A 72089-nucleotide genomic window follows, 5' to 3' on the forward strand; every position below is an offset into this window, starting at 1 on the left:
ATGCCACAAACTTGCATTATAACATGCTGTTTTTGTCCATCATCAACCCACTACCATTGCCATCAACCCTTCAAAACAATATCAGGACTCTCAAATATCCTCACCAATCTCCCACCCTTCTCCTATACCTTTTCTTTTGCCTCCCAAAGAACAAAGAGACTGGTCTACGATTTTATCAGGTTTAAGTAACAGTATTTATTAAAGGCACTAACTTTATCAGATTGTTTTCAGTTTGCAGTAGTGTTGTCATGAAGGGGATTTGAAATGAACTAAGAAGACATGTTAGCCCTTGAGGAAAAACCCTCACAACCACTGGTTCTAGCGGTTGATATGCGGGTCTACACTCTAAACAAGACAGCCAGATAGAGGATAGGCCAAGAATCAATAATCCTTTTAATCCAATGTCCTTCCAAAATGAAGGGCAGTAGAATGTACCACCCCAAAATATATCTCTGTGGCATAAGAATCATTTTGAGACGAAGCCAACTGAGAAGAAACAGATACAAGAAAAGCTCTCTTCCATCCCCCTGTTTGCCTAAAACCTGATGTAAATTTGTAAAGATATCCCCACTCCCCACTCTACCAGGAAAGACAGACTTTACTGAAGACAACGTTAGACCTTTATCAGCCCAGAGAAGTCATCAGAAGAATCCACATAGCAAATTTACTAACTTGCCCTTATCTTCCATTAGTTCCCCCACAATTTGCCACCCTGGAAACTCAAAGCCCTTTTCTTCTATCTTGTCACTTCTCTAAAAATTTATTGTTCTTTTGTTAAGATGCTATATAAGCCCAAGTTCTAACCACCCTTTTGAGTTACTATCGCTGAGTTCTCCCATGTGAATGCATGATGCATATGCTAATAAACCTGTTTCTTTTTCTCTTGTTAATCTATCTTATTTTGTTAGTATAATTTACAGGGTCCCAGCCAACCACCCTAAGATGGGTGGAAGGAAAAAGAGTTACTTTACTTCCGTACAAAACACACTAGAGGACAAGAAGGGGTGTAAATCACTTTTCTCTCTAATCTGCTCTAATCAGAGACATTACCATCTTTGAGCTTGTTGGTCCAGTGTCTTTCATGGTTACAAACCTCCCAACAATTACAGATAAGGGATAAATGAAGAAGGGATAAATGAAGATAGGAAGAGCCATGATTTTCTTTTCATTTTCTAATTTTTAAAAATTCTAAAATTAAAGGAATCTTTTTCTTTAAAAGAAGCAGAGACCAACAGTCACAGTACATCTAATGATGCATGAAAGGTAGCATTTTGGAGTTCATCCCCAAAGACAAACTAGGCAACAGAAGAGAAATTTATGGGACTTCGATTAGCCATCACAGTTTTTCATTTTATTTTTTGATTAACTTTTTTCATGCATAGCTGAGAAACACTAAACAGAATGAAAGGCAAGTTTTGTAATTAGACTAGATTGCCCAAGGCAAGAGAAAAAGAGAGACAGGCAAATCCTGTAATTCAGCTCCTGAGTTTCTTCATACATTTTTAAATCAGGTGTTAAAGTTTTGCATGTATACATTAAATGAGTGTTTCTGTTGGGAAAATATATTATTTTGCAACAAGCCTTTCATTTTCTTTTAAACACATCTTTTCCTCATATTTTTAAACATATAATACATAGAAATATTTGGAGACAGGAAGGAAAGGAAAAATATTGTGAGAGAGAAATAGATGATAAAACTTACATGTGTACATAAAGCTCTTTCAAAAACACTATTCGTTAGTACATACATTAAACTAGAGTATGAACCAAATCATAGACTCTGGAATAGCAAATAAAAAACTAATTGTTGTCTGCTTACTACATGGAAAACAACTCAACTCATGTAGAGAAACATCTGATTTAAAACAAAATATACTTTAATTTGCAAAGCTTTTCATGTTATCTTTTTTTTTTTTTTTTTTTTTTTTTTTTGCGGTATGCGGGCCTCTCACTGCTGTGGCCTCTCCCGTTGTGGAGCACAGGCTCCGGACGCGCACGCTCAGCGGCCATGGCTCACGGGCCCAGCCGCTCCGCGGCATGTGGGATCCTCCCGGACCGGGGCACAAACCCGTGTCCCCTGCATCGCCACGCGGACTCTCAACCACTGCGCCACCAGGGAAGCCCTCATGTTATCTTTATTAATGGAAATATATGGACTGCATGATAGAATAGTTAAACAAATGTACCCAAAACAACATCGATGAGTGGATCGATGTCACCCTGGAGCAAGGTTTCTCATAGGTGACACAGCTCTCTATCTTTGGACTATCAGCATTTCTCATCAATAACTTACATGAAAGAAGAATATTCTTAGCATATTAGTAACAAGTACACAAACTAAAAGGAATAGCTAAGATGATAAAATAACCATATTTAGTATCCAGAAGGACTCAACAGGCTAGAAGTGTAGGCCAAAACCAACAAGATATAATTTCATAAATACAGTGGTATAGTTCTACATCAGGATCAAAAACTCAGGTACAAAATCAGAAAATGGTGGGAAACCAGGAACTAGGATCCCTACTTTTAAAAATCTCAAACATAGATTTAGAGCACACCTGTGGCTACCATCATTTTAAATCTCATCTCTCTCTCTGTTTTCTCATCTAAAAACTGGGCAAAACAGTATCTACCTCTCAGCCTTGTTGGACATTTTAAATGAGATAGCAAGTGAGACAGAGTCTTACAGCAGTCTGTGTGGACCGAGGACTTGTGAGCCCGTACACAATGTCAGCATCAGATCAAGCAGTGTGATATGCTTGTGCTGATCAAACCAAGGTTTAGGGGCCTCATTTTCAGAGGAATGGAGGAAAGTCAGAAAGCATTTGTTGCATATCCACTTATGTGTCTGCTTCGGGGATACTCAAGTGATGTCATGGTCTCAGCTCTCAAGAAGCTCTCAATCTAGAAACAAACGATAGGATAGTTTATCCAGAAGAAGGTGGTGTGTGTGTTGACAGTTCTGTAAGCAAAGTCAATGAGAAATAGTTGTCTGAATCACCCTTACATCACCCACTGCATCTAACCCAGCGTTTGCTCATGTATCTACTCAGTAAACATCTTTTGAATGAATGAGTGATGTAAGTTTTGCCTAGAAAAGAGAAGATTTAGGGAGAACAAAAAAACTCTCTTTAATATTTTTGAATTCTAACTTAACAGAGGGTGGACATATATTTGTAGCTCCAGAAAGCAGAACTGAGGCAAAAGGGCGAGGGGACAAGGAGGCAGAATTTGAGTTTTCTATGGAAAAATGTTCTTTCTTCTATGGAAAAAAGTAGAGCCACCAAAACAGAAAGACTAGAAAGAACGAGTGAGTGCCCTTTGCTGAGAACATTCAGTAAGAGGCTATATAGGGCGATCAGGAGGCTGTAGAGGGAATTCTTACCCTGAGCTATTGGAAGTTGGACTATATGACATAAAAATACTTTTCTTTGAGATGCTGATCATTAGCAGACTACAGTCCTGATAAGGTGCTGGGAAATTGATAAGGTGTTGGGAAATTAAACAGGACAATAGTATTTGGTTTAAACTATCAAAAAATTTTAAAAAATAACAAGAGGGAAGATGACAGTTTAAAAATTAGCTCAGGTTTTAACAAGGGTTCCACTACATGCACAGCATCTGGTATTGGTATGCAGAGATGTACAGCTCCGTCTTCACGCAATTTGATGGAAACCTTCCCTAAGTCCTTCCATGGCTCCACCATGGAAGACTGAATTGGAGCAACTATTCCATAGTTGGTTAAGTGCATAAAAGGAATTCTCGCCACTGGGCTCACAGAAGAGTTGTAATTGCTTCAGAGGTAACAGCATATGTAACAATTCTCAGATTCAGGTGCAGGTCCTCCAAGATGGCAGCTTCCCTATGCCTTGAATAAAATGAACCAAGTCAAGTTAACTCCAGACCAGAGTGAAAAGTGTACCCATGTCCTCTTTGTGGGCTGCCCTCTGAGCCCTAGTATGTGGAGCCCTCAAGCTAAATCAACCTAAAGAAAATTACTAATAACAGCACTCCTGGTACTCAGTCGTGGCAAACACCGGGAATGTTCAACGATAAACATTATTCTATAACAACAAAGAGATTTATTGCTATAAAATTAATTAAGGTTATTCTATTTTATTTGTGTCTGGAAACCGTAAAGCTTGGACTCTTTTGTGTATCTGTATTCAAAGATACAAGCCCTGGTGTCTTTTAGTAAGACATTTGCCTTCATAACTAGGACAAACTCTCTGAGACCTTAAAGAAAGATTTGATAGTAGATCTAAATTATCTTTGCAGGGAATTTGTGTGCTTATCCTTCTCTAAAAGTTATATTTCTCTGCTTTAAAAAAATAAAATCCATTCGGAATATTTAAAAAATAAAAGCTGGATCTTTTTCTTACTAGGCCTCTTAATTGAGATCCAGGGTTTGTGAATATCTAACAGTTTGCAGGATCCTTTGCCCAGTACCCTGCTCTTTTATGTTTGTTACTATATCAAAGGACACTGATCATATCATAAAACTAATATATTTATTTATGGTTCTTAATAGTTGTATCCATTGTTGCTTCGCCTCTGTGCCAATTAACTAGAATCAAAGTAAAAACCACAATCCTCAGTTTTCTATCCAGAGCTGCATGTAGAGACAAAACCAAAGTCTCAACACAAGAGAGAAGAAAACTGTGAAAAGTCCATTTCCAAAATTAGCAAATAGAGGAAGCCTGAAAACCACATACCCCAGGGCTCCATTTCGTCTTCAAGAAAAACCAGGATCTAACTTTTCACTCAAAAGTTTCCAGCCCAGGCCACTTCAGCAACACAACATTTCAATTCTAGTATTTAAGGAATGGTTTGAAATATTCCCCAATTCAGTTTAACACCTCCCAGAGCACATTTCCACAGTGTGTAAGTGCACTGCCAAACAGACAGCCCTGCCGCAAACACAGGTAAAGAGCCTCTAGGCCAACAGAAGAGGTTACATTTGTTTGGCAACTTCCTCTGGGCTATTAGACTTGAGACTGCCAGCAGCTAAAATGAAAAGTGCTTCTCGACAGACGTTTGCAGCAAACTAAGCAGAAGAGCAAAGAGCACAGCCCAGGGCCTAGAACAAAGGACGAAGCAGGAGCAGTGATGCTGTCTCAGGCCCATGGCTGCATCTTGAAGCTGCAGCCCTTCTGAGTGAACACCAGGACCCAGCCCAGCAGGCCACAAACAGCGACTTTACCCACCTCTCCATCCTGCACTTAATTGTTTCAGTAAACATGGTTAAAGATAAATGAGGTTGTATTTCAGTTGTCAAAGGCCTCACAATCTTACCTCTGCAGAGGACTCTTGACTAGTTGACTCCACCCTCCTGCTGCCTCCATTTGCCACAAGTTGTTATAACAGATTCAGGCTCAAAAACGCTTAGGCTGTAATCCACAATCCATCTTTTCCTTGCACTTCTAAACATTAAGATAAATAGAAACTTCATCAGTAAACATTGTGACAGTTATCTTTTTAACTGTCATTTCTATAAACTTACACGCATCCTTTTCTAAATCACGCTCAGATGTATCAGTTGTGCAAATATAAACATATTTAGCAGAATTCTGTCATTTCCTCACAGGTATCTTCATTTGTGAATGACTCACTTCATACATCTTCATAAACCTGAGAAACCACCGTCTGAGTAATTCACAGATTCAGGCGACGATGCTGGCAAAGTCCAAAGCTGACAAGGTCTGCAGGGTCAGCTGTGGGGAGAGAGTAGCCAGAACTCATGGCTATGGGATTGTTCTCATCTGTCTTTGGGTACAAGAAATGTCACAGAGGTTCTCCCGAAATGAAGCTCTCCCTTTCTCTTGGCCTGATTTGTGCTACCTAATCCTCCAACTCTTGATTAAACATTATCTTTCCCATCTGCTCTAGGGAAGGTTCAACACCTTGTGGACCACCTCCCGGTTGATTGGTTTTTATGGGCAACCTGATCTCAGTTTTTTGCACATACTTAGGATTATCTCAAGGACAAAGAGGATGAACAATCCATTAGCTATAATAAGGGACCACACATCTCATGGTAGACACAGCATATATTTGATTTCAAAAGAAAAGGCTGAATTAAAATATGTCTGTCCAAAAATGTCTCACCTCCCATATACAGAAACAGCAGTTTCTGTTCTCCCCTCTGGTGAGCGGTACTACTGGAAATCACATCTCAGTCCCACTCAATCAGCCTTCCCAGCCCTTAAATCTTATTTTAAGATCTGGCACTACAGCAAGATAAAGATCCTCTCGAAAGCCCTCTCCATGATGATCTGTGGGCAAAGTATGTGGAATGTACACACACACACACACACACACACACACACACAGGCACGTTTTTTAAAGGAAATGCATCACTATTGCTTTATGTGGAAAACATTTCTTTAGAGGTACATGTATCCCATTGCTTAAATTTATAAAACATCAATCTTGAAAATTTAGTCAAATACACAGAGTTATCTGAGAAAGCCAGTTTATATTGCTAGCCAGTGCTAATTACAGAACTTAGAAAATCATTGCTGTTATTTACATCAATATTTAATTCAATGTAGAGTAATCGACCAGGACCTCATTTGCCCACCTCCTAACTTAAATTGAACATTATTGTAAAAGTCTATACTCACTTGATTTTCAGGAGAATTCCTTATAAACACTCATCTCTCTTTGCACCCCTATTTTATTGATGAGCTCAGTTTGTTTTCTTGGCTGACCTTTCAAAGAAAGGTATGTGCTTTTTCTGTTTCTCTGCAGCTTTACGATCCTGTAACAATTACAATTATGATGACATCTGATCACACTGCATATATTAATGACAAGACATATCTGACCACATGTCTTCACAGCTGACTGATCTCATGGATGAGAGCTGTCAGGCTGCCTCCTCGCAACTTGTATCTCAAGGTAATTAAAAACTAGCTTTTTTAGCAGTTTGAACTTGGTTTTGCAGTGAATTGGAAATATCGCATGCTGCAGAAAGAGAGAATGCACCAGTCACCTGCTCCGCTTTATGCAACAAAAGATTTGAAAGACAGGTACAGGAGTTAATAACATACCTACAGTGAGGGCTTTCAAGCTCTTGAATATGCTTCTTTATTCATTACTTAGCTTAAGGAAAGAATGCCAAAGTGCAAAGCTGAGTGTCATCTCCAAATTGCAATTTAGGCCCTGACTTAACAGGTCTAAGTCAAGGTCAAGCCAAGGGGAAGAACCAAACAAGCATGCTTAAACGGGCACAGACTGTCCAGAAGAATGCAGAAGCCAGGGGTGGTGGCCTCTGGAAACAGAAGAGGAGGAGTGAGGGTGACAGGGAGAATTACTCTTCACTGCGTTCTCTTTTGTTCCATTTGAACATTCTACCTGATGTTCGTATTACTTTAAAGAGTGTTTGGCAAATGACTAAATAATATTTGCCCCCTCCAAGCACTGCGATAACCCTGACTGTCTCCAAAACTCAGCTCTAGTGAAATAGCGCAGCAGCCAGGGTCGCTCTCCAGAGGCCCAGCGCCTCACTCCTTTTCCTCCTTATCCCTCAAGAGGGTCCCTCTTCCTGCCTCCACCCGCCTTTCCTCGTAGCCTCAACCAGTGTCCTTCTTAGATTTTCACCCTGTCAAAGGTAGTTTCCAAGAAACCGTCTGATCTATTGAATACAAATGAATGATAACAGTTTTGCTTTCATACCCATATGTAAAAGAGCAAAGTCAGACAGAAAGGAACCATTCGAATCCATTGTGATAACACTGGAAACAAATTTCCCTAGATTAAACTGTTGGGGAAGATGTCTACGTGTGCTCTGTTTGGGGACAAAGAGGGATATCTCGTCGGGGAAGGGAAGTAGTGCTGAGATCATAAGCAGAAGGATTAGCAAGTGTATGGGATGCCGTGTTGGAGAACAGCCCACAGCCGGGCCTGACTGACCACACTGCTGGGCAGGATGCTTAGAAAACAGGATCCTTGCATCCAGCCCTTCCCGACTCTGCTGGAGCCCTCGGGCAATGATATGCCTAAAACACCACCACTGGGTATCTTCAAAGTGGTACAGCAATCTCACCTAGCAGGACCCTGGGCTGGTGAAAATATGTTCTGCAGGGTTCTTTTTTTTAATTTTATTTATTTATTTATTTTATTTTTGGCTGTGTTGGGTCTTCGTTTCTGTGAGAGGGCTTTCTCTAGCTGCCGCGAGCAGGGGCCACTCTTCATCACAGTGCGCGGGCCTCTCACTGTCTCGGCCTCTCTTGTTGCGGAGCACAGGCTCCGGACGCGCAGGCTCAGTAGTTGTGGTTCACAGGCCTAGTTGCTCCGCGGCAATGTGGGATCTTCCCAGACCAGGGCTCGAACCCGTGTCCCCTGCATTGGCAGGCAGAGTCTCAACCACTGCGCCACCAGAGAAGCCCTGCAGGGTTCTTTGAACACTCTCCATGAGATTGCTCTAACCTTCCTTAGCTGCCTGACTTTACTCCTTTCTGCCTTCTCAATGCCCCATTTTGATACTGCCTCAAATCCAAAGTTTCTCCTTCTCTTCACACATACAAGTTAGAACATGGTAAGACAAAAGATTGCCTACTTGAGAATTAACCATTTCACCTTTAAGTGGTTAGTAAGGCCAAACTCATTAGTCTTCTCCTAATTGCTGTTTTCTACAGTATAATTACATGGCACCAACCAGCAAAATTGCTGGTTAAAGGCTTGTGGGATGCTTCTGTGGCTGCCCTGCATGCCCATGTCATTCTGTAGAGAAGTTGGCGTGGGAATACTAGCCCCCGTAACTGAATAATCTATGTAAGATCTACTTAAAGACATTTGCGTTTTTGTCAGTATGGAAAATTATTACGTTAACGTTAAGCATCATTGACCTTTTTTTCCCCAAGATGGAAATGCTTTTATGGCTTTTTCTGGGCTTAACGTAAATAATACCTGTTTTACAAAATCCTTACTCAAGAGAACAGTACAAAATTGTAAATGAAAGTCCTCTTCATTATCTTCCCTGAATGGGATATCCACTGTTACCAGTTTGGTATATATCTTTAGAGATATCTATTATGCACAGAAAACTAATGAAAGCAATCTGTACATGCTATGTCAGAATTCTGTTGTAAGTGGCAAAATCGAATTCATACTAGCTTGAGCATAAAAGTTCTCACAGATTTAAAAACCCGATCTAGAGCTTCAGGTATAGCTTGATCCAGGGACTCAAATGTTATCACCGGGACTTGGTTTCTAACCATCCCTAACCCTTGCCATTCTCCATGTTGGTATTACTCTCGGGCTCCATATGCTGTCCACCAGTAGCTCCAGGTTCACCCGTCCTCAAGGTAAATTTTAGCAAGAAAAGGCAGATCATTTCTTCCTGCTCTCTCTTACACAAGTCCTATGATGTGTATGGGTCAACATGGCTCAAATATTCATCTCCAAACCTCTTAATATGACCAGAAAAATGAAATATTCTGATTGACCAAGGCTTGAGTCTCACATTTACCCCTGCAGCCACCTGTGAAATAAATTCCTTCCTAAACACATGGACTGTGGGCGATGCCTCCAGAAAATGAGGGACTGTTGACAGAAGAGTGAAGGAAAGCTGACAAACAAAAGTAACAGATGCCCCAATACATTTGCTTCTTTCACCATTGGTATCAGGGCCAGCAACCTAATTTGTGAGGCTCAGTTCAAAATGAAAATATTGGGCTCCTTCTTCAAAAAGCAGTAAAAAAGTGGCATTAATGGTACTAAAATATAAAATTATTTCTGTTCTTCTGCAACCTCTCCTTCAACCTGTCATGGTATTTGGTTTTTGCTCTGTAATGTTGTTCTAAGAAAAACTAAAAATTCAAATTATTGCCATGAATATTATCGCTCAATATATATTTTTCTATATCAGTTTTAAATGCACATACAAAGCTTTTAGCTCATATATGGGTCACCAAAATTACACAATTTGTATTTTGTAGCTCACACATGCATATGTATTTCGTTCTTAGCAGAACAGTGGAAACTAACTGAACCATTTTAATTTCCCCTCCTGAATGTACACCCTGTACAACATTGTCTACCTTCGGCTTACTGCTGAGTTAGGAAAGACTGAAAGGACAAGTCATTATGTGTTGCTCTTCTTTCCCTTTACTTCTATATCATCATTTGTAGCATAAGTGGCTGGCAAACACACAGAAGTAACAGAAATATGAAAGGATATGACAGAGTGTCTTGGTCATTCGTGATTCTTAGAATGCCATTACCTTGTTTCTGCATTCAGAACAAGTTCTGGTTTGAATGGAAAGCACAGCCTTTGGGGCTGTCAGGGACCCCGCTCACTCAGCTATTGATGGAACTCCCTTACCTTGTATTTACCCTGAGTCTCACTGACTCCCACATATGGTGGGTTAACTGGAATTCAGTGTTCAGGGCATCAAGAGTGCTACGTGCTGATGGGGCAGCAAAGAATACAGACACACGATTCATTTACAAAATGCAAATTCGAAAATAAAGTCCTTAAAAATTCCAAGAAAGCAACTTCCGAGTATTAAACCTTGTTGAGGGCCCTTGACGATCAGAAACATCTTTATTATCCCCATTTTCCAGAGGAGAAAACAGAGGCTTGGAAAGTTTACGTGACAGTTAAGGGATTATTGTTGGAACATGGGTCTATCAGAAACCAAAGTCCTGCTCTGAAGACTGTGCTATACAACTATATGTTCCTAAACTCAAAATGATGTTTCTAATTTTCATATTAATATGGCAAACTGTCCTGCAACTAGTTGAATTAGAGCATAAAATAATCCTTAACCACAGAATGGCATTGTTTAATACCTAGCAACCCTGAGGATGTTAACCAAAAAGAAGAATGTAACCTAAACTTTATCTGTCTGGCCAGGAGCTGAAAGGCAACTAGGAAAACTGAGTATGCATCACTCATCTTGAAGCCTCGTAAAAGAAGGGAAATTGTATTTGCAAGTCCAATTTCTGAATGTTTGAGGAAGCCTCACAGGAACACTGCAGTGAGGAGTTAAAATGAGGACCTGAAGAGGGGATGTGGATAATATAGTGCATGGGGCTCTCCACTGCAGGGTATGTAAATACTTTACACACTAATTCAATTACATTTTCAGATTACGCAGGGAGACTGATTTAAGCAACAGCCTGCACCGTTGTCCCATCACCCGTGCATACATGCAGGAGAACAGAGTTAAGAGAGCTGGGCCGATCTTAACTCTGGATTTCTTGACTTTTATGGGCTTAAGTTGGAACTTTAATGTTTTATTAATGTCAAGTTTTCGGAGTTGGTATTCAAAACGTTTCAAATAGAGATATGATGGGTCTCAAAGACCTGGAATCTGTTCACATTGGCAGGTAGGGTAAAAAATATATATATATCTCTCCACTATTTTAGACAAATCATCAACCAGTCAAGGAACTCGGTGGGATTATTCTTGCATAAATTATTAACCCTGCAAAAAGTGAAAATATTTAACTTGCAATTATTAATAAATGCATAGGCAATGTATATAATTGTGACTTTTGAAAATCCTTATTCCAATTTATAACTAAATACATTCTTAAATTGATGAGCTTCAGAAAAAGGGCAATAAGAAACCATAAAAATAAAAGATTTGCTTCAAGCACAAAAGAAATGAGCTAACTCTTGTAAGTGCCTCAAAGAGTCAAGAAATTCTAGACTGTCTTTCATATTATTTATATCTTGTATTGATTTATGCAATATGTCCCTTCCAAAACCTTAATGCCCTGGTTAAACGTGTGATTTTCTAGTAGGAAATTCTAAAGATGACCCAATTTCCAATAATAAAAACTTTTCTATTAGACTGATTCTCTTCCATTTCAAAGGTTTGGCCTTTGGAAAAAAAAGTGAGATTTATATAATATGTTTTTCAGGGAAGAGGAAAGAATTGCACTGAGGGTTAATTTCAAACTTTTTCTTGCATCTGAATAAATAAGTGTATTGATAGTCTATATTCTCCTAGAAAATATTATTTAACAACACATTTCTGTTTTGAAAGATCAAGGATCAATGTGCTATAAAAATTTTAATCAGATTGCTACCATTAATGAGTATTAACACCTTTTCTCAGTGTTACTTCTGTTTTTGCCACATTAATATGACTTGATTTACCTACTTCCCAGTTCATTTGCAATACTCACAGGTTTTATGGGGAAGATTTTTATTTTTGCAGAAACTGAAGATTTTGAGTTACATGTTTCCATATTCATAAACGTCTTGACTCTGAAGAATAAAGTGAAAAGAGATTTAAACTGGACAAAATGCTGCTTATAAAACAGTCAGTCAGGAATAATCATCTCAACTAAAGCAACTGTTTGTGCAAAAACAAAAGGGGCCAAATATTGTCCTTGAATGCGCACACACAGCTCCTATTAGCTTTTGAAAACAGCTTCGTGAGAGTAGCCAAGCACAGTGTTTAGCCCAATTTGGTCTACTCAATCCAGACCACTACAGCCATGAAAGATAAAGACAGATTATAAGACATTTTGCATGCCACTACAGTAGCATGCTTTGTGTTTTTCCAGTCCCCAGGGTTTCCTTCATCAGGCCAAATGTCAGGGATCACATCTGAGAAGTTTGAAAAGCCTATAGATCAAATTTATTTGCAATGCTACTTGCCGTTGTTAGCAGCCCTATCTCAGAGGATGCCATTCTTTCTGTGTTGGGTGCCAAACTCTAGCAAATTAAGTTTACCAAAAGGAAACAGTCTTAGTCATATGCAAATGAAATTAAATGCTAAGACAAAAATAAAAGGACATTGATTTTAAACAGTTTTTTTTAAGACCAATCAAGAGATATTGAATTAATATGTTTTAGACAGTCTCAATGTCCTAGTTTATAAGATATATTCCAAGGACAGGGTGTTTTTATAGTTTGCTAAATTAAATTTCCATCAGAAGTGCTTATACCTATATACATGGTTATCTACAATGGTTATTTACTTCAAAATAGGGCCATAAGTCTCAGGACTGGCTTTGTCTAAGACAATACTTAGTAGGAGGGTGAGAGAAGGGTTGATTTCCCTGTCAAATGGCTCCCTCTGGGCACTACACACATCTTGAATAACAGAAGACCCATCCCTATTATACAATATTATACAATTAGCCAATTATCCACCAGCCTCCCTTTTTTTTTCCTTTCTTTCCAGAAATAGGAAAATTTGGGCAAACTATATTGTAATCCTATGTCAAACGCCACACTGCTGACTGCACCCCATTTACTACAGCTGATGGGTACCCAGGGGTGTTTGCTCTCAAGGTGGACACTTATCTGACACCTTGATTCCCTGGTACCTTTAAAATGCTTCTTGTCTTCTCTATGTGTCTGGGGTCTTAATCCAGGACATTTCCCAAGAGTAAAATTCCTATTGATGTCAACAAAATGTTTGACATGAATGTAAGATGTATTGCTAAGCCCATCTCAGAACTTCTTGGGACATCCCAAGTACGCATAAAGGGAGGAAGAGAGATTTCTGAGTAATTTGTCATGTTTCACAAAACATGAGCTGATATTTTACACAAATGTTCTACCAGTTTCTGAAGGGAAAATAATGTCAAATACCATGAATCTGACTTGCTGATGGCAATGTGTGTTTGTGTGTGTGGTTGGGAGGAAATACACCCGTGTGTGTCACAGCTACACTATGTGCTCAGACATGTCAGGTTTACTTTACAGCAGGACTTGTGCAATTGGCTCAGTAAGCTTTAAAAAAAAAAAAAGTTGAATCTTTCAGCTGAAATAAGACAACTGAATGTGGTTTTCAATTATCCATACCGTACTTAGCTCTTTTCTGAAGGTAACAATGAGTTTGACTGTCAAAAGCCAGGTGAGCAGTGGGCTAATAATGATAGTAGATTGGAGAAGGGGAAGTGCAATAAGAGTATCAACCTATACCCTCCTGCTTCCATCAAGTGAAGTAACATCTGACATTCACAGAAAGATAGACAAGACGAAAAGGCAGAGAGCTATGTACCAGATGAAGGAACAAGATAAAACCCCAGAAAAACAACTAAATGAAGTGGAGATAGGCAACCTTCCAGAAAAAGAATTCAGAATAATGATAGTGAAGATGGTCCAGGACCTCGGAAAGAGAATGGAGGCAAAGATCAAGAAGATGCAAGAAATGTTTAACAAAAACCTAGGAGAAGTAAAGAACAAACAACAGAGATGAACAATACAATAACTGAAATGAAAAATACACTAGAAGGAATCAATAGCAGAATAACTGAGACAGAAGAACGGATAAGTGACCTGGAAGACAGACTGGTGGAATTCACTGCTGCTGAACAGAATAAAGAAAAAAGAATGAAAAGAAATGAAGACAGCCTAAGAGAACTCTGGGACAATATTAAATGCAACAACATTCACATTATAGGGGTCCCAGAAGGAGAAGAGAGAGAGAAAGGACAGGAAAAAATATTTGAAGAGATTATAGTTGAAAACTTCCCTAACATGGGAAAAGAAATAGCCACCCAAGTCCAGGAAAAACAGAGAGTCCCATACAGGATAAACCCAAGGAGAAACATGCTGAGACACATAATAATCAAATTGGCAAAAATTAAAGACAAAGAAAAATTATTGGAAGCAGAAAGGGAAAAAAAAACAGGTAACGTAAAAGGGGACTCACATAAGGTTAACAGCTGATTTCTCAGCAGAAACTCTACAAGCCAGAAGGGAGTGGCATGATATACTTAAAGTGATGAAAGAAACTACAACCAAGATTACTCTACCCGGCAAGGATCTCATTCAGATTCGATGGAGAAATCAAAATCTTTACAGAAAAGCAAAAGCTAACAGAATTCAGAACCACCAAACCAGCTCTACAACAAATGCGAAAGGAACTTCTCTAAGTAGGAAACAAAGGAGAAGAAAAGGACCTACAAAAACAAACCACAAACAATTAAGAAAATGGTCATAGGAACATACATATCGATAATTACCTTAAATGAATGGATTAAATTCTCCAACCAAAAGACACAGGCTTGCTGAATGGATACAAAAACAAGACCCATATATATGCTATCTACAAGAGACCCACTTCAGACCTAGGGACACATACACACTGAAAGTGAGGGGATGGAAAAAGATATTCCATGCAAATGGAAATCAAAAGAAAGCTGGAGTAGCAATACTCATATCATATAAAATAGACTTTAAAATAAAGAATGTTACAAGAGACAAGGAAGGACACTACATAATGATAAAGGGATCAATCCAAGAAGAAGATATAACAATTAAAAATATATATGCACCCAACATAGGAGCACCTCAATACATAAGGCAACTGCGAAGAACTATAAAAGAGGAAATCAACAGTAACACAATAATAGTGGGGGACTTTAACACCTCACTTACACCAATGGACAGATCATCGAAAATGAAAATAAATAAGGAAACAGAAGCTTTAAATGACATAATAGACCAGATAGATTTAATTGATATTTATAGGACATTCCATCTCAAAACAGCAGATTACACTTTCTTCTCAAGTGTGAACAGAACATTCTCCAGGATAGATCACATCTTGGGTCAAAAATCAAGCCTCAGTAAATTTAAGAAAACTGAAATCATATCAAGCATCTTTTCTGACCACAATGCCATGAGATTAGAAATGAATTACAGGGAAGAAAACATAAAAAACACAAACACATGGAGGCTAAACAATACATTACTAAATAACCAAGAGGTCACTGATGAAATCAAAGGGGAAATCAAAAAATACCTAGAGACAAATGACAATGAAAACACAACAATCCAAAACCTATGGAATGCAGCAAAAGCAGTTCTAAGAGGGAAGTTTATAGCTATACAAGCCTACCTCAAAAAACAAGAAAAATCTCAAACAATCTAACCTTGCACCTAAAGGAACTAGAGAAAGAAGAACAAACAAAACCCAAAGTTAGCAGAAGGAAAGAAATCATAGAGATCAGAGCAGTAGTAAATGAAAAAAACAAAGAAAACAATACCAAAGATCAATAAAACTAAAAGCTGGTTCTTTGAGAAGATAAACAAACTTGATTAACCATTAACCAGACTCATCAAGAAAAAGAGGGAGAGGACCAAATCAATAAAATTAAAAATGAAAATGGAGAAGTTACAACAAACACCACAGAAATACAAAGCATCCTAAGAGACTACTACAAGCAACTCTATGCCAAAAAAATAGACAACCTGTAAGAAATGGAAAACTTCTTAGAAAGGTATAAACTTCCAAGACTGAACCAGGAAGAAATAGAAAATATGAACAGACAAATCACAAGTAATGAAATTGAAACTGATTAAAAATCTTCCAACAAACAGAAGTCCAGGACCAGATGGCTTCACAGGTGATTTCTATCAAACATTTAGAGAATAGCTAACACCCATCCTTCTCAAACTCTTCCAAAAAATTGCAGAGGAAGGAACACTCCCAAACTCATTATATGAGGCCACCATCACCCTGATACGAAAACCAGACAAAGATACTACAAAAAAAGAAAATTACAGACCAGTATCACTGATGAACATAGATGCAAAAATCCTCAACAAAATATTAGCAAACAGAATCCAACAGCACATTAAAAGGATCATACACCATGATCAAGTGGGATTTATCCCAGGGACGCAAGGATTCTTCAATATACGCAAATCAATCAATGTGATACACCATATTAACAAATCGAAGGGTAAAAACTATATGACCATCTCAATAGATACAGAAAAAGCTTTTGATAAAATTCAACACCCATTTATGATAAAAACCCTCCAGAAAGTGGGCATAGGGGGAACCTACCTCAACATAATAAAGGCCATATACGACAAACCCACAGCAAACATCATTCTCAATGGTGAAATAATGAAAGCATTTCCTCTAAGATCAGGAACAGGACAAGGATGTCCACTCTCACCAGTATTATTCAACATAATTTTGGAAGTCCTAGACATGGCAATCAGAGAAGAAAAAGAAATACAAAGAATCCAAATTGGAAAAGAAGAAGTAAAACTGTCACTGTTTGCAGATGACATGATACTATTCATAGAGAACCCTAAAGATGCCACCAGAAAACTACTAGAGCTAATCAATGAATTTGGTAAAGTTGCAGGATACAAAATTAATGCACAGAAATCTTTTGTATCCCTATATACTAATGATGAAAAATCTGAAAAAGAAATTAAGGAAACACTCCCATTTACCATTGTAACAAAAAGAATAAAATACGTAGGAATAAACCTACCTAGGGAGATAAAAAACCTGTATGCAGAAAATTATAAGACAATAATGAAAGAAATTAAAGATGATACCAACAGATGGAGAGATATACCATGTTCTTGGATTGGAAGAATCAACACTGTGAAAATGAGTATACTACCCAAAGCAATCTACAGATTCAATGCAATCCCTATCAAATTACCAATGGCATTTTTTATAGGACTAGAACAAAAAATCTTAAAATTTATATGGAGACACAAAAGACCCCGAATAGCCAAAGCAGTCTTGAGGGAAAAAAGCAGAGCTGGAAGAGTTGGACTCCCTGACCTCAGACTATACTACAAAGCTACAGTAATCCAGACAATATGGTACTGGCACAAAAACAGAAATATAGATCAATGGAACAAGATAGGAAGTCCAGAGATAAACCCACGCACCTATGGTCAGCTAATCTATGACAATGGAGGCAAGGATATGCAATGGAGAAAAGACAGTCTCTTCAATAAGTGGTGCTGGGAAAACTGGACAGCTACCTGTAAAAGAATGAACTTAGAACACCCTCTAACACCATACACAAAAATAAACTCAAAATGGTTTGGAGACCTAAATGTATGACCAGATATTATAAAACTCTTGGAGGAAAACATAGGAAGAACACTCTTTTACATAAATCACAGCAAGATCCTTTTTGATCCACCTCCTAGAGTAATGGAAATAAAAACAAAAATAAACAAATGAACCTAATGAAACTTAAAAGCTTTTGCACAGCAAGGAAAACCATAAACAAGTCGAAAAGACAACCCTCAGAATGGGAGAAACTATTTGCAAATGAATCAATGAACAAAGGATTAATCTCCAAAATATATAAACAGCTCATGCAGCCCAATATTAAAAAAACAAGCAACCCAATCCAAAAATGGGCAGAAGACCTAAATAGACATTTCTCCAAAGAAGATATACAGATGGCCAAGAAGCACATGAAAAGCTGCTCAACATCACTAATTGTTAGAGAAATGCAAATCAAAATACAATGAGGTATCACCTCACACCAGTTAGAATGGGCATCATCAGAAAATCTACAAATAACAAATGCTGGAGAGGGTGTGGAGAAGGGGGAACCCTCCTGCACTGTTGGCGGGAATGTAAATTGATACAGCCATTATGGAGAACAGTATGGAGGTTCCTTAAAAAACTAAAAGTAGAATTACCATATGATCCAGTAATCTCACTACTGGGCATACACCCAGAGAAAACCATAATTCAAAAAGGCACATGCACCCCCACGTTCACTGTAGCAATATTTACAATAGCCAGGTCATGGAAGCAACCTAAATGCCCATCGACAGATGAATGGATAAAGAAGATGTAGTACATATATACAATGGAGTATTACTCAGCCATAAAAAGGAATGAAATTGGATCATTTGTTGAGACGTGGATGGATCTAGAGTCTGTCATACAGAGTGAAGTCAGTCAGAAAGAGAAAAACAAATATCGTATATTAACGCATATATGTGAAGCCTAGAGAAATGGTACAGATGAACTGGTTTTCAGGGCAGAAATTGAGACAACAGATGTAGAGAACAAACGTATGGACACCAGGGCGGGAAAGCGGTGGGGAATGGAGGTGGTGGTGTGATGAATTGGGTGATTGGGATTGACATGTATACACTGATGTGTATAAAATTGTTGACGAATATGAACCTGCTGTATAAAAAATAAATAAAATAAAATTCAAAAAACAAAAAGAAGTAACATCCAAGAACTTCCATGTTTCTTTTTCTTTTTCTTTCCCCTGAATTTGCAAAAGTTAGATGGAAAAGTCTACTCCCAGTATTTAAGGATGAAATTGGCCATCTGGATCATGAGTAAGTGCAAGACAATGGTCTGTGAGATGCACATCTTGTGAAATGGGAACCAAGGTCTCTGCAGATGATACACCAAGAATTTCAGACTTCAAAGACACAGGGAGTCAGACACAGCTGCAGGGAGCAAAGAGTTAACAATCCAAAGTCAAACCAAGGGAGGCTGGGAGTCCAAGAAATTGGGCTATGAAGATGTGAGTTGTTTGCTCCTGTGAGATATTAGCATCATCCCAAAGGGCACTTTTTTCTCTGCTCTCATCTGCCCGTTGGCTGAGCATGAGTAATCCTGGAACCACAGGCAGAAGAGTGAAAGGACTCTTCTGCTTAGTACAAAGACAGATGTGCTAACTCGATCAGGAAGTTTCACAGATGCCACATAATGAATGGGACAGTCTCAGAACACTGAGGCAGTCCCCTCAAGGTCATCATCATGTAGGAGGTAGACTGGAGCTCAGTGGACAAATCACACAGCAAGGGATATGGATACCTGAGATTTTCTTTCTTAACTCTGTTTTGGAATCAATTTTCTGCATATTTTTTCCAATTTCTTAATCTGTTCATCGACACTAATGATAAAGCTACTAAAGTGTCTTGAGCTTTTATAGGAGAGTTTGAGAAGTACATGAGAGTGTTATTTTGTACATAAACAATAATAATAGCAGTAATAGCTTCCATTAATGGAAGCTAAACACAGACCATAGGCTACATAATGTACTAGGTATTTGACACATTATTTTGGGGTAACAATTCACGGAAGTAGGTTTTATTATCACAATCATATAATTTTTTTAAAAAATTAAGGGTTCGGAGAGGGTTAGAAACTTGCTCAAGTTAACACATAAGTGATTCAAGGGCAGAAGTGGCAAAGTTGTTCCTCCTGCATGAAAACTGGTCTCCAAATTTGTGCTTATGAGATGTGGACATAATATGAACCCATCAAGAAGCATGCTGCTTTTGGTTATACGTCTACTCTTTCTTACAGTCGTCAGAAAGATTCCTGGTTCCACAAATATGAATTTATCTATTTCCTTTTCTCAGTATCTTCATGGATATAAGAGTTCTCTGTTCCCTATAATATTAGGTGTTGTAGATTTCATTGTGCTTTTGTTTTTCTTTGAAAGAAAAACAAAAGAAGAAGAAGAAATCGAGAAATATTCATAACATGTTTGTATCGACCAATAAAGCTGAATTGAGTTGGTAATAAATGGCTTCTCAAGCATGGTTTTCATTTGTTAGTGCTACACCTAAAGACTAACAATTTCCTCATCTTTATTCTCAAACAAGCTCAATGGCATTGTGTGAAAGAAAGACAAAGTCAGAAATTTGCTTTATTTGATTGTCAAACTGATTTTTCAAGATTGGCAATTTGTATTCACACCTTGATATTCTTTGGAAACTCATCCGGCACCTCAGTTATACCAAACAAGGTGATAACACAAAACCAAAGAACTATTAATGGTTTATTTGACACTAGGTATGTCCCCAACATGCCATACAAAAAACTGGAACTTAGTTGAATTTTTAAAGTCATCTTTAAAACTTTCTCCTTAGGCTTATTGTTTGTAATTTCTCCCTTTCTTTACGTCAAACCTTTTGAAAAAAGAAAATTCACCAGTGTTTAATCAGAATAATTTTCCAACCCTATCTACCTCTGTGGGGCTATATTCCCACTGAGTCAAATTGGTCAAGGCTCACCCTTTGAGTCCCTCCTTGAGCCCTCCAGAATTCGAGGCTGCTTTTCAGGAAGAAAGGAAAATTAGTATGGACAGCTTTCTGAGCACTTTGGTCCCGGTGAGTAGAGATGACAACACCCTGTCTCTCCTCTTTCTGCCATTTTACTCCTTTGTTCACCAAAGTACAGGGCAACAAGAGGAAGGTCTGGGATGACAGGAATCTGGCATGCCTTATGTAACACCCTATTTCCAGTGCATAGAATAGTGCCTGAGAACCAAGCAGACGTTCATGAAATACTTATTGAGGACTTCCCTGGGGGCGCAGTGGTTAAGAATCCGCCTGCCAATGCAAGGGACATGGGTTTGAGCCCTGGTCCAGGAAAATCCCACATGCCACAGAGCAACTAAGCCCCTGTGCCGCAACTACTGAGCCTGTGCTCTAGAGCCTGTGAGCCACAACTACTGAGGCTGCGTGCCACAACTACTGAAGCCTGCAGGCCTAGAGCCCGTGCTCCACAACAAGAGAAGCCACCGCAATGAGAAGCCCACGCGCCGCAACCAAGAGTAGCCCCCGCTCGCTGCAACTAGAGAAAGCCCGCACGCAGCAACAGAGACCCAACACAGCCAAAAATAAATAAATAAAAATTTAAAAAAATACTTATTGAATAAATAAAATAGTCATCTCTGAATATGGTGGTTATCAGGGAATTTTGATATCCAAAAAGTTGTCATTCCTGTTCCTCAAAATAACAAAATCATGTAATTGATATGATTATATCAGGCTCACACTGCCTCCCCTCCCCTTCCCCATAGCTAAAAGCATTTCTACAAATGTTTCAGGCCAAAAATCAGATTTTCTGCATCACTGGGACATAACTATCCAGGCATCTTTGTGTTGACTGAAATAAAAAATGCACAGCATGAGACCTGTGCCTGTCAGTTTTATTTGGGGACTTACTGAGGATGATAGCCTGAGAGACAGCCTCTCAGAGAGCTATGAGGAACTGCTCTGAAGCAGTAAAGGGGGAGGTTGGCTATACGGGATTTTGGAGCAGGGGTATGTGCAAACAAGCATACATCTTGATAGAATTTTACTGCTAATCATGAAGCACAGATATCTTAGTTAATGATTTTATTGCTTCTCAAAATATGGGAAGATGCAAGAAAGTTTCATAACTTTCTGGGGTTCATAAAGTTTTCTCCTGAAAATATCTAACTCTCTGAAAGTCTGTTCTGCCGGTTTTTTCCAGAGCACAGAGTGCCTCATTCCTGATCTCCACCCTGAACTCCTTTCAGGGTGTGTTGAAGGTCAGTGACGGCAGTGGCTAATGACTCAATCCTTGCAAAGCCAGGTGGCAAGTGATATTCTTTAGTTGGTCTTGACTACTGAAGACCTGATCCTTTCCCCATTTTACAGAGTATTTTCAGGTAGAGGGGTGGGTAGGTTAAACAAGTAAATCTAAATTTTCAGTAGGTAACAAATGAGATATGTATAAAAATAAAATAGATGGGACACTTATTCAGAAAAAATTATGCCCACCACTACTGATGAGTTCACAATATGACATTATAGTGGTTCCTACTTATTATATAATTTTTTCCAATTTAAAATAAGGATGTTGTAGACAAAATTTCGAAAATGGAATCCCAAAGATGTCTCATCCTAATTCCCAGACTGTGAATATCACACCCATGAATACATTATATTACATGGCAAAAGGGCCTCTGCAGATGTAATTAAGGTTACTAAGCAGATGTACTTAAAATAAGGAGATTATCCTGGATTATTCAGGTGGGCCCATTGTCATCACATGAGTCTTAAAAAGCTGAGAGCAGGGTTAGAAGAGGAAGTCAGAGAAATTCAAGGCATGAAAAGGACTTGACTAGGTATGGAAACAACCTCAGGGTCCATCAGTGAATGAATAGATAAACAGAATGTGGGATATAGATACAATGGAATATTATTCAGCCTTAAAAAAAGATAGAAATCCTGTCATTTGCAACAACCATGGATGAAGCTAGAGCGCATTATGCTAAGTGAAATAATCCAGACAGGAAAAAGCAAATACTATATGGCATCACTTAGGTGTGGAACTTTTAAAAAGAACAAGTGGAACTCCTAGAAACAGAAATTAGAAAAGTGGTTGTGAGGGGCTGGGGGTGGGGGTAGGAGAAAGAGAGAGAGGTTGGTAAAAGGGTACAAACTTTCATCCATAAGATGAATAAAGCCTGAGGATCTAATATATAACATGGTGACTATAGTTGATAACATTATATTGTATAGTTGAAATTTGGTAAAAGAGCAGAATTTAAGTGTTCTCACAAAAGAAAAAAAAAAGGGAGGTGATGAATGTGCTTTAATTAACTCAATGAGGGGAATCCCTTTATAATATATGTTTACATCAAATCATCATATTGTACTTTAAATATCTATAATTTTATATCTATAATTTTATATTTAATTATATTAAATATCTTGCAATTTTTGTCAATTATACCTCAATATAGCTAAAAAAGGGACTTGACTCATCCCTGCTGGCATTGCTGGTTTGAAGATGGAGGGGCCATGTGAAAAGGGATGCAGCTGGCCTTTAGCAGCCAATAGCAGCCACTGGCTGACAGCCAAGAAGGAAACCGGGCTTTCAGTCCTACAGCTACAAAAAACTGATGTGACCAACAACCCAAATGAGCTTGGAAGCAGATTCTTCCCAGAGTGTCCATGTAAGCTCTTCCAAGATATCAACTGACATCTTGATTTCAGTTTTGTAGTACCCTGAGCATAGAACCTGCTGAGTCTACCTGACTTCAGATCTACAGAAAATGCGAGATAATACATTTGCGTTGTTTTAAGCCTCTAAGTTTGTGGCAATTTTTACAGTAACAGTAGAAAGCTAGTCAAAGGACAATAAAGCATTTGCCTTCACATTATTAAAGATAATATTTATAAAGAGCTTAAATGTAAGAAAAAGTTTGTTTTGTAACTTTGTTTTCAACTTTCAATAGATGAAGCAGCCTCTGTGGTTGTAAAATGTATAGGCAGGTGTCAGGGGTGGGAATGATGGTGTGGCAGAGGTGTATGCTAAAAACTAACAGTTAACATTACCCAGGGAAGTTGAGTGGCTCAGTCAACTGAGCACTTACTGTTTATCCGCTATTCACAAGGTATCATGCTGAGCAATGGAGATTAATCAGACAGGGTCCTAGTAACAGATCCTATAATAGAAAAGTAAACTAAAATGTGAGAAATGCTATAATTTCTGTAGGTAAGAATGCCATGATGGGATAGCAAGGAACTGAAGACAATTACAGGGGATAGTTCAATCAATTACCAAGTCTTTTCCATTATTTCTCCTTAATATCACTAAAACCATCACTTCTTTTCACCTTTTTCTATCCATATTACCATTCCCCAATGGTACTATGTAATACCATCCTGTATTGAGACAGGACCATCTGGCCTAGATTTCTGCCACAGCATTTTAACCAATCTCTCTGTCACCATTCTTATCATCACCCAATTCATTACCTACTCAACAACCAGATTGATATCTCTAAACTGTGATTCTGATCATGTCACTCCTCTGTATAATACTTTTCAGCAGCTTCTCACTGTCTTTACATAATTTCCAAACTCTTTAAAATGGCTCATGTAGCCTTGCATGATCTGGACCCTGCTCTCTCCAGCTCCATTTCTCACAATACACATACTAAACCCTCTGTTCCAACCACACAGAACTTCTTGAAGTTATGTGAACATTCATGTTCTCTCTCCTTTGTACCTTGGTATATACTACTCCTTCCTGGAACTCTCACCCATGGCCCCATCCAGTAGAAAGAAGTAAAGTCCTCTTTGGCTTTATGGGTACAGGGATGAGTACTCTTCTATGTGTAGACTTTATTTCCCGATTTGTACTTGCCTATGTACTTTCCTTTCTTCTCCCCTACACTGTAATATACCTGGAGGCAGAAGACATGTATTACTCCCTTTTTATCTCAAATATCAGAGCAGAAGGTGCTCAGTAAAGATATGTATACGGATTGGTGTTCTGGAAGCCAGTGGAGGGAAAGCATCAAAAAGTCAAAAGAGTCAACAGTGTTAAAAGCTGATAAAATGTTGAAAACTGGAAATGGACCACTGGATCGAGCAATCAGGAAGTCATCAGTAACCTTAGCAAGACCAGGTGGTTAAGTGGGATGAGAGGTGAGTGGGAGCTGAGGAAGTAGAGACCAGGCTTTCAAAGTGCTTCATAGTCCAGGAAAACGTCTGAAACCCCCTTCCCTGGTAGAAGGGCCAAGTTTTGGCCCACTGGGTCAGATTAGGATAAATGAGGAGGTACATGAAAGTTACAACCAGGGAAACACACAAGACCAAAAATTGAAGACCCAGAAACAGCTCTCTAAAGGCAGGGTTAAGAATGAGGAAAGAGAGAACAAGGATGATGAGGTAGAAAAGGAGAGTAAATGGTCAAGAGCTCCCAGGTGATTACCTAGAATAGGTATGATCTACTTTTCCTAACACCCAATACACAGTGAATGGGTGGGGGGGCAGCTGCTATAGATGGAAAAGAGAGTTGGCTGCACCCAGAGGGCCAAGAGTAGATAAGACAAGAAGGGAGGTGGGGGAGGTTAACGTGGTAGTAGATGGTGAAGACCAGACTTGACCATGTCTGTAGGCTGAAGAGAGGGAAGCAGAGGAGAGGGAAAGAAAGAGATTGGCCTCTAGAGGAGAGGACAGATGAGGCAGAATCGAATGCACCCAGAAGGTTAGTATTAGAATGAAGGTACAACCATCTTCCTTCAAGACTAAGAGAAAAAGAAGTTAAAATATGTGTGCTTCTGTAGATGAGTCTGCAGGTAGAAGCGAGGAAAATCCAATGAGACTGCTCAGAAACTGCTATATTTTCTGTATATTATGAAGTAAGGCTAAAGACTGAGAAAGAGTCTTCTCATGAGGATGAGAAGAATGACACAGGTTTAAAGGTTTGGAACAGATGCCTCATGAAGAATTCTAGAGGAAGCCAACCAGGGACAAGTAAGAGGATTGCCAAGCTGCATTGAAAGCCCAACTGAAGTCAGATAATTAAAGAATAATGATATTTTCCTGAATTTTAATGTCTATACGCATACAGAAAATGTCCTGCTTGCCTATGTTCCTACTTCCACAAGAGAAAAAACTAAGTTTGAAAGAAAACCTGAATGAATTTTTTATTAATTCCTGTATTTAAATGATTTTGTAGGTATCAGTGATTGAATTCTAAATATTGGAAAAGCAAGCATTTTTATAAATCACGACCATATGTAGTTTCTGCTTTTGTGTGTGTGTTTCTACCTTTTCACATTTGGTTAAAAAAAAATTACAGGTGGGGGGAAAAGCATCAGGCAGCAGGGTTTTGTGGATCACACAGCTCCATGCAATTAAGGCGCCATTGTTAATTTTCAAATTGTCATAATCCATTTGAGAATTTAAGACAATTCAAAAAACAATTATGACTGAATGAAAAGTGAATTGGGCAATCAACTGAGATGAAATTCAGCCCAGAGAAACAAAACATTGAGAAAAAAAACCTAGAATAAGGGAAGAATGAAAGGCATATGGAAGAGACTGATTGTGCAGGGACAGACTTTAAAGACCAAGTTTACTTGACAAGAAGGTGGTAGGGGTTTGTTTTACACTGAATGAGATTTAGCTATTTTGCTAATGCAGCAGATCGGGCTTTTTCATGTTTAAGTTGCATAATAAAAATGTTGAAGCCTACCCAGATGCACATAGATATAGCTATATGTTGTTTACCTAAGACTGTCGTATAGCAGCAAATAAACAAAACCAGTCCCCACAGACATTCTGCAGCAGCTTGCAGCAAAACAGAATTTCGATTGCTTATTCTGAGTCTACGAAGGAAGATTAATTTGTTATGCATCTAAATGAATTATTTTACCCTAGATCAGCAAGCTCAAATCATCACACCCTGTATCTTTTATTTTTTGAATTTGAAATAAATGTAGGTAGCAGGATCATCTTCATCATCAAACAACCTCAACAAAGCACCCTGGAAATACCTTGTGGAAGGCTACACTAATGTGACCTGAATTTTTTTTAGATACTTGCTCTCTAAAATCTTACATTCCACCCAAGCCAGTAGGTCCACATAGAAGAGTCAAATATTATTGCATTATGGCTCTTGTCATTTTTAATTCTTCTTGCTAAACCTTTATTCTCCTCCAAGTCATTTCCTCCTGTTCCAATCTTTAGTCTATGCCTTTTTTAAAGGCATTAGCCAAGATTCGTCTCCAGTCCGATGCTTTCCTAAGTAAATCACATCTCATCATCATCTTTCTCAGGGTTTAAATTCCCTCTGAACTCATTCATTCATTCACTCACTCATTCATGCATCATTGTGCATCTACCATATGAGATCCTCACAGCATCAAGTTCAGTGTTCTCCACTCAATCAAAATGCATATATTCTATGCCTCCTTAGGGCCCTGGACCTATGCTAGGTGCCACGAAGTTTATAGAAAGAAGCATATGTAGTTATCTATTTCCTTCAAAAAGATTTAAAGCAACTGGCTGTTTAAAACAAATTACAGTAACAGTCCACAAAATAAAAGAAGAAATCAAGTAATAAAGGAGGAGGAAATTATATCAAAACTTCCCCCTGAGTTTCTAGCATCTAAAAGGAAAATTAAATGGATCATAAAGCTCTCATTCTCTAATGAAAGAAATGCTAATGAAAAAAGATTCTAAGTTGAGCAAGGATAATAAAAACATGGCTGTGCTGGTATTGCTAATGACACAACCTCAGAATCTTTCTTTACACAACATCCAGTGAACAACCATGAATTCATCAGAGATGCCACTCAGAATAAATCCTCATCATCTCTTGTATAAATGATGTTCTTTTACCTCAAGAAATTTGCCATTTAAAAAAATAATAAAGCATGCATATCTGTAAAAATGGAAGAACATTTTAGAGCTAAACTGTGTGGTGCTAACTGATTAACTCATACTTCTTTGTATGTCCAGTAGCACTGGGTATAGTCCTTGCCCATAATGAGCACATAAAAACCTTTGCCTGATTGACTTATAATGCAATATGAATTCAGAGAAGGAAGAGCCTAGTAGTGAGAAATTTGCCATGAAGAGGAGGAACAGAAGCTGAGCCTTGAAAGATAAGTGCTTGTTGAATGAGTGAACTCAGATTTTGAATCAGTTAACCTTTTGAAGAGACTTTTTTAAAATTATAAGTAAATCTAATGAATCTATACTCACTGAGTAACTTCTCCAACAAAGCTGCATTTTCTCCCATAATCCTTTGTTCATCTCATATTGAACCCTGCATTCTTCTCCTTTCAGACTTTAGTACATTAAAAATTCATAGTTCACAACTCAGCTTATTAGCCTGTATTAGTCACCAATTCAAGAAGTTGGGGGTGCTTTGTTGGTATCCTCAACTTTATCTTTCTGAGATCCAAACAGGTTTGTCTCATCTAAGGAAGTTGAGGTTCCTTGTAGAGTTAAGAGTTCAAGGAGCAAAATGGCCACTGATTGCATCAATAATCCACTAGACAGCACCTTTAGATTCGTCTGCTAGATCATCCTTTCAGTTTTCATCAAAAAGGAACACATTCTCATTTCCCTCCTGTTGCTACTAGAGGTTGCAATATTCAAAAACCTATATGCTGTAGCCCTCAAATCAGTAAGTACTCAAAATTGTGTGCAAAATATGAATAAAATATTCATTTCATCAAAAATGTTAAGGACTACTTAATTCAAAAACATTTTATATGTTTGCATATTTATTTCTAAATTTGCATATTTGTTTGCATATAACTTGTAAAGATGAATGTTAATTATACTTTAAAATCATTTATAAATTGTAACTAAGAATGTTGTATGAATTTTTAAAACTGCTAAATTCTCAAGTACCACTAATTATAAAGTGTCATGTGAAGTACACTGGAGCAGACCTCATATTGAAAAAATATTGAGATCCTGACAAATGGAAAAGCAGAATTGTTAACTGTGCTTGCTGATTCAATGATACCTGAGGCAAGTGAAACTTAAGTGACACTGTGTGCTTTTCCAAAGCATCCATTTACCTTCACTGAATTATGATGAGAAACTCATGCCCCGAACCAGACAAATATTTTACCTGATGCCTCCACATTATCCCATGTTTGAATTCGAGCTTCTGAGAATTACTCCATATTTTAGCTGTACGTATTCATATTCTGAAAGTGACAAAGAATAAGTAAATAAGAATCACAATAAGCAGTAAGGCTGCCTCAGCAGCGTCCTGTGTCAAACGAGGTGAGCTGAGATTTGTGCACACTAATTGGATTTGTAAAATGTTTCAGAGTAATTTAAAAAACATTTACACAAGGTCAGATCTGAACTGGTTTTCAAAAAGAACCATAGAGAAGAATGAAATGTTCAAGGAGTTACACTGCATGTAGATCTAATGCTTTATCTATTAAATTGGGCACGAAATTGGACTTTTCGGACCTCTCACTGTTGTGGCCTCTCCCGTTGCGGAGCACAGGCTCCGGACGCGCAGGCTCAGCGGCCATGGCTCACGGGCCCAGCCGCTCCGCGGTATGTGGGATCTTCTCGGACCGGGGCACGAACCCGTGTCCCCTGCATCGGCAGGCGGACTCTCAACCACTGCGCCACCAGGGAAGCCCTGAAATTGGACTGTTTAAAAGTATAGTAGGTCTTAAATCTCTAGACAATTTTCTCTATTTTTGATAAAATGTTTAATTATTGTAAGCACAGATATGCAGAGATAGGAGCTATTGCTCATGTATCATTTTTCCTAAATTAGCAACTACTGTAAGTGAATTTCCTTTCACCAATTTTTAAAGAGTTGCAGCATATTAAAAATTGACTAACTGGATTTCATCTTATTCCAACATCTACCTTCTTGCCAATAGAAAGCAACATATTGTTCCCAGTTTCCCCTCCTCCACCACCACCATGCCCCTTGTGTCTATTAGTTTAGGGTTGATTTGTAAACATCTTACTACAGGAAATAATTATGCTAAATTATTCCATGTTGTTATATTATCAGTGTCCTATCTGAATCCATACTAATATAATTAGAGATAAAGTCGACACTGAAATAACAAGTAGCTCTTAAAGTTCCATGCATGTTAAGTAGCATTTGCTGTGCTGGCAGAACAGAACTTAGATCTTGAAAATAATTTGATATTAAAAGACAAAAGTAAACAAATTAGATTGTAAGTTTGTTTTTTTCCCCTGTGTATTAATCAGCCCTAGTAAACCTTGTATTATACTCTTCAAATCTGTGTTAATCAGAATTTAGGTTTTGAAAGGCAAAAGGAAAAAAATTGTCTCCCTCTGGTGGGGAATATAACAAGTTTTTCTTTCTTTCTTTCTTTTATTTACTTGTAATTTTTTTTCCTGTATTTTTTTTTTCCTGCAGTCGATGTCAGATAAGTTTTATGGTACTCTAAAAAAGTACTCTTGAATAACCAGATTTTATCATCTTTTGAACACATTTTACTATCTTTTGAACATGGCCAACACTCAGAAAATTCAGATTCAAAAATGGCCTTTACTTCTTTCACTTTTTTTCTGAAGAAAATAAAAGGATAAAAGAAGGAAAATATAAAACCAACTTCAAGAAGTAGGAAAGCTTCATATTTACATGAAATACCCAGGTTCTAAAAACCCAGGTTGCAAAGGTTCACTTTAGAATCTGTAGTTTTGAACAAATGTCACTGAAAAAGCAGTTTCAGAAGAGGAAAGTCCTAAAAGGCCCCCTTCTCCCTCCACCAGATCATCTGTCAAGAGTTCACTGGCCTTTCTCCCTTCTCTGTGATCCTGAAACACTCTCCCACAGCCCCCATTTTAATCACCTATTGCCTTACATCATGACTTTGAGTGTCAGTCACTTCAGTAGGACTACGGGCCTCTCAGGGTAGAAACCATGCTTTATGCATCTTCAAGTCTGGTGACCAGTGCTTTGCTGGGCTTTCAGCACAAGCAAAACTTACCTCTGTACCAGGCAGTGTGCAAAGTCAAGGGCATCAAATCATGGATGAGATATACCTGATCCCTGCCTTCATAAAACTATGATCTAATGGGAAATAATGGATTGATTTGGGGTACATTTTACCATAGAAACAATACGTTTAAATAGTAGCCACCAGCCAAAAAATCCTACACAATCCATATTGTAGTTTAAATGATTTAAAATTCCCTATTAAATCGATTCATCCCTAAAAGTTCTATAGGGTTATTCTCATTGTGATTTGTCAAAAGAATTTTTAACTAAAAGTTTGTATGTCTGGACCCATTCATTCAGCAAACATTTATCGAGTCCCTACTAGGTGTCAGGCCCTGTGCCAAGCCATGCAAACACATTCTGGTAGGGAAAGCCAGATAACAAACGAGTAAACAAATTTTTTAAAGGTGACTATAGCTTGTAGTTTGTGCTATGGGGGGGGGAAAAAGTAAGGCGATAGAGGATAGGGTATAGTAACCAGGGTACGAGCATGAAATCAATTTTATACTTAATGGAGTAATTCAGGAGGGTTTAAGAGTGGGACTGTTTAGAAGTTATGGGCAATATTAAGGTAAACCAATAAGGAACATTGAAATACCTTGGGGCTAATAAAAAGTGGGGTCACTACTAACCCAGGTCTAATTGGACAAAGGAAAGGAAGAGTTACCAGAACCCAAAGAGAAAGCTATAGCTAAATGAGGGTCTCCCCACAGGAACAGTGGTTTTCCCTAGTGAACACAGCCACCAATGACTTGCAGTCATCTTACCAGGCCACCACAGTAACAAAGGCACTGACCTCCTCTCCCCCTGCCTGCCAATACCTGGCCAAGTCTCCCATCTGCCAAACCCAACCAGAAGCCAGAGGGCAATGGAGCCTACAGATGTTGTCCCTAAAGGTCAACTTCCTGGGGCAGATGGAAAGAGGCTCTAGAGGGGCGAATGCAGCAGATGTTTATAGAGCATCATTAGCTCATCCAATGTTAAGAGTTATCATTCGAGCTAAAACCTGGATGAGTTTTGGGTTTGTTTTTGTTTTTTTTAATGCAGACTACAGCCAAGTAGAGGTTTTGAGGCAGGATAAACCTTGGTGGCCCAACTCTAGAACTGACTAGATATATGAACTCATACCAGTCACTTCATATTTTGAGGTACGTCAGTAAAATGGACAGGCTGGGCTGTGATGATCTCTAAGCTCCCTTTCAGCTTGAACAACTTAGGAGTCTTTGAATTTCATGATTCCACTTCCTCTCCCATGATGTATCAATGGCATGAGTGCAATTTGAATGTTATAAATTAGGGTCTGCCTTGATTTTCTGAGAGGTGACAGTCCCAGAAGTGAGGAAAAAGTGAAACTTAAAAACTACCTATACTGATCTCACCCATGGAGCTTGGAGCAAAATCTCTAGCCCATGGATGAAAGCCAATTAGGAGACCTGGCTCATGTCACACACAACCTGACAGTGCTTTATGGAAAATGATTTAATGAAAATCATCCCAAGTACATCATTTACTCCCTTTGAAGAGTTCACCAGAGTTTTTCCATTTTTAATCAAAACTCTTTACAAATCACACTTTAGAGTTAGTGAAAGAAAGTTCCAATTACATGGATCACCTTTTTCTTGCAACTAACATACATTGGTGTTTTATTGTGAATTCACAAGTGAAGTGCACTAAATTAAATTATTATTCCCATCCCAACTGACTCATTGGGTGGGAACAAGTTCACACACCATATGTGGGCTGATCCACATGACTGTATCACTGAAAAAAACATAAATTACCATAGTATTTATGTACCAACTGACTGAAACTGGTAGACTTTTCTCTTTTTTACCTTTTTGTTTGTTTTCATGTAGACTAGCTTATACCTGGAGTTCTATCAATATATAACAGGTCAGGATGCAGTGGTAGAAGGATAGACATTTGTCAGCCCAAATATTATTCATTCATTCATTCATCAATATTGATTTACTAAATGCCAGGAACCAACGTTTGTGCATGCAATGGTAAAGATTAGTCAGTACTAGCCTTCATGGAGCTAATCCATTTAGTGGGAGCAACCACCACCAGATGTCACTAACTCCACCCCTCCCAGCATTGGTGAGTATAAGAACATCTTTCGAACACTAAAAAGCTTCATACTCACCCGCATTTATTCAAAAATAAGTACATTTTAGTTTCTGTTAATTGCAAATATATAAAATGATACAAGCTACTAGGAATTTAGTAATCCTTTTGATAAATGTGTATGTATTCATCATAGTGTTTACATACATTTGAAACAGAATATTGCATCCATTTGGGAGATATACTATCTTGCCCATCTACAATACACTGTATGCATATGGAATTGTGGTTCTCTTGCCACGGAGCTTAACCCTTTACCCAGGAATCTACAGCCTTCAGATACAAAGATTCTCTGCTAAAGCCTGTGATGAACTAAAGCCAGACTGGGATCTCTGCAGTTCTGATGCACTTGCTGAATTTTGCCATTAGAATAACACCATGTCCACACAGTGTTACTCTGTATGTCAGTTCCAAGCAACACTACTTTCTTATCCCAAAAATCTCACAGAGAGTTTGTATGAAAGCTGTTTTCAGATGTTATAGTTATAGCCTCTTCCACATCCCACCACCTTCTATCTCAGACACAACTGGATGGGGGTAGGAGGAAGGCTGGACTCGTAAAGGAAATCCATCCTCCTACCACAAAGGTAATGTGTTTTGCACAAGCATGTGTTTCTGATATTGTATTTACCCAATCTTTCCCTTGTGCCTGAGACTTCTCCAACCCTTAGATAAACGGACTCCTAAAAGGTTCACCTCACAAGTATGATACATGTGCTCAGAAATGTTCAAATCCCAAAGGAAGACGCACTTTGATCTGCCACTAGGATACTACCCCATGCTTGACAGTAATTAACAAGTACCAAAGAGATGTATGACCAATGTGCTGGCAGAAAAGTGAAAAGGTGGTACTGATTCTGACGGGGGCGTGGGCGGTACTCCCAGAAAGTGAATTGACCGGGACCTGACAAAGTACGTATGCTTTGAACTCTTGGTGGAGAGAGAAAGATCATCCAGGCTGGGGAAAAAATGAGACTAGAAGGGATCTGGAACATAGCAAGTGGCCTAGAGACTAGGGTTTCTTATTAGGCTACAATTATTGGCTTAAGCAAGTTATGAAGTCAGTGGTGACTCTTGATCATAGAGATAGAGGGCAAGCCAGTTGGGAAAAACAACATCCCCAAAGCAGCAGATGCAAGAAGGAGATAAATGGCAGAAGTGATCTTTTCCTCATTCAAAGCCTCTGGTGTGCTTCCTTCTACTCATATGATACTTACCACGGATTACCTTGCTGTCAGTCCTTTATGTTCTTGTCTCTTCTCCTCTATTAGACTGTAATTAAATTCCCACAGTGGGGCAGCAACGTGATACAGTAGAAATAGCAAAGAATTTGTAGTCAAACAAGTAGTTATGTTCAATTACTAGCGCTTCCACATATGTGACCTCAAACAAGAGTCCCAATCTCTCTTAGCCTCTGTTCTTTATAAAACATGGATGGCAATGCTTACATCTTAGAGTTGGTTTAAAGATTAAGTGAACTAAGGAAGACATATGAAGTCTAACATACAATAGACACATAACAAATATATTTCTTCCCCAATCCCATCTCCATGTTATATCCTTAATATTTATCTTCACATCTTTCACATAGCTGAGTGACCATTATGCACTGAGTGCAAAGCAGTTGCACTGCATTCCAGATCACTCCAGATAATACTGCTTTGGATAATTTGGCTTGGTTTGTAGCCTACATAAACTCTATTCCAAAAATCATTCATTAATCACCTTCAGTGTCTGGCACTGCTAGGGCCTAGGACCATAAATGTATGTTCAACATGGGCCCTGCTCTCAAGGAGTTCAAGTTTAGTGAGTTCTTTCTTTGATGACTCATCCCTATGGAAGGACTTTTAAGGAAATAAGCCAATGGTATGCTGAATGAAGCCATTAAACCTGAGTCATCTAAGAACATATTTTTAGAGCCAGGTAACTTCTTCACGAGAACACTCTGTTAATGTTATAAGGGCTTTAGACAAAAACTAATACCATAGTTAAGATCAAGATCCTTAACAGAAGAAAACTCTGGGGAGAAAAGATTTTATTCTATGGAAACAAAATTGTGTTTGATCTTATTGGTGAGTTTGTCCTTTCGGTGTAACAGGGATAAATAGATTTAAAACTGGCTCAAGGACACAGCAAAATACCTGTTTACATACTTGTATAACCTCAGCAGCTGGAACATGACAGCCCCAGATTGTGATCCTAGATGAAATAACTTTATTTAAGGTAGCATCAGGCAAGCTAGAAGCTTAAAGGAAAGAGGCCCAGTGACAGACACCTCAAGCAGTGGCCACAGTCATGTCCCAAAGACAGATTTCCCACCATCCTAGAAAGAGCAGCACTAAGTGAGGTGTTAATTGTGAACAAACACGATAACCTAAAGAGGCAGAGTAGCAGGAAGAGCTATGAAAACTCAAGTATGCCTTAGATAATCGAGACTAAGAGACTGTAATTTGAACTGAAGCGGTTCAAAAAGAAATTTAAATTAGTCACTAAACCCCATTCTCTCTCCTCTGCTTCACTCTCCAGGGTCTTGATCCATTCCTTTATCTTGTTCTATATCTTTACAGAGACAATATTTACAGAAGCCCTCATATAGGCCAGGTACTGTGAAAGGCATTTCACACACTGTATCTTTTTCATCTTACAATTAGCCTAGGAATTAAGTGTTGTTATTAGCCCCACTATGCAGATGAAGAAAGCAAGGCTTAGAAAAAGTCTTTGATTCACACACTACTCAGTAGAAGAGCCAGGATATGAACTCAAGTCTGACTGAGGACAGTCTGTGCTTCTTAGACTGTTCAAGTTTAATGTGTTATTCCTCAAACAGATAGCTACATTTTATAAATTCATCAGTGTTTCTTCAACGTCAATTTATTAGATGCTCTTGAAAATGAAAATTCCATTTAGACCCAAAAGAATAAATTTCTAGTGATGAGATTTCAGCTGAAGTCCAGGGATAACTAGAGGCTAGAGGGGTAAGATGGGCAGTAGGAAACCATCCTTAGGGAACTCAGATTTTACCCCATAAGTGGTTAATGGAACCAAGTCACAGAGCTAGACATGAGTAAGAAAGAAAATGTTTATGAACTTGGAACAGTGTCTCAAAGTGGTAAAGTTGAAGGAGAATGATAAGGTCAGACAAAAGTACCTCCAGTTTAACCTCAGAAAAGGGAAAAATGTGGAGATAGGCTTCAGAATGGGGATAAGAACTGGATATATTGGTACTGGCTTTCCCTCCTCTCTAAAATACATCCCATGACTGTACTATTCATGAGTATAAATGTTGTCTATGATAATCCCAGTTTTAAAAGAAAAAAAAAGCAATTTACCATATCCTTTTCACCATTTTAATGTTGAGCTATTAGAATCTCACATTCCAGTGCCCTTCTAACTGCATGGTTACAGTCTCCTTACACTTACTCTGAAATTGTTTTTTCCATTGTTATCTTACATTATAGTCGTATCGTAATGTCATGTTTAAAGATTCCCCATACACTTGTAATGAAATCGTTTTGCAGTTCAGAATGGCATCATATTGGCACTTTAAGCAGGGTATCCATCACCCTGTATTGATAGTTTTCACAACAAAACACCCTATTTTAGTGACTGTGAAAGTAAATAGCTGTTGCCAGTGATCTGTTCTTCCATTTCAAACTTAAATGGTCTCGTCTGTTTTATTTTACCTTGCAATTTTCACACCCACTGTGGTATGGGCCGAATTTATACTGTATGCTTTCAAATGAGGACTGTCATTCCATGGGCTCATAAATGTTTATATGACAAGCCACTTATCTGTTTTGGTGTGGTCTTTGTGTCGTAGATAATTCCTTACACTCTGATAATCAATATAGTCTGGCCACTCTATTTGCAAGGCTAATGTAGATAAGTCTTTTGCTCATTGAAATCTAGAGGCAAATTATTTGGTAAATGTTTTCGAATCAAACTAACTGCATATCTAAAAGTAAAGTATGCAATTACTTTATTACACAATAACAGCAAAAAAGAATTCTATTCCCAAATAGCCACATGTGAAAATTTTGAGTAGTGTTTAAGGCAAAGGCTTAAAGACAGGAAATTTGAGAAGAGTAAATGTGGTATTATTATAATTATTACCAAGAATCAGGCATTTAATTTTTTTAACACCATCATCACACCTTGGTGGTTAAATTTTGAGAGGTTAACAATTTGATTCAAATCTTCCCTTAAGAAATTAAATGTTACCCAACCCAAGTCTAATCCAAACTAACTCGAACTTGGAAGTCGGCCAGGACAGGCGCAAGTCTCCCGACAATAGGCTTCACTTTGAGATCTTTCTATTCTCTGCTGTTAAAAGAGCCATTACTACCTCTGACACAACTTCTCTACAGCTGTTTTGACGTTTCTTCCCAGGTCCAGGTTGAAGGCAGAAGGGCAAAAAGAGAACAAAAGTGATACATTTTTACAAAAAAAAGATTTCTGCTAGCATTTTCATATCCAGAGAAATTGGACATTCAGTTGGAGCTGAGAGCAAAGCTTCAGATAAGACTTTATCTTATACAAAACTATTTCTCTGTTTTTAGGAGTTAACACAGATAATGATGATGATACAGCCAGCAAATCAGCTAGGCCCAAGTGTTAAATAGTGTAAATCCTCTTGTTTTAGGTGTTTGTGCCTGAGCTAATGCTTGAATATATTTTCTGCCAGGAAGCAAGTGGCAACACCTGCAGCAATGATTTTGGTTCTTGGATAATCCAAGGTGCCCAAGAAATGATAATAAATCCTTAAAATATCCCCCCAAATGTGAATTTGCTTTATTTAAACACCAAATATATGTTCTCCACAAGAGAATATGGCATGAATTGGAAAACGAAACAATATACGAGGTAGAGGTAAGGATCACTCCACAGTGCCCAGGCCAAATGCCATCATCTCGGTGTGAAGTCCTTCCAAGTCTCATTTCAAAATTGCATTTGAAATGAACCCAAAGAGGAAAATGCATATTTGAATGACCACACATGAAAAACTTGACTGAGGATTTAAGATACAAGCTTCATTATAGACAGCTAAGTAGTGCCTGAAAAAAACCTCATATAACCTTGCAGAAGGGCATCACACACCTTCATGGTCTCTGAATTTCTCTGCCCTCTGGCTCTGATAAGCATTTTATTTGCTTATAATCATCTCTCTCTCCCACTCCTGGAAGTAACTGTTAATTCCAGACTTCTCCAGTCTCCTCAGAGGCTCAACCCTGCACCTCTCACTCACAGCCGTTGACGTTGCCTCCCTCCTCACTGGGAAAATTGAATCTGTAGGTATGATCTCATCCCCCAGATTTCCACTGCACTGTAGCCACCACAGGCCACATGTGTGTCTACAGCCACACGCACTGACCCTTTTCCTCCGGACTCAGAGAATGAGACAAGTTTTTCTTTAAGACTCCTCTCCCTCTTCTGGGACCTCATTTAATCAGTTGAACTCTCTCACACCTATATCTCAAGTTAACCTCCTCTCTCCCTACGGTCTCTTCTTCAGCCTATAAACAACTTCAAGCTGCTCCCATCACTTGAAAAAAAAATTGTTAGATCTCTCCTGATTTCCTATCTCCTTTGTCCCTAAATCTCCCTCAGCTGTGGCCCAGCCTCTCTCTTCCCCCCACCATATCTCCAGCCAAGCTTTTCAAAAAAGCAGTTTCATTTTCCCTCATAGCTCCACTGCAACGTTTTCTTAACACTCCTTTCTACTGAAACTGCCCTTGTTTCAGTAGTTATATTTCTATATTTCACTGCTACACTGAATTATGTTGATAATAATATTAATTATATTAACATATTAATTAATTATATCAACATATTATTAATTATATCAACATATTAATTATGTTGATAATTACTTTCTCCTCAATGAAACTCTATCCTCCCTTGACTTTAATTCTACCATCTTCTCTTGATTTTCTTCATTTCACTCGGACTAGTCTTTCTCTCCTTTTGACATGGACTCCTCTTCCTCTGCCTACTCTTGCAGTGGTATTTCTTCACCTGCTGAGCGTTAGTCCTCCTCTGCCCTTACATAACCGCTTCCATCCTTGTGACTTCAACTATCACAAAAAAGTGGGTGTGTTCTCTACCCCTGCCACTGACTTCTCCCCTAGACTCAGATTCATACATCTAATTGCCTCATGAACAACTCTACCTGGATGTCCCGTAGACCAGCATAAACTGCATGTCCAAAAGGGCATTTATCATCTTCTCCCAAATCCATCTCTTCCTCCTATATTCTCTTTCAACATTGATATCACCATAATCCCTTGAGACACTCAAACTAGAAACTTGGGAATCATCCTTGACTGCCCCCTTCATTCTTTACATCAATCCAATATTTCTGACTTAGTCAGTTAAAATTGTATTGAATACCATAGCCTCTTTTCCATTCCCACCACTGCTCCCTTATTTAAAGCCCTAGTAATCAGAAGCCAGTCTACTTAACAGTCTCTATGTCTGTCTCCCTTTATTTAGTCTTGTCACCCTCAAATGATCTTCTTCAAAACAATCTGCCTAAAAAAATCTACCCGTATCATTCCCCTTCTTAAAAACCCTCTAATGGTTCCTGCAACCATAGGTATTGTCCAAGCTCCTTCACATTTTATAATTTGCCTCAGCGAGCTTGCCTCACCAACCTCTCCAACTTCATCTCCCACTTCACCCTGACTCATATTTAAGGTCTAGAAATACTAAATCTTTCACAGTTTCTCCAAATACCACTGAGTCACACATCCATGGCTTTACTTGGACTCTAGGGAAAATACCTAGGGTCCTTTCTCTAAGCCGACCTTGATCTATAGATCAAACAACATTATTTTTCAGGTTTTTCAGATGGCACACTCAAATTCCTTCAGTTAAAAGGGCTTTATTGTAACATAACTGGGGAAGTAAGAGACAGGACATCATATAAAAGCATCATAGAGCCAGGCCTGTGGGAGAAATGGAAGATCATTCTAGACACAGTAGCAAGGAACACTCCAGTGCTATTCATAGAGTCTCCCATCCAAAAGATGTGTCTATTGCTCATGACTCAGTCGGTCCACCATTATAATGGCCCAGCTGTTCATAGTGGTTCTGCTTTCCTGTTTTTAGCACTACTGATTTATTTACTATCACCATATTATGGCTTCTCTCTACCCTTCTTTCTAACCCATGGGTGCTCATTGCCTTCCTTCTGTATATCTTTCTGTTTTTACCACCCTCCTGCCTTATTTTCTATATGACTAGAAGTTAAGCTTCTGATTGGTTGGCCAGATGCTGTCTGTGTAGATGCCATAGATACTTCTTTGGGCAGCACTGTGTCTCTTGACCATTGTGAGTGAAATGTCCTTTACTGGGTGTGAGGGTAGAAAACTTGTGAAGATTTCTGAAGAAGTCACCACCGAGAAGCCTATAAGTATACCCTGAGACCTCTCAAAAGGAGGTAATATAACTGCCAGAGACTCTCTGTGGCTTAAAAGCTCACTTTTTAAACGCTTACAATCACACCATCTTAATAACACTCACCATTTATTGAGCAACTACTATGCGCCAAATACTTCACATACATTATTTTTAATTCTTACAAAAAACAGAAATATAGTGACTACTAACACCTTGCTGAGAACCAGCAAGGATAAGTAGCATGCTCGAGTTTGCACAAATGACCTAATAAATGGTAAAACAATCCGAATCCAAAAATGCCTGGCTCCAAGGCTAATGTTATTCCCTCTGTACCCAGATTTATCTAGACCATATTCCTCCAGCCTCACATCTGTAATTTATAACAGACCACTCTGTAATACTAATGACTTTATGCCTCAGTCATGTCTTTGAACGATAGGAGAATGAAGTTGCATCTTTTGACACATGATAACTCAGTCTCACTGGCTAATATATATAAGAACTTCCTCTCCAAATTTCTGTCTGTATCATGCTCGGCCCAAAATTGATCAAAGTTGAAAACTGACAGTCCTATGTCCTCATTAGGCCAGTTCTTCTCTCATTGAGAAGATGGCTTCAGTGTAGAAATTGCCCAGCAGCACCTTTTTTTCTTTAGAATGTGGCTGTACATTAAATATATAAATATGTTCACATCTAAGTCTTTTTAAAAAGAGAGAAATGAGTGTGAAGTTTTAACTTCTGTTGGCTCAGTAAGGAGGATGGAAGAGTTTATATTTTTAATAAATGTATATAACATAGAAATGCACATTTGAACAGGGCAGCAAAAATGTGTACTGTAGTAGGAATGCAAATATTCCCTTCTTTTTTACTATGTGGAGTTTTTAAAACTGAAAAGCTAAAGACCATGAACAACTACACACACTCCAGCTTAGCCCAGTTCAAATACCATTCAGAGGTGCTGAGCTGAAAGGAATCCATCCTGGGATCAGGATTCTATACAACCAAACATGATTTCCAACATTTTATTTCTACCTTTCTTTTCAAATCATCTTTACTTCCACAACTGCTCCCTTCTATTAAAGGTAAGGGCCGTAGCACCTTTTCTTTTAAAGCAGCAATGATATTACAAAAGGAAAATAGTCAAAGTTCGCAAATTTCTTTTGGAATTTTCAATGGAAACCAGTCTCTAACTTGTCCCATAGCTGGCATCCCCCAAATTACTACCCAGGAATAATAGCTTACAAATTTTTACATTAAATAAATGTACAGCATTAGAACTGATGCAAAGTTCCATTATTTTGACATACTCTAATTTGAAAAGGGTAAATCAATTTAAACCATTTTTGTTTAAAATCATCTCCTTAGGCTGTATACTCATAGTGGTTGCCAAGTTTCAACCCAAAGTGAATGTTAAGGTCTATGTTATTAACCCTTGAGAAATGAGCTCTATCTTGGAAACAATGACAGCCCTGGGGACTACCAGGTGCAGCTGCTGAAGCTGACATCAGTCAAGTAAGAGTAATGCACGGTTTCTTCATATGCAAATCACATAACATGTGCTTACCTTTAAAGGGCAATGTCAGATTATTGTAAAATTGTTTAGATATAAATATCTTTTTTGAAGAAACTAAATTCATTTATACTGAACTCTCTATGGCTGACATACCGTGATGAATCACCTCATTACACAGGAAGCCACAAATATGGCTACTGAGGATGAGTATGATTGTAAATAAGACTGCTGGAATTCTACTGTGGGTTGCAGTGACCCTCAATAAAAAGATACCTGTAGACCACGGCAATAGTTTCCCTTGGAACTATCTTGAAATATTGAGCAGCTAATACCCTGCACTTACGATGCTATCAAAATTAATTTTCTAGGGCTTGGATTTTGCTTCTTAAAATGAACCTATTAGGGTACCTTTTTCTTAGCAATGTCTGTGAATTAAACAACTATAAGCCTTCTTCTAAACATGTTGCAAGAGATTAGGAAGTACAAATTGATGAATTTATATGCTGGGAGGGGTCACAAAGTAGCCTTCTGGGATGTTAAGGGATGTTAAGGATATTCTAAATCTTTATCTAATGGTCATTACAAGGAGTGTGTGTGTGTGTGTGTGTGTGTGTGTGTGTGTGTGTGCGTGCGTGAGAGAGATCATAAAGCTGTACACTTAAGATTTGTACACTTTATTCTATATAAATTATTTCACAATTTTAAAAAAAGTTAAAAATCAAAGGAAAACAAAAACATTCTGACATCACTAGGTCATTTTTTAAGGGACAGCCTAAGATGAGAACTGCTAATGCAAACTCTAAGTATCACTTCCCAAATTGGAAATCCACGTCCTGCTCTCTGGCCCTTGTCTCCCAAGTCCTTTCATATATTTTTCAGGTATAAAAATGTCAAGGCAGAATTATTTCTGGTGTGAATTTACTATTCAAATCCAAAAATATTCATGTTAAAGTGAGGTTTCCAAAAATTAGACCGTAGTGTCTTTATACAGAAGAAGTAAGATGAGAAGTTGTTCAGACAGCTGGCCAAAAAAACAGGACAGAGAGAAGGGGGGAAGTAGAATGTTCTGAAGGGTATACAGAGCTGGAGATCGAAGATCCCTGGCTTTTCTATTCTCAAGAGTCCCCACAGGCTTCTTGATCCTCAGTTCATCGTTCCCTACTATTCATAATCTTATAACCTGTGCGTCTCACATCTACCTCACCCCCTCTCACCTGCTCAATTACCAGGTGTAGGACAAAAGTCACTTAGGAGTCCCCAGCTGGGCTGTCTGCCCGAGACAATGGGTTCTGTAACAATAGCTCAGATTCATGTTTAAAAATTAAATCATCCATTGGATTTTCAATTTATTTTCAAGTTAGGAACTTTTCTAGCTCTTAGTAAAGAAAACCCAAAGCATATTCAATATCTGCGTTTATACAGCATGCGGACACTTGAGTATATAGTAAATGTAGTTTCAGTAGCACACATCATTCCTTATTTAATTCATCCAGCCTGACAGAGTTGGTGGGAATGAATGCAACAATAGTAATATTTCATTTGGTTTCACAGGCATTTCTCACGATGTACATTAAAAAGATATAATATATATTATGAATGTGAGAACAGTAGATACACAGGCATGCATTTTACTCAAAGGTGCATTAATAGAATGGTAAATTCCATGTATTAAGTCTACAATAACAAACATATTCTGAGTTAAGACATCTGTACAGAATTGGTGCCAAATGAAATGTCACAATCAAATAAAACATCCCTTTATGAGAATCGAAAGCTTTTTTTTAGAGCTAGAAGGAACCTTTTAAATCATCCAGTAAAACTTACTCATTGGAGACATCTAACCTGAGCTTAAGAAAGATTAAATGACTTAAATAAGGTCACACCTAGCTAGCGGAAAAGCCAGGACTAGAACCTTCCTTCTCCAGATACAATTCTCTTTCCACTACATCATTAGCAGCAACTACCTGTGAAACAAAAATATGGAGGGGCTCACCTCACCACAGCATCCTCATGTGCTCATTTTGGTGTGTGCAAAGATGTTCTTTGTGATGCGTGCTGACAGTGTATCACACTTCTGCTAACTTGGACAACCTCCTCTCTTCTTGAAGACTGAGTCTATAACCAAACTGCCTTCTTCATAGTACAAACCCATGGATCCTGTGGGCACTCAAATAGTTGTTGATGGAGTCAAATATTGGCCATTTATATTCTGTGTGGATATGCACACAGAGCCCACTTCAAACAGAAAAGATTGAAATAATATTTATTTAATATAATACCTCCATCCTAACTAGACCAACCTAACCTGAGAGCTGAAATTAAAGTATCACAGCTCAGAATGTCTCAACTCAGAGCTCAGAACCAGGGCAGACAGTTGCTAGGGCAGTGGGGAGTATAAGGGAGTGACCATTTCAAGTTTCCAGAGCACATTGGGTGAACCCCCATCAAGCCATGTTCACAAAAAGGGCTCCAAACTGAATCACGGGTTTAAAAGTTCTTTGAAGTCTAATCTCTGAAAAGAATATGAATATCAAGACTGCAACACTTCACCAAATATCTGGCATGAGATTACCAAAGACTCCAGCTGAAGGCCAGAGAGAACATTAAAACAAACATCCCACATTGCTCCTGACCAATTTGCCTTTGAGAAATTGAGTAACACAAACCCCGGTTGACCTTCTGTATAGCAGCACGAAAGTCAGCATCTGTGCCTGTATCGCAGCTGAAATTTTACATAAACTAAGCACAAGGGAGCAAACTCCAGCTTAGACAACACATTTTTAAAGCAACTTTTATCACAAGGACAGTGAAATACCACAGTAGGAGCAGGTTGCTAGCTAATACAAATGATTTTAAGATTCAGTGTCAATGATTGAATTTAGAAGATTATCAAGGAAGCAAAAAAGACCAAAACATAAGGCTAACACAGGACTGGTTGCCTTTTGTTCTTTTGTAGAAATGTGTAGCTGGAAACCACTAGTAGCACTGCTTTGGACACTAGTAAAATTCCTGTAGAGTGTTTTATAAAGGTAATGAACTTGTACGTGCCTCACTGAACAGGCCTGCTATTAAATCTTCCTTTAAAAATGGGACAGATTGCTGGGGTGTTTTGTGAGTAATGTGAGCTTTTCCTGTAGCAGAGTCAGGGATTTTAATCTCTGGCCCCAAAATTATGATTTTCACTAAGTAAAATAAAACAGAAAACAATCCAGTACACACTCCACATCATCAATTTTTAATCTACCTTATTTTTAAGACTTCCCTTGTTCGGAGTAGATTTGGCGAAAGGAGTAAAGAGGAAATATCAGATGACAAACGTCCAGCCGTGACAACCCAATCACAAACAAATTAAATGTCCATCTCTGTCACAGCTGGCAACCCCAGCCTGGCCTGGGGAAAATCCTCCATTTAGTTCCGAACAAATGTATTGGAGGCTAATCAAAATCTAATAATCCCTCAAGAAAATAGCTTCCTTAGTCCACATCTATAAGAACTATACTCAGTTTGGGGGAGGTATCTACCAGTTGTTTTCCGGTATAGCAACTGTTTTGAAAATAACAGAACTGGACACCACCAGGAAGATATTTCAGCCAAGTCTATTATTCAAATCTACGTCTTCACTCACCAAAGTGTCAAGGTGATGCATTTGTTGATCTGTCTCACAATTCATTTTATTACAGACATGTAGAGATTGAGAAGACCAGAGGAGGAATTCAGGCAGAGCAAAGGAAAGAGAAACAAATTTTCACTTCCAGACAAAGCCTGCCTGTGACTAGTTGGTCTGACTAACTCTGCCAGTTTCTTTTGCCTAAACGGATGAAAAGAAAAAAACAAAAGAGTCTGATAAGAGTGAATCTGGAACATTAATTTAACCCAAGGAAAACCAGGGACGGGAGAAGGGCAAAGAAATAAGAAAAATGCACCAAGAGAGTTATCATCAGCATGAAGCAGATTTGTGCTGAATCCTGATTCTTTTCAGGACCTTTCACTGCTGGAAGACAAGCTCTTTCAATAAAAAATAAAAACTATCAAAATTATATCCAGTATTTCTCACATGCCTCCTAGGCATCACTTTACACAATTTATCCCTAAATCTCGTGATCACCTGGCAAGGAAGGAGGTATTATCCTCATTTTGTAGATGAGGAAACTGAGCTTCAGAGAGGTTCAACCACAGAGCTATTAAGTAGCAAACCAAAACTCAAGCCCAGAGCCTGAGCTGTTCTGCCTTCCCACAATCGAATCCATTCCTCTCCTCTTCTCTCTCTGGTCTGCTCAACAGTTTTCTTTCTCAGGAAACTCCTATTGCTTATTGTTCCAAATTTAAAGCAAATTAAAAGCTGCCTCATACCAAATGCATCACTACTCCAAGCCATGTAATCAGCAAGATAGGTAAAAATCACTTGGCTTTGCCACTTTGCAGATTACATAACTAGTCAAAGCAAAGTGGGACCAAGGCATGTGGAAGCAAAGCGTAGTTTAAGGCTACACTTCTCTCATGTATATTCAGCCTTTGCACCAAGACTTACTGTTCTCACCTTTTTTGGCAGATAGAAAAGTGCTGGGTTCCAACATCACTTTAAGTCTTACAGTCCCTGGAAGAGTTCAGATGAAAATGAGGCAACATCCATATGGTCCAGGGATTTTTTCTTTTTTTTTTTTTTAACAAAGAAGCCTACTACACGCCTCTAATTAAAGTATATACATTAGCATTGGAAATAGCAATTAAAGGATTTTACACACCTAGGGTCCTCTGACAACACACTCATTCACACTACTATTTAAAAGTTTGATTTTTTCCCATGGGAATTTACAATTTAAACGCTATTTTATGGTCCATTCCAAAGGCATGTTTCAAAGGGGGGTGGGATGTCTTTGGAAAAAACCTAGAAATCTAACTTTGGGTTGAAATGATGAATTTCTTTTTTAATTGTCTGGGATCTTTCTGAGAACTGTATGAGTAATCTTTGTTAAGAGACATTTTGGTGTCTACATTTCAACCCCCCTGGGGACAGTGTGATGTCACTCAGTGTCAGGGTAGCATGGGAGCAAAAGTCTGGGAGCTGGTGTCAGATATATAACAAACAGCTTCTCTTCTTACTGGCTGTTGACTTGGGGCACATTATTTAAATTCCCTTAGTCTCAGTTTCCTCCTGTGTAAAGTGAGATCAATGTACATTTCACAGGGTGGTTTTAAGCATTGAATAAGGTGAAGCCTATAAAATCCAACAGATTGCCTTGGGACATAGCAGGGTCAAAAGCCTTTCCACGCTGTATTTTGTTTTCTAGATTCTAGTAACAAAATTCATTCATTCAATGTTTCAACAAATGTTTTTTGCACTTTTCCTAGGTAACACAGCACAATTCTAAGGCTCTAAATACTAAAATGGGTAAGTCATTGTCTTTTCTTATTCTTAAAGCGCTTATAGACTATTGGAGGAGTTATTTACATATTACTTACACATATAGAAAAATGTTTCGCTCAGACATTGTGTGTTAAGTAAAAATAATAGCTAATATTCATTGAGTACATTCACTGTGCCAAACACTGTGATTTATACTATTTAATTCCTGCAACCTTTCTGCTATGAGAGGTATAAGTAAAGTGCTATGAAAACCTAGAGCACAAAGTTATTAATACCAAGAAAGGAAATCACAAAGGCTCTTCCAAAATACTTGCAATAATTAAATCAGTTCCTGAAGAATGAATAGGATGTTAACGGCTTGACATGTTTAACAGCCTAAGAGGAGAAGCCTATTCCAAGTGGAGGGAACAGCAAGAGCAAACATAGAGATCATGGGAGCACTCGGTGTGTTCAGAAAACCCAATGGCCACTGGACAAGGAGATAAAGCTAGAAAGATCGGCTGTAGAGAGCACGGAGGCCACGCTAAGGACTTCAGATCATTCCCCACCAGAGAACCTGTGAATTGCCTAATCAGATCTAAGTTTCAAGAAGACCATGGCAGTGGATAGGGCAGATTAGAGACAGGACTAACAGGATATGGGGAGCCCCATTCTGAGCCTAGAAGTGATGGTCAAACAGTGTGTACATTCAGTGCTATCCCTGCCAATAAATGGGGGTAAATATAGTTTTTTCCAGTGGTATTGGTCTGTAGAGGGGGAAATAAATGATTCAAGCTAAATTTGTGGCTGTCATTGTCTTCACGAAAAGTCAGACTCCTAACAGCCTAAACTTTGGATTTAAAGGGGTCTCTTGTAAATCCAACAGGCAAATAAAAGTTGTTTAACAGACTTTAGGGACCGGAGAGTAGATATGAGTCAAGTCTAGGTCTCTGGAAGACTTGTACGGATATTTTTTTACATATCTGGGCCTTTTTTAGCTACACGTCACACTAATATTGATAAAAAGCCACCAGCAGAGCATCATTCCTTAAAGACTTTAGAGCCTTTTTTCTTTTTTGCAGTGGGTAGAAGGGAAGTGGGTATTGCCTGTTCAATACCCCTCAGCTCCTCAAGGAAAGGTTCTGTTCATTCTCATCCTTGTTCCCCCAGCCCCTACACAGGACATGGGACATGGAAGATGGTGCATAACTCAGCAAACCTTTAATTATTTAATCAATCAATTCAAGGCAAGAGATCATAATAGGCTAAACCAGACTTCAGCTGGTTCCAGTTATATGGGAACGATCTCCTTAGAATTTCAGACAAGGGGAGCTCAGTAAGGAGCTGAAGTCCATTTCTAGGCAATCCCTGCATCTATAAAAAGAGGATTCCTAGGAGAAGGCTATTTCCTCCCCCAGACCCTGTGATATGTGTAAGATAGTACCAAGTGCAACAGAATCTTTCTTCCTAAACAGACATTTTTCCACTCCTGTATACCTTCTAAGCATGGAGTATTGGCATTTGTGTGAATTGGTTTCTCCTGAACAGGTAAATGCCTGAATATGATAATATATATGAATTATGTGTCTTTTTAGATAGACAGGCCTATACCTGAAGTCTAGAAGTTGTTGAAAACCTCATTGTCCTCCATGAGTCTCCTATCATTCAATAACTGAGTCCTTCCTCTCTGGTCTCTCTCTGTCTTCACCCTTCATTTATTCTTAATCCCTCTGCACAGTGTCCCAGATCTTTACTCTTGACCTTGGACATGGGCTTTCAGTCAAACGGTTCTATCCAGCTTTCTGCCCACTGGAGCTATGCATGGCTCTTCAAATTCCAGGGTAACTTGAGAAAACAAAGGAAAATAATCATTCCTAGTCCAAGCTCAGAATTAAATATGTAAAAGACAGATCTCTCTTTTGTTCGATATTAAATCAGAATTCTGTTGTTATGCTGATAGAGTCTTTCTGATCTGCTTAGTTTTCAAAGAATATCTTCTGTCATCCTTAGACAACATTTATACTCATGAATAGTACATTCATGGGATGTATTTTAGAGAGGAGGGAAACCCAGTTCCAAGAACTGGTTCTGTCATCCTTAGAAAGTATGTGCCAGAGCTCCAGAAAGTATGAGTAGAGCTGCGCTCCAAGAAAGAGGTAGAGAAGACAATTCTGTCTTGATACAATATTATAAAGATACAAAGTAACAAAATAAAACAATTTTCATGATGGGATTTTTCATATTTAAAAATTACTCATCTATCTACCAAATACTGTTCATGGCTGTACTATGAAACTAAGCTTAACCAGCTGGGACATATCATGAACAGTGCTGACATGCTTCAGTTGAAAACATGGGCTCTGACATGGCCTTAATTTCCATGAAAGGACACAAATTATTATGAATGTAATCTGGAGACAAAAAAGGCTGGGGCACAGAGGACTTTGGATGAATTATGTTCCATGAAACATGGCATTACTTTTAATTTTGCACTTATTGGATACTTTGTAGGCCTTTTTTTTTTTTTTTTGACAAAGTATGATTGCTGAATCATCTCCAATTTTAAAAGAACAAAACCAAAGAAAGTGGAGCTAAATTTCAATGGAAAAACCTTGGACTAAGCATAAAGCAGAGTTTCATGGTAGAATCTGAGGGTCCTTCTTTAAAGATGAAGATGAAGATAGGGGCTAGTCACAGACAGGGCTTCAAGTCTTGTAAATATTCAAATATTGTTGCATGACACAAGCAGATGCAGGAAAGCAGTTCCTTGAACACACCAGGCTTCTGCACCTACCATTCCCACGGCTTCAAATACCTTTCCCACCTGGCAAACTTCTACTCGTTCCTCAGAACCCAGATCAGATGTCACCTTCTCAGAAGCCTTCCTTGTCTATCACCCCAGTTGTAGTTAATCACTCCCCTCTTCTGTGTACGTACTTCTGTTACTGCACTTACACTAAATTATATTTGTCCATATGTCGGCTTCCCTACTAGAAATATTAATTCCTTGAAAGCAGGCCAATGTCTTATTGATCTTTGAGGAAGTAAAATATCTGAAACCACAAGCACATTTTTCACTTTGAGGAACTGAAGAAACAAGGACTAAATGTGCAAAATCGCTAAGTCTTTCTTCCTGGAACGTATTTGCACAGCCTGAGAAGTCACACAAGAGTCCATCTTCAGCACCCTTGCTCTCCTTTGGTGATTTCTTTTACTCCCTTGATTTCAGCTGTTTTTCTTATGATTGCCAAATCTACTTCTCCAACCCTGAACTTTTGTCCAAGTTCTAGACTCACATCTCCAACTTCCACTGAACATTTTCACATGAACAGCCCATGAAGATCTCAAAATTTCAATATACCCAAAAAGATCTTATAATTCCTTTGCCACAAATTTACCCACCTCGCTTGTTCTCTGTTTCAATTCATTTTCCCTATCTGACATCTTCCCTTTGTGACAAGGTAAACACTTAGAATCAGCTTTTTTCCCCTCTGTTCCATTATTTACTCTGTTCAGTCAGTCACCAAGTCCTTTCAGCATGCCCATCCACTTGTCCCTTGCTTAGGTCTTCTCTTTTCCACTTCTACTGAATTACTTCAAGCTCTCAATATATTTCTCCTGACCAATGCAATGAACTACTAAAAGTCTTCCTGCTTCCAGCCCTTTTAACCCAACTCCCATTAGACTAGAAATTACTTTCCTAGAACAAAGGTACATTTGTGTCAGCTCCCTGCTCAAAAACATCACTGATGGCTCCCCACTGATACAATTCCTTTCTCTGGCATGCCAAAACCTTCACAATCACTTCTCTTCCCATCCATTCATCATTTTCTCACCCTGCCCCACACAGTGCACACTCTACACACACACACACACACACACACACACACACACACACACACACACACACATAAAGTCCTTAGCCATACCTATCTACTCCTCAAACACTCAGGGCCCAGAGGTAAAATGAAGGGGATTTGTGAACTTGGATATAAGAAAAATTACATCTTGATTTTCATTGGCAGAAGTGTAGCATTTCCTTCTATTATGAATGTAGGCAACAAACTATAGAAATATTAGAAGTACACGTGACTTTGTCACAAATAGAAATCAGATGTAGCCATATCACATTAAAATCACTGCAGATACCATGAATTAACACTTATGCTCATCACTACTTTGAAATTACAATAGTTATTAGACTTGCAACTGGAATTTTTTGTTTAATGCCTTAACAAAGAAGTGTACTTATTATGATTTCACAACTTTTTGGTATTTCAACAGCTCTGTTTCAATTAAACTGGTTTTTGTTATTATCTTTTGTGTTTTATTTTATACATTTCAAAACTTTGTTCTGAGAATGAGTCAATAAGTACAGAAAAAGTTGAGGATGCCTCTCTGGGTTTATCCCAAACTTTACCTCTTTAAGAAGTTTTTCCAGATGACCCCACCCTCACACCACAGAGTTTAAATTAATATCTCCCTCCACTGTGAAGTCATCAACTGGTTGAAATTCCCTATTTGGCGCTCATCACCCTGCCATCCTTTATACTGACTTATTAGTCATTTACTAGTTTTTGAGGTCCTGAGGATAGGAACATTTAATTCCCATTTTTGAGTGTCGTGGAGTTTGTGTTCATGGTAGGTGATGAACCTGAGTTGTGCTGAACATGTTCCTTTTTTCAGGAAAGGTTTTAGGTTAAAGGAATTCAAACTGAGAAAATAGACATGTTGCTGATACATTTCTGTGGTTGAAGTGAGCTTGCCTACTTGTAACCTGAACTGAACGGGCTCTGTCCTCCTACCTGATTTTAGAACAAGACAGGGAAACATGGGCAAGGACAGAAAAGATGACTCTAGAAATTTTCCTTTAGGAATCCAGACATATGGCAATGAATGATTATACATATACTATATATATATATATATATATATATATATATATATATACACACACACACACATATATGGTTTTCTTTATAGCGCCATCACAACTAACAGTTAAACTGAGTTGTATTGGGACTTCCCTGGTGGTGCAGTGGTTAAGAATCTACCTGCCAATGCAGGGGACACGGTTTCGAGCCCTGGTCCGGGAAGATCCCACATGCCGCGGAGCAACTAAGCCCGTGCATCACAACTACTGAGCCCGCGATCTAGAACCAGTGAGCCACAACTACTGAGCCCATGTGCCACAACTACTGAAGCCCATGGACTTAGAGCCTGTGCTCCGCAACAAGAGAAGCCACCGTAATGAGAAACCTGTGCACCACAACAAAAAGTAGCCCCCACTCACCACAACTAGAGAAAACCCGTGCACAGCAATGAAGACCCAATGCAACCAAAAATATAATAAATAAATTTTTTAAAAATGAGTTGGATTTGAACACTCACAAGATAACAAGAAAACATTTGGAATACTGACCATTCAATGACCATCTGTGCTTCAGGGTCAAAAAAGTATTTTTGGAACAGTGACTTTTATTGTTATTTGCATGGCATAAGGTCTTTGTGTGAGGATAGAAAACACTTCTTTCACAGTTAATGTATTTTATGTTCAATGATATCCAAATCCATAACCTTAATAATAGTGTGGTTTAAAGAAATAACGTACAGTAACACATGCATGGGACACTCATCTCTTAACAATTAACTGAGATTGATAAAAATCAACACTAGATAAACATTCTTTTGACTGTGGGCCTCATTATAGGATGCTTGAGAGAAACAGAAGTTGTGAATGATAAAGAAAATACAAAAGAAAATGCTACATACGTTTCCAGTTTAATACAGAGATAAGTATTACAACTATATGTTTAACCAAATAATCAGGAATTTGGCCATTCTTCTATTTTATTCCTAGTACAGAGCCTAAGACACAACAAATGGTCCCAAAACCATCTGCCAGGAATAGACATCCGCATGCTGATTTTTTATAATTTTTAGTTACTTATGCAAGCTCCCTGCTCTTCTTCTTCCAGTTTTAGCCATTTCAGTGTTCCCTGACACACTCCTGCTTCTTATGATGACTGGCAAGGGAACTACTAATATTAGTAATAATGACAATAATAATAATAAATACCCCCATGTTTGCATAATGTTTTATAGCTGTCAATATTTTAGCTACTCATACATCAGCTTAATTCTCATACGTACACTGTGAGGAAGACAGGACTGGTATTATACAAAATATAGAGATAAAAGGACCAAAGTTCATGGAGGTTAAGTGGTTTGCCCCAGTTCCACAGCTTGTGAATAACATAGTCAAAGCATGCAACCAGGCCTACTGAGTCTAAATTCAGTTTCCATTCTACCCAGGGAAGAGTCAAAAATCAAATAATTCCATCTGGGTGATTTCTGAATCTAGTTTCAACTCTTCATCAATCATTTGGTTAAGGGCATGACTGACCACAGGTATAGAGTAGGCACTTAATCATTTGTTCATTTATTTATGCAACAAATAATTCTTTAGCACCTCATATTTATCAAGCATATAAAATCAGTTGACAGATCCAATTGTTCTTAGGCACTTAGGGTATTTACATTACAAGGAAACGACTTAGATTGGTACCTTTTTAACCAGAAGGGAGTCAGCAGGGCAACAATGCTTTAGTCATCTGCTTGTACCCATCCTGATCGTAAAAGGTGGAGGGTGGAGAAGGACACCACAGGGGCAATGAAAGGATGTAGTGAATGCTCTGGTACACCCCCCAGATACCACAGGCCCCCTCACAGACCCATGTACTGAGAGTGTTGGCGACCCATAGCTTAGAGTTGAGTGCCTCTCCAGATATTGCCCTTAGCTGAAGAGAGTCACCCCAACCAAAGCCATGCTCCCTCCTCAGGGGCAGCCTGCATCTAATAGCTGGTCTGTACTCCATAGTTACCATCAGGTCAACAGTGCCAGATGATCCCCAGCTCCCCCCACGGGCTGGCTGCCCACCCCTGCTTCTTCTGTCATGGATGTTAATCCCATGGTACAAGAAAGAAGACTTATAAGTGGGATGAAGGAGCCAAATCACCCATTGGCCCACTGGCATTGAAGGTCTCCTCACGGGTGGTAGATGGAGCATAGGTAGCCCATGACATGTGTTAGCGTGACATTGTTAAAACTTTCACCACTGGGAAACTGAAATGATAATCAAGTGGAAGGGGATGCAATGGTGGGTGTATTAGCTCATACACTGGAGAAACACGGGAGAAGTTGCATACATAAAGATAGTAGAATCAGAGGCTCTTTCTGGGGGGCAATCAATGCTTTTGGAAAAAAGAGGTAATAAAAGGCTGAGGGTGATTAATCAGCAATTAAAAGCCAGCTATCAAAGTTAAAGCTCTCTGCAGCATATGAACAGACTCATCTCCCGCAGCCAAAAGACAGAAAAGGCTGAAGACCATGACGAGGACTTTACTATACAAGTAGCAGAGGTCCAGAAAAGGCTGAATTCTTAGCTGTAGCAGGTCTGCTTTGCGAAGGCCAGGACTCTGATTGGGAAGAAATGAGACCTTGAAATACGAAATGGCAAATCTTCAAACATGAATTGCCAGGTTCTCCTGAACTCTCTGGAATTGAGGAAGTGACCCACTCCTCCCTGTTAAGATCTAGCTCTCCCCCTCCCCTGTGCTTGAAGATGCTGCAGAGGCCTCTGCTTTGCAAATCAACATGGATCCCCTCAGAATATTCCCCCACCTCTCTCCCTGGTTACACAGCTGTAATCTAGTATTAAGCCACAACAAAACCTAGTTGAAGTTGTGTTCAGCCTGCTAAGGGAAAGAGACTACATCTGGAAGGAGCTGCAGGATCTAGACAACATGTACCAGCAGGAGGCAAGAAAGTACATGCAGGATAGATTCTGAGTGTACCGGATCAAAGAAGGTGGTACAAGAAGTTGGATAAAGAACATATTGATTTGAGAGACCAATCTCAAGATTACACGTCTAGGCAAGAATCTTGAAAAATCATGTTAACACACTACTAGGATGACCTTTCATTTAAAGAAAACAATGACCCCTACTAAGTCTAGTAGATATGCCACAATTGCCCTGGCAGACCATAGAAGAGGGATTAAAAGGCTTAGAAAAATGAGTATGCTAGAGCACAAACACTAAGTAAGGCCAGAAAAACCACCAGCTGGTTACAGCCTTCTAGGAGGCCCAGAGGATATTCTGTAATCAAAGCAAGAAGAAATACACTGCCTAAGGGACATTCAGCATCACTGAGAAGCTCAGTAGTGGCTGTCCTTTGTTGACCAGAGCTGACAGTAAGAGATTTCATTATGAAACTAGACCCCTTGATAACAAATGGGATGATAGGACCCCAAAATAACAGAAGCCAGGTGGTGGAAGTTAACCATTAAAAGTAAAGTGGACACAGCAGCAAGACTGGAATGTCAGCCTGCAGGGTCTGACCCACAGAGAGCTATAGAGGTGATTAATAGGACATGGTGTCCATAGGGGCAAGATATATGGGCAACCAAGAAGGGTACTGCTCAATCTGTACAATCAAAAAAAATCAGAGAGAGATGATCGAGAAGCTGAAGGCATGTAAATCCTTTGCCCGATTTCTGGACCTGAGCCAGTTTTCAGACCCAAACTGATTGACTGAAAAAGACACTGTGTCCCCAGGAGGAAGGCTCCTGCAACACTATGCAAGCATGACTGGTAATGATTCTTCAGTCCTTCCTGAAAGGGACCTAAAGCAGTTTACTTGAGGAAACATATACTGGAGACAGGGTAATATCAAATATTTTGAAGATTATTGGATCCAGCGTCCATGTTGACATACTTAAGGTCCTGAAGCATCATTCACAACTGCCTATTAGAGCAGAGGTATGTGGAGACCAGGTAATTTTAAATAGTCCCTCTCACAGAAGGTCCACTGAGCCTGTGGACCCACCAGTGGGTCCTCTAATTGGAAGACTTTCTTGGTAGCTGGTACAACTCCAACATGGGTCTCTTGGCCAACTGAGATAGTGAATCAAAAAAAAAATTAGAACCTATGGGGACTGGCAGAGGTTGGTGCCATCCTTAGAGACCTAAAGGACTTAGGGGTGGTGGTCCCCATCATCTCTTCATTTAATTTGCCAGTCAGGTCTCTGTAAAATCAGATAAATCCTAAAATATTAGGGTAAACTACCACAAACTCAACTAAGCAGAATCCTCAATTATAGCTACTGTGCCAGGTATGTATGTTTGCTGGAGCAGATTAGCACAGCCTCAGGCACGTGGTATGCAGCCGTTGACCAGGCTTATGCATTTCTTTCCATTTCTGTCAGAAACAGTTCTCACAACAGTGTATATCCACAGTCTTGCCCCAGGACTATCCTAACTCTCTCACGCTGTATCATAATGTGGTCCAAAGGGAGTTGGGTCATCTGAGTACCCTGAAGAACATCACATTTGGTCTGCCATATCAATGATAAATAAACAGGGCCAGAACATCAAGAAGCAGCAAGTATGTTGGAAGCTTTAGTAATAAACATAACACTCTGGTGAGCAGTGATAAATCTACAAAGATTAAGAGATCTGCAACATCAGTAAAATGTTAGAGGTCTAGTGGTCTGGGAGCATGCCAGGACAGCCTCTCAAAATAAAGAAGACAGTATTGCATCTCCTACCTCCCACCTCAAAGAAGAAAGCAAAATGTCTGGCAGGTCTTTCTGAGGGCCTGGAAAAAGCATATTCCACACTTGGACTATTATTCTGACCCATATACCAGGAAACACGAAAGATGGCCAGCTTTGGGTACATCCAGAGCTGTGAAAGTCCAGGTCATGGTACAGGTAGTCTTGTCACTTGGGCCAGAGGACACAGCAGACCTTATGGATTTTCAGGTATCTGTGGGAGGGAGAGACACAGTGTGGAGTGTATGGCAAACTCTAATATGAAAATCACAATGAAGAATCCCAGAATTCTGGAGCAAAACCACCCCGCCAGGAGCGGAAAATTAGACACCTTTCAAAAGCACACAGCTCTTGGCATGCTACTGCGCCTTGGTAAACCTGGGGTACCCGACCATAGGACTGCAGTAACCATGCTGTCACAACTGCCCACCATGGGCTGGATTCTGTCCAGCCTCGAGACCAGCTGCAACAGTGGGGGCTGGGATTCATCCCATTCACCTTTCTCTTGAAAGATTTAACCAAGGAAAAGAGGCCCACAAAAACCCCAAAGGAGCAGTCCCTAGAACTTTTACAAGGCAAATGGATTTCAGTGGCACAAGGAGGAGACTTCGGTAGACATTTCAGTGTGCTGCCCAGATCACCCTCTTCAGTCCTGAAGCACTCATTCTCCCAGCTGCCCAGAGTGTCAGCTAAGGAGAGCCACCTCTTCCAGTGCCATGTTCCCTTCCCAGAGTAACTTGTATCCAATGATTGGTCAATACAGGGTAGAAAGGCTCAATCCCTTTGGCTCAGGGCCCTTTCAGCTCCAGAGCTCCTGATGGGTCAGCTGAGATCTCTGTTGTGATGACATCAGCTCTTCCCTCTGCCCCATCCTGCATTGTTCACTCCCCTACAGGAGGTGACCCAAGAATGCTCCCCGGTAAACTTTCTGCATGCTGATCTTCTCAGTATTTTCTTCCCAGGGAATCTTACCTGTAATAGCTGTGCTTAGAGTGGGCAACCTGTCCTTGACATACTCCCTTTCACAAGAAAAGCTTTTCTGAGAGTTTTAAAGAACAGAACTAATGGTCAATCCACAATTCAGGAGTGTTTTGGGGTTTGTTTGGGACCACACCACACAGAATGCGGGATCTTAGTTCCCCTAACAAGGATCGAACCCATGTCCCCTGCAGTGGAGGCACGGATTCTTAACCACCGGACTGCCAGGGAGTTTAATCTTTCCAGTTGCCTCTGAAAAACTAAAGTTAAAATTAAGAAGCCATCTAGAACATATAAATATCTATACTTTATATCTTCATAGCTCTTTATTTAAATAGCTGTTTTGTTACTTTATAAACATATTTTCCCACTCTATGAAATCAACATTATTGTTATATTTTCATACTTTTTTCTTTCATAAAAAGACAAAATCGGGCTTCCCTGGTGGCGCAGTGGTTGAGAATCTGCTTGCCAATGCAGGGGACACAGTTTCGAGCCCTGGTCTGGGAAGATCCCACACGCCGCGGAGCAACTGGGCCCGTGAGCCACAGCTACTGAGCCTGCGCGTCTGGAGCCTGTGCTCCGCAACAAGAAAGGCCGCGACAGTGAGAGGCCCGCGCACCGCGATGAAGAGTGGCCCCCGCTCGCCGCAACTAGAGAAAGCCCTCGCACAGAAACGAAGACCCAACACAGCCAAAAATAAATATAATTAAATAAATAAATAAAAATTTTAAAAAAAGGAAGAAAAACTCATTGCCTTCTATTTCATTCAACCTTTAAATCTTTCTACTGAGAAATAATTATAAATTCCTAAAACTCCAGTTGCCAATATTACCAGTCTGCTAGAGCCTGATGGTGAAAGCAGACATTAAACAAATATAACATAAATGAGCATTTGAATAACATTTGATAAGTAATCTGAAGGAAAAGACAATGTGTTCTTTGCACATACAACAGAAGACCTTAACATAATCTGGGGTACCTGGGCTTCCTTGAAGCTGTGGTATTCATGCCAAGATCCGAAGAATGAATGAGATTAGAAAGATGGAAGAGCGGGGAAAGGGATGTACAGCACAGACAACAGAATAAGATATAACAAAATTTCAAGATGGGTGGAAGAGATGGATATCTCCCTTGGTACTTCTTTCTTAGCCCTTCACAGTATGTTTCAAAATACTGAACACTTAGGTTTAGGGGCCTCATAAAACTAGTGAAAGAGTACTCTTTGGTCTTTGGTCCCATGAGCAAAATGGTATGAGTCATTATTTCCTTTTGAAACACAGGAAATGTCCCCATGTTGTTGGGTTTTAGAGTATCACTGCCACAGACCCACTTTGACCATGTTACATTTTTGTAAGCACAGGCTTTAATTGCTTAATAGAAGAGTCCATTGTCTATATTCTAGTAGTTTGAATGCCTAAGAAATTATACAGATGTAGAGATGTTACCTCACATTTACTTCTCTGCATCAGAAGAGAATTTCATCCCACCCCTTATATACACTATATTTCTTAAGGACAAGAATCATACGAGAACCAGGTCTTACCCAGCCCTGCATTCTCAGCACTTAGCACAGTACCTGATACATAGTAGATGCTATATTTAAATCAAAGCCTTAATAATATTCATTTGTACTGAATCATATATTCAAATAATAACAGTGATGCAGCATAACAAGACAAGATTTTATCAAGTTCAAAAGTTAAAGAATCTTTGAAACATTTTTTAAACAGCCAAGCATAATTTACACTTTTAAAAAAAGCTTCCATGCAATCATTTGTGAATAAGTATGACCTGAGAGTACAAGTAGAAAGATATAGGAAACATCTAATGCTTTCTCTTGAAATTAATCCCCTGAAATGGATCCAAGCTAGGGTAGTCCATCCTGTTGATTCCTTAGCAGAGATTTCAGTAAAGAACTCCTGACTAACACTCAGGAACTCATATCATTTCAGCATCAAGCGACGCTAGGGGAGGCCTGGCATACCTGGGTGGTACTTCAGCTCCTCACTGCCTGTCCATCACTCCACCAACAGATGACAGGTGCTTGTCTTCTCAAAGTGCCACCACACCTTTATGCCAGCTCTTTCTCATGTTTGTGAAAGTCTGGAAACTACCACTACATGATTTCAATCATCGTCCTGTCATCACATTCTCAGCAAGTTATTTGGGGGCCCAAGTGGCATTTTGTACTTCTATATATATTTTGGCAAAGTGTGATTCTCCTCATTAGTGACTGTGCAATATAAAAAAGTATCACAGGAGAGATCACTATGATATTTTGATAAAAGAAGTTTATATTTTAAGGGAAAAGAGAAAAATCACTGCAAAAGTGAATGCAAATTCTCTTGAGAACAAAACAGAAAGCAATTATGACAATGAGAGCATTGTACATTGAGGAGTACATCAGGCAGTACCGTTTCACAAAGTAAAAATCCTATATCAAGTATTAACTCTAAATGCCCATGTCCTTCAAATGAATTATTAGTAACTAAACTAGTAAGCAAGCAATGTCAAGTTATTGTTCTTACTCTATTAATGATAGACTGTAAAACATCTTAAAATAATGTTCTAGACCATAATTCTATGAGCCTCTACTAGCATTAAGATCATGGACAGAAAAATGTAAGAATAGAAGTTACCGCGGATGATCTGTGCCCTGCTTACCAAAACAACTAATAAATAATATCTCTCTCTCGTTCTAACAAATATATAGTAATAAGTATAATATATTGTACATATATGTGTTTAATATACACATACTGATTTAATAATAGGTGCACAACTTGAAAACATACTAAAAATTCATTTAGGGCATTCTGTTTTAAAACTTTAATGTAACATACTTTTAAGACTGGGGAACTTACTGTCACACAGGAACAATTATTGAAACATACATTTTCAACACCAGGGCAGAGCAAACTGCTTCGATTAGGAAACCTAGAGGATATTTCATTTGATTGCTCCAGAGATGAAAAGGCAAGAAAGAAAAAGGATGCAACAATTTCAGATGCTTTCAATGCATTTACCAAATCAGAATGAACTGCTTTTGACGGTGCGTGTAGTAAGTCAGAAGGCATTCACTAAACCAAAAGGCAAGAACTTCTTTTCCACTGTGACTAATTCAACTTAATGAAATTATTTAAAAAAATAAAAACTACACATATGAGATATAAGAAGAAAATGGAAGATGATAGAAAGGCAAGCAACAGCCAGTATATTTCATGAAAAGACAATAGCCACAATTTTGAACCGATTAATATTAGAATTTCTACCTGACCTTGAATTTGACAAAACTCACTCTAAAGGCCAAGCTTATAAAAGAACTTCAATTATAAGAGGTTATCTAAAGAGTGTTAAGCTGGTTCTCAAGATGAAATACTAACTGAAGTTTGTATTTATTTCATAAACAGCCATGTTAACCTTGCTATTTGTGCTGCCAATGACATCTTCCCAAGACTATAGAATCCTTCTGCTATAAATCTTTATAGATAAGCAGCTCATTCCTTGTTTGTCAAACTATGGTAGGAAGTTGTACCAGGAAAATAATATAGAAATGAATCAAATGCAATACTGTATATTAAGGAAACAAAATATATTATAGCACATGCCCTATAATTCATAATAATCTTTTCTCCCCTAGAAACAAAATTGACATTACAGTAACCAACACTTATACCTCTGAGAATGGTCTTAAGAGCTAGTAAAATATAATAATAGCATTAATAATCCCTTGCATGTGTTTATTGCTTTATAGTTTACAAACCTCCTTTGCCAGTGTTCTATCAGTTGATCATTACAAGAGTCCTGTGAGACAGGTAAGGCATCTGAGACTTAGGGAACTTGATTTACCCAAGGTCATATGGCTAATAAGAGGAAACTTAGAATTCAAACACAATCTAGTTTTTTTGGCAACTATCTCTCTGAAGTTAATATGGCTGTTCAGGGATAGGAGATATGCAACAAGAAAATATTGCAGTGTCAACACTGATAAAATTTTATTTGATCTATTATAAAAAAAAACAGAAAGCCACAATTCTCTCAACATTTACTATTTCTTCAAATTGTCTTCCACAGATTTAAGATTTTAATCAAGCAATATAGCATAGAATTCCTTATACAGTAGGAGCCTTCTTATCAAATGTAATCAGGTCCAGTGTTAGGGTGCTAATTGAAGAAATCAGTGGAAGTATGAAATCACTAAAAGATAATAAATACTTTAAATATTTTATTTCGTTAAAACCTATAAATGTTTAAATGTTTTGTATGAAACATTATATAAAATATTTATTCACCACTTTTTTAAAATGCAGAGTCAAAGACTTTTGTTTGAGAATGGGCCCAGTGATTGTCATCCTAAATATCTGTCTTATAACAACCCCATCTATAACTTATCATGTACAATTTTCAGTTTCAATTTATTCAATTTAAAGCAAGAATTTAAGTACTTGAGGAGAAACTGGATTTGCCTAACCCCAAAGGATCTCCCCCAAGAAAGATACTAACTAGAAAGGGAAAAAAAGAAACTTTACAACAGAGAAACCCATCAGTCACCCCCTTAAGCAAGTGATCACTTCACCAGCAGTAAAATGTATCAACATCATAAACCCTTTGATATGATATACTGAGAAGAGCAGAACATCACTTCTGTGGTATTTTTGCCCAAAGTGTGTAAACTCATTCCAGTCATAAGAAAACATGAGACAAACCCAAATTGAGGGGCATCCTACAAAATAACTGGTCAGCTTTCTTTGAAAGTGTCATGGTCACAAAAGACAAAAAAAAGATTGTGCAACAGTCACAAATTGGACAAGATTAAGGAGAAGTAAAGGCTAAATGCAATGTGGGGATCCTGGGCTGCACGCTGGAACACAGAAAGGAAACTAGTGGGAACACTGGTAAAATTCAAACAAGGTCTGTTAGTAGTTAGTTTAGTAATATTGTGCTAATGTTAATTTCGTGGTTTTGTTGATTGTGCTATGGTTATATAAGATTAACACATTAGAGGAAGTTGGGTAAAGGGTATACAAGAACTCTATGTACTATATTTATAAATTTGTAAGTCCAAACAAAATTAGTTCAAAATAAAAATTTAAAAATAACAAACACACAAAAACACTTGCAAAGCAATCTGACTGCAAACGAGTAGAAAGGCAGGCAAACCCCAATAGGAAAAATAAGCAAAAAGGAGGAAAGCAAGTTGTAAAAGAAAAGGAGACAAATGGCCAGCAGTAAGCACAAAGAAAGAAGGTTCTTAACTTAGTAGTTAATCAAAGAAATGCAAATTAAAATGAAATATTTTTGTCTTCAAATTGGCACATTGATTTTACCTATAAAATTCAGTGTTTTATGTATACAGTTCAGCGTGTGAAGATACAGGGAGAAAAGCATTCATAACCACCACAGGTGGGAGCATAAATTGGTATAAATTTCTCTGAGAAACATTTTTAAAATTTAAGTGTCTATATCCTTAAGACAAGCATTTCCATTTTCTAAAAAATTATTTTGAAGAAATAAATGTCAGGAATACAAAAGAAGTTTATTGCCTGAAAAATTTTAAACAACTTAAATGTTCATCAATAGGGAAAGGTTAAATTATAATGATATACTCATATAATAAAATATTATGAAATAATTTTAAAATATAATCTAGATTTATATTCATTGACATAAATAAATATACATGAATTATTATTATGTGACTTATGGTTATCAAAGAACATTTATAGTAATTGTCAATTATAGTACAATTCATAATATAAAAAACATTTATAGTATGTATGTGTATATACATATACACCTGATTTACTTTTTTCTTTTTTTCATATTTTGATCTTCTATATTTTCTACAACTAACATGTATGACTTTTGCAATAAAACTTTTTAAATTCATGGCCCACTCAAACAGTATTTACTTTTCAGGGATCTTTGTGCGAGGAGGGTCACTTGACTCCATTCTGGGACGGGATAGAAAACCTTCTATGGGATACGCCTGCACTTTTAGGAATTGTCACTAGGTGGTACACTGTTTCTCTAGCAGATATTCAAGACATTTTAATTTAAGTTTGCCATACACACTTAGTACTATGACCCAGAGACAATAACCCAGTCCCATACAGGCATACCTCGGAGATATTGCTAGTTTGGTTCCAGACCACTGCAATAAAGCAACACTGCAACAAAGCATGTCATGAGAATTTTTGGGTTTCCCAGTGTATAAAAAAGTTATGTTTACACTGTACTGTAGTCCATTAAGTGCACAACAGCATTATATCTTAAAAAAAAAAAGTAGATACCTTAAGTAAAAACACTTTATTCCTAAAATTGCCAACCGTCATTTGAGCCTTCAGTGAGTCATAATCTTTTTGCTGGTGGAGGGTCCTGCCTTGATGCTGATGGCAGCTGACTTGATCAGGGTGGTGGCTGCTGAAGGATGGGGTGACTGTGACAATTTCTTAGAATGAGGTTTGCCTCACTGATTGACTCTTCCTTTCATGAATGATTTCTCTGTAGTGTGCAGTGCTGTTTGATAGCATTTTAACCACTGTAGAACTTCTTTCAAAGCTGGAGTTAATCCCCTCAAAACCTGCTGCTGTTTTATCAACTTAGTTTATGTAATATTCTAAATCCTTTGCTGTCATTTCAACCATCGTCACAGCATCTTCAACAGGAGCAGATTCCATCCCAAGAAACCACTTTCTATGCTCAACTATAAGAAGCAACTTCTCATCCGTTGTAGTTTTGTCTTAAGATTACAGTAATTCAGTCACATCTTCAGGCTCCACTTCTAATTCTAGTTCCCTTGACATTACTCCTTGGTCCATGTGCTGCAGAACGGACGCTGGGTTAACAGGCATGAAAACAACCTTAATCTCGTTGCACATCTTCATCGGAGCTCTTTAGTGACCAGGTACATTGTCAATGAGCAGTAATATTTTGAAAGGAATCTTTTTACTAAGAAGTAGGTCTCAACAGTGGGGTTAAAACACTCAGTAAACCACATTGTAATCAGATGTGCTGTCATCCAGGCTTTGCTGTTCCCATTTATAGAGCACAGGCAGAATAGAGTTAGCATAATTCTTAAGGACCCTAGGATTTTCAGAATAATAAATGAGCATTGGCTTCAAATTCAGGTCACCACCTGCATTAGTCCCTAACAAGAGAGTCAGCCTGTCCTTTGAAAGCTTGAAGCCAGGCATTGACTTCTCCTCTGTAGCTATGAAAGTCCTATATGGCATCTTCTTCCAGTAGAAGGCTATTAGATGAAATAGAAACTAGATGAAGTTGAAAATCTGTTGTTTAGGGTAGCTATCTTCATTAATGATCTTAGCTGGATCTTCTGGATAACTCACTGTAGCTTCTACATCAGCACTTTCTGCTTCACTTTGCACTTTTATGTTATGGAGATGACTTCTTTATTTAAACCTCATGAACCAACCTCTGCTGACTTCAGACTTTTCTTCTGCATCCTCCTCACCTCTCCCAGCCTTCAAAGAATTGAAGAGAGTTAGGGCCTCACTCTGGATTAGGCTTTGGCTTAAAGGAATGTTGTAACTGGTTTGATCTCCTATCCAGATCACTAAAACTTTCTCCATATCAACAACAAGGCTGTTTTGTTTCATTATCATTCATGTGTTCACTGGAGTAGCACTTTTAATTTCCTTGAAGAACTTTTCCTTTGCATTCACAACTTGGCTGTCTGACACAAGAGACCTAGTTTTCAGCTCATCTCGCTTTTCATATGCCTTCCTCACTAAGCTTAATCATTTCTAGCTTTTGATTTAAAGTTAGAGATATGCAACTTTCTTTCACTGGAACACTTAAAGGCTATTATATGGTTATTAATTGCCTAATTTCAATATTGTTGTGTCTCAAGCAATAGGGAGGCCAATAGAAACAGAGAGTAAATTCGTGGATGCCAGGGGCTGGGGGGTGAGAGAAAAGGGAAGATGTTGATCAAAGAGTATAAACTTCCAGTAAGATGAATAGCTTCTAGAGATCTAATGTACACCACAGTGTTTATAATTAATAATACCATATAGTATTTTTTAAGGTTCCTAAAAGAGTGCATCCTAGGAAGATGGCGGAAGAGTAAGACGCAGAGATCACCTTCCTCCCCACAGATACACCAGAAATACATCTACACGTGGAACAACTCCTACAGAACACCTACTGAAGGCTGGCAGAAGACCTCAGACCTCCCAAAAGGCAAGAAACTCCCCATGTACCTGGGTAGGGCAAAAGAAAAAAAGAAAAAACAGAGACAAAAGAATAGGGACGGCACCTGTACCAGTGGGAGGGAGCTGTGAAGGAGGAAAAGTTTCCACACACTAGGAAGCCCCTTCGCGGGCGGAGATTGCGGGAGGCGCAGGGGCGAGCTTCGAAGCCGCGGAGGAGTGCACAGCAACGGGTGCGGAAGGCAAAGCGGGGAGATTCCCGCACAGAGGATCGGTGCCGACCGGCACTCACCAGCCCGAGAGGCTTGTCTGCTCACCCGCCGGGGCGGGCTGGGCTGCGAGCTGAGGCTCGGGTTTCGGTTTCGGACGGAGCGCAGGAAGAGGACTGGGGTTGGCGGCTTGAACATAGCCTGAAGGGGTTAGTGCACCACGGCTAGCCGGGAGGGAGTCCAGGGAAAAGTCTGCACCTGCCGAAGAGGCAAGAGACTTTTTCTTACCTCTTTGTTTCCTGGTGCGCGAGGAGAGGGGTTTAAGAGCGCTGCTTAAAGGAGCTCCAGAGACGGGCGCGAGCCGCGGCTAAAAGCGCGGACCCCAGAGACGGGCGGCAGACGCTAAGGCTGCTGCTGCCGCCACCAAGAAGCCTGTGTGCGAGCACAGGTCACTCTCCACACCCCTCTTCCGCGCAGCCTGTGCAGCCCGCCACTGCCAGGTTCCCGGGACCCAGGGACAACTTCCCCGGGAGAACGCACGGCGCGCCTCAGGCTGGTGGAACGTCACGCGGGCCTCTGCCGCCGCAGGCCCGCCCCGCACGCAATGCCCCTCCCTCCCCGCCGCCTTAGTGAGCCAGAGACCCCGAAACAGCGACTCCTTTAACCACGTCCTGTCTGAGCGAAGAACAGACGCCCTCCGCCGACCTACACGCAGAGGGGGGGCCAAATCCAAAACTGAGCCCCTGGGAGCTGTGAGAACACAGAAGAGAAAGGGAAATCTCTCCCAGCAGCCTCAGAAGCAGCGGATTAAAGCTCCACAATCAACTTGATGTACCCTGCATCTGTGGAATACATGAATACAATGAATCATCCCAAATTAAGGTGGACTTTGAGAGCAAGATTTATGATTTTTTTCCCTTTTCCTCTTTTTATGAGTGTGTATGTGTATGCTTCTGTGTGAGATTTTGTCTGTATAGCTTTGCTTCCACCATTTGTCCTAGGGTTCTATCCGTCCGTTTTGTTTTTTGTTTATTTTAAATTTTTTTTCTTAATAATTATTTTTTATTTTAATAACTTTATTTTATTTTACTTTATCTTCTTTCTTTCTTTTTTTCCTTCCTTCCCTCCTTCCTTCCTTCCTTCCTCCCTCCCGCCCTCCCTTCTTTCTCTCTTTCTTTCTTTCTACTTCCACTAATTCTTTCTTTCTACTTTTTCTCCCTTTTATTCTGAGCCATGTGGATGAAAGGCTCTTGGTGCTGCAGCCAGGAGTCAGTGCTGTGCCTCTGAGGTGGGAGAGCCAACTTCAGGACAATGTTCCACAAGAGACCTCCCAGCTCCACATAATATCAAAGGGCGAAAATCTCCCAGAGATCTCCATCTCAACACCAACACCCAGCTTCACTCAACGACCAGCAAGCTACAGTGCTGGACATCCTATGCCAAACAACTAGCAAGACATGAGCACAACCCCACCCATTAGCAGAGAGCCTGCCTTAAATCATAACAACTCCACAGACACCCCAAAACACACCACCAGACGTGGACCTGCCCACCAGAAAGACAAGATCCAGCCTCATCCACCAGAACACAGGTACTAGTCCCCTCCACCAGAAAGCCTACACAACCCACGGAACCAACCATAGCCACTGGGGAGAGACACCAAAAACAACGGGAACTACAAACCTGCAGCCTGCAAAAAGGAGACCCCAAACAAAGTAAGATAAGCAAAATGAGAAGACAGAAAAACACACAGCAGATGAAGGAGCAAGATAAAAACCCACCAGACCTAACAAATGAAGAGGAAATAGGCAGTCTACCTGAAAAAGAATTCAGAATAATGATAGTAAAGATGATCCAAAATCTTGGAAATAGAATAGACAAAATGCAAGAAACATTTAACAAGGACCTAGAAGAAATAAAGATGAAACAAACAACGATGAACAACACAATAAATGAAATTAAGGCAGAAGAATGGATAAGTGACCTGGAAGATAAACTAGTGGAAATAACTACTGTAGAGCAGAATAAAGAAAAAAGCATGAAAAGAACTGAGGACAGTCTCAGAGACCTCTGGGACAACATTAAACACACCAACATTTGAATAATAGGGGTTCCAGAAGAAGAAAAGAAAAAGAAAGGGACTGAGAAAATATTTGAAGAGATTATAGTTGAAAACTTCCCTAATATGGGAAAGGAAATACTTAATCAACTCCAGGAAGCACAGAGAGTCCCATACAGGATAAATCCAAGGAGAAATATGCCAAGACACATATTAATAAAACTGTCAAAAATTAAATACAAAGAAAACATATTAAAAGCAGCAAGGGAAAAACAACAAATAACACACAAGGGAATCCCCATAAGGTTAACAGCTGATCTTTCAGCAGAAACTCTGCAAGCCAGAAGGGACTGGCAAGACATATTTAAAGTGATGAAGGAGAAAAACCTGCAACCAATATTACTCTACCCAGCAAGGATCTCATTCATATTTGATGGAGAAATTAAAACCTTTACAGACAAGCAAAAGCTGAGAGAGTTCAGCACCACCAAACCAGCTTTACAACAACTGCTAAAGGAACTTCTCTAGGCAAGAAACACAAGAGAAGGAAAAGACCTACAATAATGAGCCCAAAACAATTAAGAAAATGAGAATAGGAACATACATACCAATAATTACCTTAAATGTAAATGGACTAAATGTTCCCACCAAAAGACACAGATTAGCTGAATGGATACAAAAACAAGACCCATATATTTGCTGTCTACAAGAGATCCACTTCAGACCTAGAGACACATACAGACTGAAAGTGAGGGGATGGAAAAAGATATTTCATGCAAATGGAAACCAAAAAAAGGTAGAGTAACAATTCTCATATCAGACAAAATAGACTTTAAAATAAAGACTATTACAAGAGACAAAGAAGGACACTACATAACGATCAAGGGATCGATCCAAGAAGATATAACAATTGTAAATATTTATGCACCCAACATAGGAACACCTCAATACATAAGGCAAATACTAACAGCCATAAAAGGGGAAATCGACAGTAACACATTCATAGTAGGGGACTATAACACCCCACTTTCACCAATGGACAGATCATCCAAAATGAAAATAAATAAGGAAACACAAGCTTTAAATGATACATTAAAGAAGATGCACTTAATTGATATTTATAGAACATTCCATCCAAAAACACAGAATACACATTTTTCTCAAGTGCTCGTGGAATATTCTCCAGGAGAGATCATATCTTGGGTCACAAATCAAGCCTTGGTAAATTTAAGAAAATTGAAATTCTATCAAGTATCTTTTCCAACAACAATGCTATGAGACTAGATATCAATTACAGGAAAAGATCTGTAAAACATACAAACACATGGAGGCTAAACAATACACTACTTAATAACGAAGTGATCACTGAAGAAATCAAAGAGTAAATTAAAAAATACCTAGAAACAAATGACAAAGGAGACACGACAACCCCAAATCTATGGGATGCAGCAAAAGCAGTTCTAAGAGGGAAGTTTATAGCAATACAATCCTACCTTAAGAAATAGGAAACATCTCGAATAAACAACCTAACCTTGCACCTAAAGCAATTAGAGAAAGAAGAACAAAAAAAACCCAAATTAACAGAAGGAAAGAAATCATAAAGATCAGATCAGAAATAAATGAAAAAGATATGAAGGAAACGATAGCAAAGATCAGTAAAACTAAAAGCTGGTTCTTTGAGAAGATAAACAAAATTGATAAACCATTAGCCAGACTCATCAAGAAAAAAAGGGAGAAGACTCAAATCAATAGAATTAGAAATGAGAAAGGAGAAGTAACAACTGACACTGCAGAAATACAAAGGATCATGAGAGATTACTACAAGCAACTCTATGCCAATAAAATGGACAACCTGGAAGAAATGGACAAATTCTTAGAAATGCACAACCTGCCAAGACTGAATCAGGAAGAAATAGAAAATATGAACAGGCCATTCACAAGCACTGAAATTGAAACTGTGATTAAACATCTTCCAACAAACAAAAGCCCAGGACCAGATGCCTTCACAGGAGAACTCTGTCAAACATTTAGAGAAGAGCTAACACCTATCCCTCTCAAACTCTTCCAAAATATGGCAGAGTGAGGAACACTCCCAAACTCATTCTACGAGGTCACCATCACCCTGTTACCAAAACCAGACAAGGATGTCACAAAGAAAGAAAACTACAGGCCAATATCACTGATAAACATAGATGCAAAAATCCTCAACAAAATACTAGCAAACAGAATCCAACAGCACATTAAAAAGATCATACACTATGATCAAGTGGGGTTTACACCAGGAATGCAAGGATTCTTCACTATACACAAATCAATCAATGTGATACACCATATTAAAAAGTTGAAGGAGAAAAACCATATGATCGTCTCAATAAATGCAGAGAAATCTTTTGACAAAATTCAACACCCATTTATGATAAAAACCCTGCAGAAAGTAGGCATAGAGGGAACTTTCCTCAACATAATAAAGGCCATATATGACAAACCCACAGCCAACATCGTCCTCAATGGTGAAAAACTGAACGCATTTCCACTAAGATCAGGAACAAGACAAGGTTGCCCACTCTCACCACTCTTATTCAACATAGTTTTGGAAGTTTTAGCCACAGCAATCAGAGAAGAAAAGGAAATAAAAGGAATCCAAATCGGAAAAGAAGAAGTAAAGCTGTCACTGTTTGCAGATGACATGATACTCTACATAGAGAACCCTAAAGATGCTACCAGAAAACTACTAGAGCTAATCAATGAATTTGGTAAAGTAGCAGGATACAAAATTAATGCACAGACATCTCTGGCATTCCTATACACTAATGATGAAAAATCCGAAAGTGAAATCGAGAAAACACTCCCATTTACCATTGCAGCAAAAAGAATAAAATATCTAGGAATAAACCTACCTAAGGAGACAAAAGACCTGTATGCAGAAAATTATAAGACACGATCAAAGAAATTAAAGATGATACAAATAGATGGAGAGATATACCATGTTTTTGGATTGGAAGAATCAACATTGTGAAAATGACTATACTACCCAAAGCAATCTACAGATTCAATGCTATCCCTATCAAACTACCACTGGCATTTTTCACAGAACTAGAACAAAAAATTTCACAATTTGTATGGAAACACAAAAGACCCCGAATAGCCAAAGCAATCTTGAGAATGAAAAGCGGAGCTGGAGGAATCAGGCTCCCTGACTTCAGACTATATTACAAAGCTACAGTAATGAAGACAGTATGGTACTGGCACAAAATCAGAAAAATAGATCATTGGAACAGGACAGAAAGACCAGAGATAAACCCATGCACATATGGTCACCTTATCTTTGATAAAGGAGGCAGGAATGTACAGTGGAGAAAGGACAGCCTCTTCAATAATTAGTCTTGGGAAAACTGGCCAGGTACATGTAAAAGTATGAGATTAGATCACTCCCTAACACCATACACAAAAATAAGCTCAAAATGGATTTAAGACCTAAATGTAAGGCCAGAAACTATCAAACTCTTAGAGGAAAACATAGGCAGGACACTCTATGACACAAATCACAGCAAGATCCTTTTTGACCCACCTCCTAGAGAAATGGAAATTAAAACAAAAATAAATGGGACCTAATGAAACTTCAAAGCTTTTGCACAGCTATGGAAACCATAAACAAGACCAAAAGGCAAGCCTCAGAATGGGAGAAAATATTTGCTAATGAAGCAACTGACAAAGGATTAATCTCCAAAATTTATAAGCAGCTCATGCAGCTCAATAACAAAAAACAAACAACCCAATCCGAAAATGGGCAGAAGACCTAAATAGACATTTATCCAAAGAAGATATATAGACTGCCAACAAACACATGAAAGAATGCTCAACATCACTAATCATTAGAGAAATGCAAATCAAAACTACAAT

At 38.8% G+C, this 72089-nt stretch overlaps 1 long non-coding RNA gene across 1 annotated transcript; it reads right to left on the reverse strand.

Annotated features, from left to right (window-relative positions):
* Window positions 1-11504: 11504 nt before the first annotated feature.
* On the reverse strand, window positions 11505-56918 carry LOC307182999. Its single transcript, XR_013827330.1, has 3 exons — window positions 56761-56918; window positions 28887-28965; window positions 11505-12229 (listed from the first exon to the last, which is right to left on the reverse strand). It is a non-coding gene; the product is annotated as an uncharacterized lncRNA (long non-coding RNA).
* Between the last annotated feature and the right edge of the window lie 15171 nt (window positions 56919-72089).

This window comes from Stenella coeruleoalba, assembly GCF_951394435.1.
Source record: "Stenella coeruleoalba genome assembly, chromosome: 1".
Lineage (NCBI taxonomy): Eukaryota > Metazoa > Chordata > Mammalia > Artiodactyla > Delphinidae > Stenella > Stenella coeruleoalba.